The sequence below is a fragment of the Lepisosteus oculatus genome, chromosome 14, assembly GCF_040954835.1.
Source record: "Lepisosteus oculatus isolate fLepOcu1 chromosome 14, fLepOcu1.hap2, whole genome shotgun sequence".
In the NCBI taxonomy this organism is placed as follows: Eukaryota; Metazoa; Chordata; class Actinopteri; order Semionotiformes; family Lepisosteidae; genus Lepisosteus; species Lepisosteus oculatus.
This window is the reverse complement of record NC_090709.1, coordinates 43,641,200-43,713,288: the sequence shown is the minus strand read 5'-3', so window position 1 is coordinate 43,713,288 and position 72,089 is coordinate 43,641,200. Positions and strand designations below refer to the sequence as shown.

General features: G+C 43.7%; 7 non-coding genes across 7 annotated transcripts; 4 read left to right on the top strand and 3 right to left on the bottom strand.

Annotated features, from left to right (window-relative positions):
- Window positions 1–2,040: 2,040 nt before the first annotated feature.
- Window positions 2,041–2,153, bottom strand: trnal-caa (transfer RNA leucine (anticodon CAA)). Its single transcript has 2 exons — window positions 2,116–2,153; window positions 2,041–2,086 (listed from the first exon to the last, which is right to left on the bottom strand). It is a non-coding gene; the product is annotated as a tRNA-Leu (tRNA).
- Window positions 2,154–25,438: 23,285 nt separating this feature from the next.
- trnaf-gaa (transfer RNA phenylalanine (anticodon GAA)) lies at window positions 25,439–25,511 on the top strand. Its single transcript has one exon. It is a non-coding gene; the product is annotated as a tRNA-Phe (tRNA).
- Window positions 25,512–25,620: 109 nt separating this feature from the next.
- trnav-aac (transfer RNA valine (anticodon AAC)) lies at window positions 25,621–25,693 on the top strand. The gene has a single exon. It is a non-coding gene; the product is annotated as a tRNA-Val (tRNA).
- A 574-nt stretch (window positions 25,694–26,267) lies between these two features.
- trnah-gug (transfer RNA histidin (anticodon GUG)) lies at window positions 26,268–26,339 on the bottom strand. The gene has a single exon. It is a non-coding gene; the product is annotated as a tRNA-His (tRNA).
- A 685-nt stretch (window positions 26,340–27,024) lies between these two features.
- Window positions 27,025–27,097, top strand: trnav-cac (transfer RNA valine (anticodon CAC)). The gene has a single exon. It is a non-coding gene; the product is annotated as a tRNA-Val (tRNA).
- Window positions 27,098–28,816: 1,719 nt separating this feature from the next.
- On the top strand, window positions 28,817–28,889 carry trnaf-gaa (transfer RNA phenylalanine (anticodon GAA)). The gene has a single exon. It is a non-coding gene; the product is annotated as a tRNA-Phe (tRNA).
- A 10,485-nt stretch (window positions 28,890–39,374) lies between these two features.
- On the bottom strand, window positions 39,375–39,447 carry trnai-gau (transfer RNA isoleucine (anticodon GAU)). The gene has a single exon. It is a non-coding gene; the product is annotated as a tRNA-Ile (tRNA).
- Between the last annotated feature and the right edge of the window lie 32,642 nt (window positions 39,448–72,089).

Sequence of the window (72,089 nt, the reverse complement as noted above, 5' to 3'; positions counted from 1 at the left end):
GTATTTTTCGTAGCGTTCTTCCTCAGCTTTTTAGTTATTTGGTGAGCAAGAACCACTGAGAACGAGTCTGAATCAATCAAGAACAGATATGGTACTGCTGTCCTGTGTATTACTGCTTCATCCTAATTGAGCTTTTCAGTGTTGAAGAAGACGTTTCCAATTTCGATTGCTGGTTTCAGAGGATGTGCTACAAGATCACAGATTCATTTGAAAAGATTTGGAGATGCATTGGCTGGGATTCAAACCTGGCTCAATTGCATGAAGGCACCTATACTCAGCAACGAGAGGAAAGGAGAAGGGGCCAGAGGTAGTGTGGCTGAATGGTCTAATATGCTGGATTTTAGGCTCCACTCTCTCAGGGGCATGGGTTTAAATCCCACTACTGCCCAATGTTTCAAGACCTTACTTCCTGTGATTTGTAATATGGTCAGTAAAAGCACTTTATGTAAGTATCTCTTATGTCAGCGCTACAAGTCACTTACTGCTCCACAGGTCCGGGGTTCAATCCCTGGCATCTTCAGGTGTTTTATATAACTGTACTCACATTGAAATCTTCTGTTGAGTGAGAACTCTTTGCTCGTGTTCATAGAGAGCCAGGTTTACCTTTTGAATCTCACCCGGGATTTCCTGAGAGATGATTCAGCGAGCGAGTCCTCCCTCTGGACTCCGCACTGAGCTGAAAGCTGTACGAATTCCTCACTGTGTGTCCTATACTGTTACAGGTGGTCCAGCGTAAATGTGCAGCACAGTGATATGAACAACTTGAACTTTTTCTGTATGTGAAGGAAAATGCAAAAGAGCATGTAAAGTATTGATCATATAAAATATCCATGGTACAACTCGATAAAAAACTGAAGCACAAAACAGCGACTTTTGATGATTACAAGAGATTCAAGAAACACAACCGTCCACAGATGGTTCGGATCCTGAACGCTTAAGTCAAAAGAACAAAAGCGAAGTAAACTCTCTTCATTGTCTTATAGTTTATGTAATAAAACAATTTTTTACTTTCTTTATAATTTAAGTTTCAGTTTAGGAAAATCGTGCCCAGAAGCTACCAAAACTGGTAATGTTCACATAATGTGTAATGCCAAAGCAGCAGTTGGGGTGGGAAACAAAAGGCATTTCTTGGTATGAATCCTAAAACTTCATAGATGGCGTTCTAGGACTTCTCGCTTCAGATAAAGCTGTCAATACATCATAGATTTCTACTCAATCAATATCAGCAGTGTTATCACTACCGAACACTAAATATAGATCCTGGCAATAATTCATGAGTTGTTTGTTAGAAAATTGTTTATGGTTTTTTTTAAACATATTTTCAATACCAGACAAAAAGTCGAAAGTTTCAATTTCATGCAACTGATGAAATCTCTCTTCAATGGAAGTTATAAGTACAGTACATCCAAAATACTGCGGAATCAATCAAATTTACATGTTTCTTGTGGATCCAGAAGATCATTTTGAGACTCAAAACATGCCTGTCTTTTCTTTTTTCGAGGACGAAGGAGTAGCAGCAGGAGTAGCAGTTATGGCAAGAACGTGTTTAGAGTTCAGGACTTCTAATTTCTAATGCAGAGCCATCGACTCGGAAAGCACCGCCCGCGATAAAAGAAATTGCAGAATTGGTCTGTTCATGCTGCCTACACGCTTTGAATTGCTGGCATTTTCTGCAAGCGTTCCTTTTTGAGGGTTCATGAAATTCCTCACATTTGAGCCAACACTAAAATATTTCATTCGGGGTCGCCTAATTCATAGTGCAAACCGAATCTACAGGGGAATGCTGTGGAACATGAAGCCGTTTGTTATTCTGTTGTGAGGTGTGAGGGGCGGAATGCAAATCGAGTTGGTGAATAGAAAATGAAACAGGAGTGACTTCTTGAGCTACGAATTCCAAAAAGTATGAAAACCTGTGCATTTTAACAGTGCAGAATACTCACAAATTGCACTGAGTTGCTTGCTTTCTTCTGCTGCTTTTATATTTCAGTCATTCACTGTCAGCTAGCACTGGAACCATTCAAGAGAGGTAAAAACGGAAGCTGTCAGGAGTGGGATTTGAACCCACGCCTCCATTTGGAGACCAGAACACCCAAGCCAGCTGGAAAGACACATGTCCTTGAGTCTGGCGCCTTAGACCACTCGGCCACCCTGACAAGCGAAAGCAAGTGGTGTGCTGAATGCACCAGTAGTTGACTAAACTGAGTTTCTTCCCTGAAATTATTTGCTTGCGAAGACCCAAGTTGCCTTGAATGGATCTTGGAAATCAAATATACGGATGGATTGTTATTCGGTTGTGAGTTTTGAGGGGCGTATTATAAATTGAGTTGGTGAAAAGGCGCTTTTTGTTAGTCTGTCGGGAGGCTGCACAAGGTGTTTAGAGGGAGAATTCTAAAAGGCAGGCTCTCTATGTTTAACATCAAGAAAGATTTTTTTTTCTCAATGGAAATGCTCTTTGGCGCTTTCAGCTTTACGTAGGGAACAACGTCTGAGACCACTTTTGAGCCAGTGCAAATGGTAATGTGCCACCAAGTACATTTAATATTGGCTGTGGTAGCGAGCTGCTTTTGTTTGTGAAGCTTTTACTTCTTTAAGCTGAATCATTGGCAGGAGTAGCTTATTAAATCTTTGCTCATTGCGCTCCATCAGAAATACCTTGTCCATGTTCAAAAGAGATCAGGGGATTTACTTCATGCTTTCACATCGCATACCTTACACGAAAGATTTAAATGGGGAATTGATTGTGCTTCTTGATGTTGTTCCTGTGGTTGCCTTGGTTACAATGGTGAACGTTCTTCCACGTTTTGCTAGAGTATCCACTGGGTGGGCTTTATCAATTGGCTCGGATAGGTCATCAGTGCTCCGTCTCCAGAAAAATAATCAGCACTGTCTTTTTTCTGTGGGCATGACCGTCTATAAAACATATAAAATCACGAGTTCATTGATTTCTCCAAATAACAACAATACATTTTAACCCTTCAATCCAATAGTTTTACTCCAAGTAAAAAGCAGCGCAATATATAGAGAGATGACATTCAAAGATTTCAACGTTCTTATTGGATTGCCTGTATGCAGATATCGCTCAGAATTGCTTATATGATTTTAATTCAGTTTTTCTCTACTACTTTCAGAGTCTTTTATTGACCTTGCTGAAGCAGAGAAGTGACATAATCACAAATGCAACCAGTTGTGCAGCTGTTTCTGGTTAATAATCATTAATGCGAAAAAAAAAAGCTCCTTGCATTAAGATCAAGAGCAACCAACGCGCTCGCTTGTTGAGTTGGGTATTTTCCGAGCTACTCTTCCTTAGCTGTGTAGAGGTTTGATGGGTTTACTGAGACAATTATTCATTGCAGCAGCAATCACGAGGTGATTCGTTGTGGCTTTTAGAAAATCAATTGTCAGAACAACTAACAACGCACACACACGGGTTCAATACACGAGATACAGTTATTAATATAAATTGTGCACCAAACATATACCAGTCTGCCTGGATACAAGCGGCAGACCTTACTGTGAGGGTTATCAATACACAAGGTATATAATCTCGAAGAGATGCAAACACAAAGAGATACACAACAGAGAATATATGTCAATATATATCGTTCGGTTACCAAATCGCTAATCAGTGTTATTACCCACTGTTACTCTAAACTCGGAAGTAAATGCAATACTCATGAATTAAATTGATAACAACTTATGTTGAGGTACAATTGAATTCTCGAGACGCAATGTAGAACATGGGGTTTACTTATCCGCTGTGTATGGATTTGGAATTTCCTGGCACGAACACCAAACCAGCTGACAGGCTCTGTTGCAGCCTCGGTTCCAGCGGTTGTCCAATGGGCATTGTCCCGGCGTCCTCTGGCTACCGACCAACCAGTCGAGGTGCAGCTCAGAGTTGGACGGGCGGAGGAATCTGATTGCGGCGCGCAGGGCAGTCGTTGCTCCGAGGGGATCTACCAGCAGTCCGGCTGGCTAGTAGAAAGTCTCTATGCACAGAGTGTGACTGCGAGTCCTCACAAGTCACTCTTTTGCCCGGGAAGAAGCTGGTTCGTTCCCGGACCAGCGCTGCTTCTGAATAAACTATTCAGGTTGTCGACAAGGGTCCAACTGTAGGCTGCCGTTGATCAAGCGGAGCATTCACGTTGGTAGAATTCTGAGTACGTACGGGATCCTCGGTCTCGTGCTTAGAACAAAGTCCAAGTCCCAGTGCAGACAACAGCAGTTGTCACATGATTGTCTCTGAGGATGCCCGAAAATGGCCAAGGAGAGCCCCGATCTGAGCTTGCGCTCCGTTTTTGACCAAGACACAGATGTGTGCTGATTGGTTGAGATTTTGGCGGGCATTGGAGACCCACGTGGTGTTACCACGCCCTGCCAATCCCTGATTGGTTGATCAAAGTGAGATATGAGTCACTTACTCCTGACGCTTAGGAATGCAGTCCAGATATCCAATCGGCACTCCCTAGAAAGATAGGCGCCAATGGATGACCATTGATCATGATAGCCAGGCTTAGCTAAGTGCATCTCCGTTTGGGAGCTGTCCCTTATGAAAAGAAAACATCTTAAATCAGCCTGCATGAATACTTTCTCTGTGGTTGCACCACAGAGAGGGAGAGTGAGATGGGGCCTCATTTAGGAAAGCACAGCAACGCTTAATTCTGTCTTATTAACAAGCATTGCCGCTACAGCTGTAAACTTATTTGGCGAGCATGGACCTCTGAGAAGGAGTCTGAATCCATCAAGAAGACAGGAATTCTAATATCGCACTGCCGTCTTGTGTACAAAATATTTGTTCAGCTCTAACGTCTGTGTGCGTTGACAAGGCATCTCAAACGGACATATTAAATAAGAAAATGATCCTTTCTGTTACCATTCCTGCAGTTGGAGCGTTGTTTCACCCTTTTACGTTCTACAATATTTACAGACAAGGTTTTATCACTGGAGTTGTACAGAACAAGTGTGCATCAGTCCATGAAAATCATCAGTACTGCTGTTTTTCTATGCATTGTTTAATCAAGAGCACTTAAAAGATGCAAAAGATGGATTGTGTTCTGTGAGCACCTGCACATCTCTAAGTCACTTCCACAGGCATCTATGTTGGGGATGTAGCTCAGTGGTAGAGTGCTTGTCTTAAATGTATGAGGTCCTGGGTTCAATCCCTGGTTTCTCCAAGTGCTTTATGTTACTGTGCTCACATCGCAGTCTTCTGTTGAGTGAGAACTCTTTGCTCGTGTTCATAGAGAGCCAGGTTTACACAATTAAACTCGAAGTGCTACAGTGTTCTCTGAAGTTTTAAATGTACCTCCAAATTATTTAGTTCTGTTAACTACCAAAGAATGTGAACTAATTTAAAGCCACATTCAGGAAATCCAGAGAACATCTTCACACTTGTCGTGGCTGTTGCAAAAAAACCTCACCCGGGATGTTGAATCTCACCCGGGATTTCCTGAGAGATCATTCACTGAGTGAGTCCTCCCTCTGGACTCCGCACTGAGCTGAAAGCTGCGCGAATTCCTCCCTGCGTGTCCTGTACTGTGTAGCACAGTGACAAGAACGCCTTGAGTTTTTTTCTGTATGTGAAAGAAAATGCAAAAGAGCATGAAAAGTATTGATGGTATAAAATATCCATGGTACAACTCGAGAAAGAACTGACGGACAAAACAATGACATTTGATGATTACAAGAGAAACACAACCGTCCGAATATGGGTTTTGATCCTGAACACTTGTGTTAAAAGACAAAGCAAAGGATATAACCTGTAAATGTCTTCATGTCTTACAGTTTATGAAATAACACAATTTCTTCCTTTCTTAATAATTTCTTACTATTGATAGATGCTTTTTTGAATTTTAACAGAATCACAATTACAGACATTTGGGGTTAAACTGTTATTCACATATTCACATATAATTATGAGACTCAAAATATGCCTGTCTTTTCTTTTTTCGAGGACAAATGGATTATTGAGGTGTAAAGATGGGTTCAAAACCAAAATCATCTGCTATTGCTGCTGTTTCTTCAAATCCTTTAATTGATCAATGATATCGAGGAATAATATTATACAAATTGTGGTTTTCTGTGAATTGCCAATTTTATTGTAATTACATCTTCGTTTACAGATGTCTTGCATGTATCACAAGGTATTACAGATGCAGCAATTCAAAATGGGTGGGGTATTTCGCGGCATACCCCGGTGGGCGTGTCGCGGTGTCACGCAGTATCACGCGGTTAATCGCGTCATTTGGTGTCATCCCGGAAACTATCCGGCGTCACCTTGTAAAACCGCCAGTGGGAGCTTAACCTCTCATGTACAGCATTTGAGCTTTTAATTTTGAACTGTGTATTACAGCATGTTAATCATCAGTCATTAAAATGTTGGTATATTTTATGAAAGCAAGATTGCTCAGTTGGACAAAAGTACACAACCTACCTTTATCAGAAATATTTATGCATCAAAGCCTTTACCGAAGATATTACTAATAGTATTAATAATGGATGACTTTGGACAAGCTGTATACTCAAAGTATAATTTCTTTAGCACATTTGTACAAGCACTTGGAATCTGTCCAAGCCATACTTTGTCAGGCATTTTGTTTTACTTCAACGGGCATAAAAACTTCCTTGCTTTTAACAGGGCGTTTCATAATTTCTAACTACGAAAATGATTTAAAATGCGACACTTATCATTCAACTAGAGCTCAAAATATCACAAGGATCCTCAAGAGCACAGCAAAGACTGTATTAAGAGATACTTGTATGTAGCAACACTTTCTTTTCCGTATACCAGATTTTATGGAACCACTTCAGAGGGGTGTCAGCCAGTCAGATTCCAGGAATCGGTACTTTAAAGGAAAAATACACACCGGTATTCCATTTCTCCCTAACGATTTAAAGCATCGAAGTATATAACTAGCATGTGAAATAGCGTGTGAAAAAATGGTAGTTTTAAGCTTTTCTGCTAATATAATATGGAATCGCGTATCTAAAGAATTTAATAACGATATGATTATATTCGTGTACTGCGACAGGGCTGTGTAGGGCTGTTTCGCCTCTCTCTTTATGCAACTTCCCTAGTAGCCTACTGGTCTACGTGCCCAACTATCAACTCATGGGTTGTGTGTTCAAATCCAGCTTGTGCAAACATTTCTTTGAAAAAATAGAATAGCGATATTATGGACAATCAATTGACTTTTATATTTCAAAATATCACAACATGATCGATTCTAAGTCATTTTTGATAACAATGAATAGTCACCTTCTTCCCTTCTGACAATGGTCCCTGTTTCTGCTTCCTGCTTCTAGTGTGTGTGTGTGTGCAATAGAGTAAATTTTTATAGAGAAATGCAGGCTGGACAGTATGCGTTACAATATAAACATTTATATTGATTTAAATCGTCATCTGATTTAAATCGCAAACGCGAGTTTAATTATATGTGTTTTTTAATCATAATTAGGCTAATGCAACATAAATTGATACAGTATCTTTGTCTTCTAAGTATCTTAATAAACTTTCAGCATACCTTTCTACCCGTTTAGATTTATATTTCTTGGGATTTTGGGATCAAACGTGGAAGGATTAGATTGTAATCGTTTTTATTTTTCAAATATGAGATTGTATTTCTGAATGTTATGTTACACCTACAGTAGTTCACTGCTTTAAATACATCGAATTAAGAAAGTTATGTGTAGCACTTTAGATATTTTTTTCTGAACCTGGGAAAATCTGATCATGTTTCTCTATAACAATAATAAAAAACTTTATTTTACATATCACCTTTAAAAGTGGCATCTCAAAGCAAAAAAGTAGATGGGAAAAACAGTTAAAAGGGACCAAAGTAAATACCAGACAAACACAAACGTGTTTTTAATAAAATGCTTTTATTCATATAGCAGAGAGTGAGAGGGACATCCAGCAGGGAGAGACACACACACCGGTTTCCATTGACAAAATTGTTTTTTTTCAATTCCTCTTGTCTAACAGGAATGTTTTGTTGTGGACAGACTGTTAGACTAGAGGAAAAGAGCGCCTCCTTCTACGAAGCATTTTGTTGATCCGATCACTAATTCTTTTCCAGTCGCACGCAGTAAGGGTTGAGAATCTCCGATTCACCATGCTACTATTGGTTTCCCGGAGATTGCAAGGCAAGGCACTTTTGCCTCTGGACCCATCGAAATTTACAGACGTGGCCCACCCCCAGTAAATTTCAAAAGTCACAAGATTTCGAAACACGAGGGCAACGTAGCGGTCGGCTCTTGCTTTCCCGTCTATGCTGATGCACTGCAAGTACAACCCCCCCTCCATCTCCTGAGTGATGGGTAGTTGGATATCTGGGAGAATTATTCGTCCCACTGGCGTCTGTGAATTCCGCTCTGTAAATGGTGCTTCCTGGGGGGAGATAGACGGCGGGGACAGCATCAACAAATTCCTGCGCGGTGGTGAGCGGAGAGGCCGGGATGGAGTGTCCTGAGGCGGTGTGTGCTCTGCGGGGGGCAGAGCTTCCGCCAGGCATTGCAACCTGCGCGGCGGGGAGAGGCACTTTTCGGGAGACAGCTGCTCAACTGTTTGACTGCTGGAACATACTGTCTCCTTCCTCTGCATTTTCAGGAGTGTCTCTAGCCTCCCAGTCCTCCCTAGTAATGCATCGTACTGCTCCCGCTGCTGCCGAAATGTCTCCACACAGATGCTGCTTCTACAGGTTGGCACCCTGGCCAGTGGCCGAGAGTAGAGACCCACGGCCTGTGGCAAAATAACATAATTCATGTAAGAAATAAAGTCACACAGTAGTATTCATCAGTCGCGGAACAGAAGTGAAAATAAACTTTTCTTTTTTTCCGTCTTACCGCTTTCTTTTTTACTCTCCTGGTGGTAGATCGTTTCGCCCGTGCGGTGTTTTCTTGAAGAACAGGCTACGAAGAAATAATTATAATTGAATTTAAAATTCAAAACGGCAATAATACCTTGTAATATACGCTGTAATCACGTATTTCAGATGAAGTCTGCTGTATTTGCTTACCCTTCGCTCTTTGGAAGCTGGGGCGGCAGAAGCACCCCGTCTCTTCCCGTAAAAGGTCTTGGTCTCCATATTGTACTATGGTCGCTGTAGTGCAGGTTCGCAGTTCTTTTTTTGTGATGGGAGCTCACCCAATCCCTTTGTGTATTTATGCTATATTCACATGTACAGCTAGAATGTTCATTGTCTTCCAATGAAAGGCGGGTGCCTCTTGCCAAAGTCGGGAGACATTAGAGGCTTGCCACACCCGGACTGTTAAACCACCGCATTAGCACGTCAAAGCCCATTGAGGACCCGGGCGCAATAGTTGTTTTGTCCCTTGATTTACTGATGTGCATTAATTAAATCTTGTCATTCAGGTCTTTTTTTCTCTATTTGAATTGTCGTTTACACATGCACGACTTTAAAAGCTAGCAAGACAGGTTTCGATTCACATTAGCTGGCGAGCCTTGTTAACAAAAAAACGAATAATAATGTAACATGCCACTGTTTGTTCATGAACAAAGTTACACTGAGATTTCCTTAGATACCCAATTAAAAAATAAATAAATAAAAATTTGAATCCCCTGCGGAACACATTCCATAAGAATCAGCAGTTTTACAGTATATATCGCCTTTAAAGGTGGCTTCTCAAAACGCTTTACAGGATAAAAACAACCAGAACAGGAACAACAACAATATTGTATTTCATTGCACTTTGAAAACCAAGTAATAACTTAACTATACGTGCAAACGTTTCATATGTTGCTGTTGTGAATGCCTGTGGATTGTATCTTATTTGCCTTGAGTCCTGGTTATCTCTCTCTCCCTTCCCCCCTCTCTCCCTCAATTCAATTCAATTCAAGGTGTTTTATTTGCATGACAGATGGGTACAATCAGTGTTGGGTATGTATATTTTGATATTTACACCCGGCGCGGCACCGAGGGAGCATCTGCATTTATAACTTAGTTTTTAAAATTAGTCAAGCAATATGAAGCATCTCCTTTTACTTTTAAGTCCCTTAAATACATTGAGCACAGCTTTCTCGCCACTTAAGATTGCTTTTTGATACCATCCTTACAAAAAGCAGAAACTTTCCGATGACTCACAGTACAAGTGGAAAGATTACAGATTTTAATCATCTTTAATTTTGTTACGTTATACGTTTTAGGAACGTTTCATCTAAACAAACACCACAAAACTATTCTCGATTGTATTTCTGAATGTTATGTTACACCTGCAGTAGTTCACTGTTTTAAATACATCGAATTAAGAAAGTTAGATGTAGCACTTTAGATCTTTTTTTCTGAACCAGGGAAAATCTGATCATGTTTCTCCATAACAATAATAAAAAAATTTATTTTACATATCACCTTTAAAAGTGGCGTCTCAAAGCAATACTGTAGACTGTAAAAACAGTTAAAAGGGACCAAGGTAAATACCAGACAATCGCAAACGCGTTTTCAATAAAATTATTTTATTCATTCAGCAGAGAGTGACAGGGACATCCAGCAGAGAGAGACACACACACTGGTTTTCATTGACAAAATTGTTTTTTTTTTCAATTCCTCTTGTCTAACAGGAATGTTTTGTTTGTGGACAGACTGTTAGACTAGAGGAAAAGAGCGCCTCCTTCTACGAAGCGCTAGTTTAGTACTATAAAATACTATTAAAATCTGTAATCTTTCCACTTGTACTGTGAGTCATCGGAAAGTTTCTGCTTTGTGTAAGGATGGTATCGAAAAGCAATCTTAAGTGGTGAGAAAGCTGTGCTCAATGTATTTAAGGGACTTAAAAGTAAAAGGAGATGCTTCATATTGCTTGACTAATTTTAAAAACAAAGTTATAAATGCAGACGCTCCCTCGGTGCCGCGCCGGGTGTAAATATCAAAATATACATACTCAACACTGATTGTACCCATCTGTCATGCAAATAAAACACCTTGAATTGAATTGAATTGAGGGAGAGAGGGGGGAAGGGGGAGAGAGATAACCAGGACTCAAGGCAAATAAGATACACTCCACAGGCATTCACAACAGCAACATATGAAACGTTTGCACGTATAGTTAAGTTATTACTTGGTTTTTAAAGTGCAATGAAATACAATATTGTTGTTGTTGCTGTTCTGGTTGTTTTTATCCTGTAAAGCGTTTTGAGAAGCCACCTTTAAAGGCGATATGTACTGTAAAACCGCTGATTCTTATGGAATGTGTTCCGCAGGGGATTCAAATTTTTATTTAAAAGTAAAATCACCTTTAAAATTGGTAGTACCTTTTTTAGTACTATATTTTTGTATTATATTCCCTATTAATCAAACTCTAAGAGTATGTATCGGCTTGTCAGTCAGGTCTTTTTTCTCTATTTCAATTGTCGTTTACACATGCACGACTTTAAAAGCTAGCAAGACAGGTTTCAATTCACATTAGCTGGCGAGCCTTGTTAACAAAAAAACGAATAATAATGTAACATGCCACTGTTTGTTCATGAACAAAGTTCTACTGAGATTTCCTTAGACAGCGATTAAAAAATAAACGTTTCATATGTTGCTGTTGTGAATGCCTGTGGAGTGTATCTTATTAAGCTCTAAATTGCATTTTGAGCGCGGTTTTTGACTTTTTTTAAATTGCATTTTGGGCGCGGACAGCACATACAAGGGTTAATGAACTGCGCCAAGAAATTTAAAATAGTATTCTTTAGGTGTGAGGGTAGGAGTGGACCACAGCAGGCATAATCAGCAAACCAGGAAAACAAAGAACAGGACAGGTGAAATGTGTATCCAGAAAGCAAATGATCAGAAAAAGGAAATGGTGTTACGCCCAGGTTTTCGACCCAATTGTTTTAACTTGCTAATGCATCAGACACATTTCCTGGCGTATTGTGTTTTAAATAAAATAGGAGTGTCTTTCCCTGGCATTAGCTCATCGGTATGGTGTAAGTTTTATCTGTACCATACCATACAGTATATAGGTACAGAATTCAAGCTGCACCACTGTATCGCTTTGGTAAGGGGACGGACAATGACCAAAATCACGAAAACTCTCTCACACCAAATAATGGAGATGAAAAGAAACGGGAAGTCAACACGGGACATTGTACAGCAGTTGGCTTCGATGGACATCTTCGTTTCTGAAAGCACAGTGAGATGGCATTATAAAGGGGAGAGGAGGCAAAGAGAATCTAAACCGAGGACGATTCAAAGGTAAATAAATTTCTAAAAATACCTTTCTTGCATGTAAATACAACGACGCACATTATTTTTAAAACTAACTGCTGATCTCTTTTTTTTTCCAAGTCTTATTGTGCGAGCTGTCGACAAACTGACTGATGAAAATGATGAGCTACCGGCGATGCAAGTCCAAAGATGGCTTTGGGCTGACCTCGGTGCGACCGTTAGCCCGACATCGATAAGAGGAGTACGCAGGAGGCTTGGATGGAGATACAGAAAAACCAACACATGCCCCATGATAAGGCAAAAAAACAAAGAGGAAAGACTCAAGCAAGCGCTCCAATGGATTGAACAGGGGGAGGCATTTCAGGATGTACTTTTCACCGACGAAACAACAGTGGCTCTGGAACAGTTTTCAACAATGGCATTTTGCAAAAAGGGGAGATATGTGGACAAGCCAAAGCCCAAACATCCACTGAAGGTTCACGTCTGGGGGGGTATATTTAGAAGAGGCCCGGGACCACTTCTTATTTTCGAAGGAATTATGGACCGTGTATTCTTCGAGGAAGTTGTGGTCACACAGCATGCTGCCCCATATATCAGGGAGCAGTTTGGATCAAGGCACCGTCTCTTTCAAGACAACGATCCGAAACAAACAGCAGCAAGGGCGAGGCTTATAGCAGAAGGAGTGAACTGGGTGAAAACTCCAGCCGAATCCCCAGATCTAAATCCGATAGAGATGGTTTGGCATTCGTTGAAAGACTACGTTCGGAAAACTGCTAAGCCCGTCACAAAGCAGGAACTGATCGATGCAATCTGTAAATTCTGGGAGGAAGAACTGACCGAACAAAATTGTAAAAATTTTATTAACAGGCTGTTTCGTGTTCTTCCTAGGATTGTTGACCGGGGCGGGGGACATTCGGGAATGTAAGTCTGAGAAAGACAGTCTCACGTTTGTGGACAGTCTGTCCACAAACAAAACATTCCTGTTAGACAAGAGGAATTGAAAAAAAACAAATTTTGTCAAATAATTTTTTTGAATCCCCGGCGGAACACATTCCATAAGAATCAGCGCTTTACAACCCTTACTTCGTGCGACTGGAAAAGAATTAGTGATCGGATCAACGAAATGCTTCGTAGAAGGAGGCGCTCTTCTCCTCTAGTCTAACAGTCTGTCCACAAACAAAACATTCCTGTTTGACAAGAGGAATTGAAAAAAAACAATTTTGTCAATGGAAACCGGTGTGTGTGTCTCTCTCTGCTGGATGTCCCTCTCACTCTCTGCTGAATGAATAAAAGCATTTTATTAAAAACGCGTTTGTGTTTGTCTGGTATTTACTTTGGTCCCTTTTAACTGTTTTTCGATCTACTGTATTGCTTTGAGATGCCACTTTTAAAGGTGATATGTAAAATAAAGTTTTTTATTATTGTTATAGAGAAACATGATTAGATTTTCCTTGCTTCAGAAAAAAAGATCTAAAGTCCTACACATAACTTTCTTAATTCGATGTATTTAAAGCAGTGAACTACTGTAGGTGTAACATAACATTCAGAAATACAATCGAGAATAGTTTTGTGGTGTTTGTTTAGATGAAACGTTCCTAAAACGTATAACGTAACAAAATTAAAGACGATTAAAATCTGTAATCTTTCCACTTGAACTGTATGTCATCGGAAAGTTTCTGCTTTGTGTAAGGATGGTATCAAAAAGCAATCTTACGTGGTGAGTAGCTGTGCTCAATGTATTTAAGGGACTTAAAAGTAAAAGGAGATGCTTCATATTGCTTGACTAATTTTAAAAACGAAGTTATAAATGCAGATGCTCCCTCGGTACTAGTATTTTAGTACTTAGTACTAAAGTACTAAGTATTTATTTTAGTACTAAAAATAAGATACACTCTACAGACATTCACAACGGTGACTGTCAGAAGATAGGACACAGCGGCTCAGGCACCTGCTGAATGGAAAAGGGGCACTTTAATGTTCTGTATGGCTAATACTAAAGCCAATACTAATATTCAATACTTTAATATTCTTTTCTGTATGTTTAACAATAGTGGGTACTGGCCTTATTCGTCCCTGCTCCCGTTGTTTGGTGTTAATGTGTTGTTAAGTGTGAATTTGTACCTGTTTCCCTGAGGTCTGGCTTTTTTTCTGGAAAACCATAACTCTGTTCTTGTCCAGATTGACTGTCGGCGCCCAGGTCTGACAGTGCTGCTCCAGCAGCGCCAGGTTCTGGTGCAGCCTCTGTTCTGTGGGCGACAGCGGGACCAGGTCGTCTGCAAAGAGCAGGAACTCGATTTCCATAATTAATGCAGATCAGTAAATCAAGGGACAAAACAATTATTGCGCCCGGCTCCTCAATGGGCTTTGACGTGCTAATGCGGTGGTTTAACAGTCCGGGTGTGGCAAGCCTCTAATGTCTCCAGACTTCGGCAACAGGCACCCGCCTTTCATTGGAAGACAATGAACATTCTAGCCGTACATGTGAATATAGCATAAATACACAAAGGGATTGGGTGAGCTCCCATCACAAAAAAAACTGCGAACCTGCACTACATTGACCACAGTACAGTATGGAGACCAAGACCTTTTACGGGAAGAGACGAGGTGCTTCTGCCGCCCCAGCTTCCAAAGAGCGAAGGGTAAGCAAATACAGCAGACTTCATCTGAAATATGTGATTACAACGTATATTACAAGGTATTATTGCCGTTTTGAATTTTAAATTCAATTATAATTATTTCTTCGTAGCCTATTCTTCAAGAAAACACCGCACGGGCGAAACGATCTACCACCAGGACAGTAAAAAAGAAAGCGGTAAGACGGAAAAAAAGAAAAGTTTATTTTGACTTCTGTTCCGCGACTGATGAATACTACTGTGTGACTTTATTTCTTACATGAATTATGTTATTTTGCCACAGGCCGTGGGTCTCTGCTCTCGGCCACTGGCCAGGATGCCAACCTGTAGAAGCAGCATCTGTGTGGAGACATTTTGGCAGCAGCGGGAGCAGTACGATGCATTACTGGGGAGGACTGGGAGGCTAGAGACACTCCTGAAAATGCAGAGGAAGGAGACAGTATGTTCCAGCAGTCAAACAGTTGAGCAGCTGTCTCCCGAAAAGTGCCTCTCCCCGCCGCGCAGGTTGCAATGCCTGGCGGAAGCTCTGCCCCCCGCAGAGCACACACCGCCTCAGGACACTCCATCCCGGCCTCTCCGTTCACCACCGCATGGGAATTGGTTGATGCTGTCCCCGCCGTCTATCTCCCCCCAGGAAGCACAGCGGAATTCACAGACGCCAGTGGGACGAATAATTCTCCCAGATGTCCAACTGCTACCCATCAATCAGGAGATGGAGGGGGGGTTGTACTTGCAGTGCATCGGCATAGACGGGAAAGCAAGAGCCGACCGCTATGCCGCCCTCATGTTTCGAAATCTTGTGACTTTTGAAATTTACTGGGGGTGGACCACGTCTGTAAATTTCGATGGGTCCAGAGGCAAAAGTGCCTTGCCTTGCAATCTCCGGGAAACCATTAGTAGCATGGTGAATCGGAGATTCTCAACCCTTACTTTGTGCGACAGGAAAATAATTCGTGATCGGATCAACGAAATGCTTCGTAGAAGGAGGTGCGCTTTTCCTCTCGTCTAACAGTCTGTCCACAAACAAAACATTCCTGTTAGACAAGAGGAATGTAAAAAAACAATTACGTTTGTCAATGGAAACCTGTGTGTGTGTCTCTCTCTGCTGGATGTCCCTCTCACTCTCTGCTGAATGAATAAAAGCATTTCTATTAAAAACGCGTTTGCGTTTGTCTGGTATTTACTTTGGTCCCTTTTAACTGTTTTTCGATCTACTGTATTGCTTTGAGATGCCACTTTTAAAGGTGATAAGTAAAATAATGTTTTTTATTATTGTTATAGAGAAACATGATCAGATTTTCCCTGGTTCAGAAAAAAAGATCTAAAGTGCTACATCTAACTTTCTTAATTCGATGTATTTAAAGCAGTGAACTACTGTAGATGTGACATAACATTCAGAAATACAATCGAGAATAGTTTTGTGGTGTTTGTTTAGATTAAATGTTCCTAAAACGTATAACGTAACAAAATTAAAGACGATTAAAATCTGTAATCTTTCCACTTGTACTGTATGTCATCGGAAAGTTCCTGCTTTGTGTAAGGATGGTATCAAAAAGTAATCTTAAGTAGTGAGAAAGCTGTGCTCAATGTATTTAAGGGACTTAAAAGTAAAAGGAGATGCTTCATATTGCTTGACTAATTTTAAAAACTAAGTTATAAATGCAGACGCTCCCTCGGTGCCACTCCGGGTGTAAAGATCAAAATATACATTTGTCCCGGGCAGAGGCCGAAGAGTGCCCGGCTGGGGTGCGCGGGGAAGAGCAGGACAGGAGTGAAAGTGGTCAGAGCGGGGTTTAGGAAGGCGTACAGTCTGGGCAGGTATAGATTACACTTTTCTAAAACGTATTTGAAAAATAAAAACTATTACAATCTAATCCTTCCACGTTTGATCCCAAAATCCCAAGAAAAATAAATCTAAACGGGTAGAAAGCTATGCTGAAAGTTTATTAAGATACTTAGAAGACAAAGATACTGTATCAATTTATGTTGCATTAGCCTGATTATGATTTAAAAAAACACATATAATTAAACATGCGTTTGCGATTTAAATCAAAACACGATTTAAATCAATATAAATGTGTATATTGTAACGCATACTGTCCAGCCTCCATTTCTCTATAAAAATGTACTCTATTACACACACACACAATAGAAGCAGGAAGCAGAAGCAGGGACCGTTGTCAGAAGGGAAGAAGGTGACTATTCATTGTTATCAAAAATGACTTAGAATCGATCATGTTGTGATATTTTGAAATATAAAAGTCAATTGATTGTCCATAATATTGCTATTCTATTTTTTCGAAGAAATGTTTGTTAAAAGAAAAGTCCAGCACCAGCTGGATTTGAACACACAACCCGTGAGTTGGTAATCGGGCACGTAGACCAATGGGCTACAAGGGAAGTCGCATGAAGAGAGAGGCGAAACAGCCCTACACAGCCCTGTCGCAGTACACGACTATAATCATATCGTTATTAATTTCTTGAGATACGCGATTCCATATTATATTCCCTTTTAATCAAATTCTAAAAGTATGCTTGTTGACTCCGGTATCACGTTAGTTAAAGTGTGTTAAAATGTTTAGGGAGAAATGGAATACTGGTGTGTATGTTTTCTTTAAAGTACCGAGACCAGCCATATACTGTATGTTTAAGTTCCAAAATTAATATCGTTTATGGCCTTCACACGCGTTGCAGTATGCTCCTATTCTTTTTATGCTCAGGCACTAAGATTTCCCTTCAGTGGTAAAATTCCATATAAATATTCAATACTTAAACGGGCACATATTTAAGACATTAAATATACATATACATACTGTATACAGTACAGTTTGCATACGGTAATATGTTTATGTTCCTAAATCAATCTCTTTTATGAGCATGTGAAAAGCATGGTGGATCGATTCTCAAAAATTACTGTACTTTGCATGATTGGAAACAAATGCGTGATTGCAAAATGCTGTGGTGTTACTTTTACAAAGACGGTCAATAAAAAAAAGAATGTGGACCAGGGCAATACTTTGAGTTTACACTTACAGCTTGTCCAAGGTCATTCATTATTACTACTATTAGTAATATCTTCGTTAAAGACTTTGATGGCCACAGCTCAAACATGAGAGGTTGAGCTTTATTAGCTCCACCTTGCTGAAATTCTGGATACTATTATTTTGCTTGCTGTATTATAGGTGAATTTACGGTAACTAGCAGTATTTACCGGTAACTCGCGGTAGACTGCGTACAGCGTACCGGAAAATAATGCGGTATCGCCCGCGCATTTTGAATGGCTGCATCTGTATGTTCCAGCAGTCAAACACTAGGGTGTCAGCCGTCTCCAAACAGACCTTCATCTCCTGAAAAGTGCCCCTCCCTGCCACACAGGTTGCTGTACCTGATGCAATGCGTATCTCCATACAACCCTCCACCCCCAGCAGAGCACACCCCCTCAGGACCCTCCATCCTGTCCTCTCTGCTCACTCCCCACTGTCTCTCTCCCCTCAGGAAGCACCATCTACACAGCAGAACTCACAGATGCCACGTACAGTTCTCCCAGATGTCCACCTTTTGCCCATCAGTCAAGAGAAGGAGGGATTGAATGTGCAGTGTGTCGGCACAGAGGGGACAGCCAGAGCCGACCGCTACGCTGCTCTTCCGTTTCGCAATTTTGGGACTGGGGGTGAACCACATCCATAAATTTTGACTGGTCCAGAGGCAAAAGGGCTTTGCATTCTCCAGGGAAACATAGGTATGGTGAATTGGAGATTCTCAGAACTTACTTTGTATGATTGGAAACCGATACATGATAGGATAAACAAAATGCTTCAAAGAAAGAGGTGCTATTTCTCTCTGGTTTTAGTCTGTGCAGCAATAAAACAATCAGATTAAACAAGAGAGAGTGCGACATTACTTTTCGTCAATGAAAAAATAGTCTTTTCATGTTTATTTAAGTGTCCTTCTTTCGTTTGGATTGCATTAAACAACTCGGGAGTTATTGTTATGATTACTCTATTATCGAATCCTCAACTCGTTCACTTTTTGTTATTTTGGGAACATTTTGACATGTTGCTTTTAGCCGTCGATTCTGTTGAATTCACTCAGTTTGTAATGTAGGGTAAGTTAAACTTTGATACAGGACAAATGTATTTCCCACAAGCTGTACTGTAGTAGCATTAAAAATATACAACATGACACTGTATGCATGTGGCACATCTTTGTTCAACTTAAGAAAAAACAGGACATTTGATTGCTGATTGCCTTATGTTAAAGGCCAACAATGACACCAGAAAACTGAAAGTTCCTTCCCCTCCCCAAGTAGAACTGTCTAATCTACATAAACACAGTGGGGTGTAACACCTAGCCTAGACTTTGTGAGAAGTATGGAGCTGTGTTGCATTAAAATGGCTGCAATGGAATATACATAGTAGGCAAGAGTTAATTTCAAGCTGAAAAGAAAAGACTCAACATGTCCCATTAAAATCAGAAATTTTCTTACAAGTGTAAATCCAACTATTTTCTAATTGCTTTATCCAGGACAGGTAACAGTTTCACCAATATTATTTGGTAACTTTTTACGATTGTCAGACTTCAGAATGCTTCAACTGATGTTTAAAGATATGACATAATGCGTACTGTGTTAAAGAGCTATTGAGCACAGAACATCTTTACACTTGTGAAAAGATTTGCACGTGCAGTTTATTCTTATCTGTGTGAAAACAGGAAATATCGATGGAGTTTCAGAAAGTAAACAGAGGTCTGGAACACCATATCTAAGACGTTTAATAAATTGAAGTTTGTGAAAACAGTGACAAATCACCCGCAAACAAAATACAATTTTAGAATACAAGCAGTTTGAAATGATTAGTTGTTATTAATAAATCACTTAACTTTGAACATTTTGTGATATTTAGAAATACATTTTCTAGCAACAGCGCAAATGCTGCACATGAGACATTAAGCTTTCATAGCTCCGCCTGGCGGTTTTACAAGATATTTCACCCTACTTTGATACATCATGCGATATCCTACAGTTCTTTGCAGAACAAGCACTGCTATTTACTGCACATTTTGAATGGTTGGATCTGTAGTTCTACTCAGTTTGGTGTATTCTCGATAAACCAAACTGTTGCCCTCCCTCCAACTCACCATTCCTCCCTTATGGTAGTGTATGCAGAGAAACCCATGTATATAAACCCACAGGGTCAATTGCAATGGACATCCCAAGTTAAAACACAGCCGCGTGCTAAGTTAGTACGGTACATTCTGGAGATCATCTCCCGCTCCGAGTTCAATTGCAGCAAAAACATGTGGAACAAAGATGGAGCTCAGCTCAACTTGTGCTTAATCCGGTTCCAAGGGCTTGGCCTTGTTGAACTAATTAGCCCGAACTGGAGAGGACTGTACATCAGAACACTTCTGATTAGTAGAATAATACATAGGCCACATTAATATACAATTACTTTTCTGTTTCTTCTTTATATTCAAACTAAATTTCCTGACAAATCAGTTAGTTTTTAATTTAAGAATTGCATTTAGGCTACAATTCACCTGATGAGGCTACGTCATTATTAAATGAGATACCCAATTGTAATTAGTCATGAAACAAATGAGAACCACAGCTGTGCATTTGAAATTGAACACTACTGTATTATTGCAGCATTAATTTTGTTTAACACTCCAGATGAATAAGTGGACACATCGTTATAGCTAAATCATTACAAAACACACCAACTAATAACCAGTAAAGTTAAGTTTAATTTTTAACAGAACTGGAAATTAAACTTGTGCAAAAAAAAAAAACAATTGTTCCTCTGACCTAGGCATTTTCTTTTAAGGCAATACATTTCTTTAGCAGGGTGTGCTTTGTGCTTACTTTTCAGAACTTTGATTTTCTCCCTCTCCTGTATCAGTAGGAGCGTACATTTCAAATTAAGTTATTTTCTAGTCAGTTCCAATGTCTTCCTTTCAGTTCAGCTCAACTTGTGCTTAATAAACATTTGGAACCAAGTTGGAGCTCAGCTCATCTTGTGCTTAATCCAGTTCACAGGGCTCAGCATTGTTGTTGTACTATTTAGCCCGAATTGCAAGGGACTGTGCATCAGAACATTGCATCTGATAAGTAGGTTAATTCATAGACCACGCTAATTACTTTGTCTCTTGTTTAAAATTAGTCAGGAAATGTAGTTTAAATATAGTTTTAAAATGTAAGAATTGCATTGAGGCTACAATTCACCAAATGAGGGATACTCAATTGCAATAAGTCACAAAACAAATGAGAACTGCAGCTGTGGGCTTGAGACAGGACACTACTGTATTAATTTGACATTAATTTATTTTTAACAGAACTTTACTTATAAAACTACCTGAGCAAATAAATACAACAATTATTGTTCATCTGACCTTCTCAGAATCAGTTCCAGCATCTTCCTTTCAAAGTGGGGAAGTGCTTGCTGGCGTGTTGTTTTGCTAACTCATGCTTATCCTTTATAACGGTATCTTCTGACACCTGTGCACAATCCAACAACATTACAAGACCAGCAGTATAACAGGAGTCATAAAAACACAAGAAGCCACATTGAACGAGCTTTCAGAATTGTAAAACATTGCTTTGCTTGTCTGTCATTTGGTTTGCATACCAGTCCATCAAGAGCTAGCACAACCCTGGCTGTTTCAACACAGTCATTGGATCACAGCCACAGGACAGAAAAGGGACTGTAAACCATCATAAATCACTTAAGATGCTGAGTTTTTTCCTTTAACATGCTTGGGTGCCACCTATTTCCTCCTCATCCCTGCTTTCCTCTGATAACCACAAATACGGAGACCCATCACTAAAATATTTAACAAATCTATCCAGTTGACTCCTCGATTTTATAGAACACATTAAAGCCTCACGCTACATTTATATAAATAATAGTTTAAGTTCTGTTCTCTTCACTCCCTAGCACCTTAAACTTCACAGCTACTAGTAATGATTAACATTCAACATAATTAGGAAATGTCACTTTTGTAAATACACATATTAATCAGCTTCATTATGAATAAATGTGGTATGAGTGTTAAGCAATTTTAATTAAATATTACAATGTTTTCAAGCGACGGATGCATAAATTCAGTACGTGGTAACGATATTATTTCCACTATATTCTGGAGCCTTCTAATGCAATTCATCGTTACACCAAGTATGGTACTAAGTTGCTCAAGCCATATTAAGAGGTGGTTTAAAATAATTCACTAGTTTAGTCACTTCTAGAGGGCAACAACTATTACTCTGTGTTCGTTGCAATTGAGAACAGGTTTAGTACGGTGCTGGACTAAGCACAATAGCAACGTTCATTGCAATTGGACTTAAGGTGGAGCACAACTTCAGACCACAGCTGCGTACTAAACACGGGTTGAACGCCTGTTAGTACTTCACTTTCAGTTTGTTGCAATTAACCCCTAGACTTTGCACTACTAAGGTCTAAATCAAGCTCAAGCAGAGACAACCCATTAATGGCTTTCATAACTTCCATTAGTCTCCACCTCTGTCTTCCCTAACTCATTCTTGATCTTTCTAAACTAGGCGTTTAACTGAAATTCAGCCCAATGATACTGTTTAGCCTGAGAAAAAAATATAATAAGCGCTATTCCTGACAGCCTGAGAGAAACACAGATTCCTATAGCCTCAACTGAGCAAAAGAGTCAGTTCCTGCACTTTCTGAAGTATTATTTAAAAAAAAAAACTCCAGCACTGGCTGGAGAGGCTGTGTCCGGGCTCAGCGGTTATATAGGACAGGACTCAGCGCGCAGCAGGTGTGACTCATTGCTCTGCGCTGCCCGTGCGGAATGCGCGTCTCCTCCCTCCACACGCCACCGCCTCGCTAAACCGCCTTCATACTCCCCAGCAGCAATAACATCTCCATTTATTACATTTATTCTTCCATCTTAACCTAGAAAACTGCTGGGACGTTTCTGTGAACCGATAAAGCTCTCTCTGTTGGTTTTCACACGTAGAAACAATGCACGAGCTGAAAGCAGGAAGTCAAGCACTCCTCCCTCACTGTATATCTGGGTCCAGACTTCCAAAAACTCCTAAAAGTGAATTTCCAGAACGCCATATTAAAGTCTCCCACCCGTTCGTTTCAAATACATCAATTAGATGAGTTCGGGTTCTTTTCTGATGTATTTTAATAGTTTGGCACTGTGCCTTGTTAAATATGTTACAAGCAAAGTTTATCAACTTCATGCGAGATTTTGCGTGGATACAAAAACATTATATGATATCTATAACACACGTGAAGAGTGAATCTGAATTAATCAGAATGCTTTGCTGCACCAGAATTGTTATTTACGTATTTTAAAAATACATCTGGTGCATCTGAAGACAGAATAAAACCCAGAACTGTAAAAGGACGACAGACCATTAAACTGTCTGGTGATATTGCTGCATGTATAATAGAACACGTTATTGTAAAAAATGTTTACATTCGTGAATTAGTATTTTTTTAATTATACCAAATGTCCGTTAAATAATGAATTACGTTTATCAGACCATAAACACTATTATATGGAAAAAAAACATTTACTATACATGCATTTAACTCGCTTTTTTAAAAAAACATGACAATACGGTAGATGAAAATTGTTGTTCAGCGCTTTTGTATTAAATATACTCTACCAGCCTTTTAAGTCATGTGTCAGAAATAAAGTGTATAAAATTCGCTAAATCAAACAAAACACAAGCGCTACGAAAAAGAAAAAAATGTGTTTACCCTGCAATTTTATCTTGCTGAAACGTTTTTTTTTCTGTGGCACTAACGGGCTAACGGTTAGGATTCCTGGTTTCCTGATTACATAGAAATGTGTCTCTCTTGTCTTACGGTGTCCAAATGACCAGTTCAGTGTAGAAAGGAGCAGCGTAAAACACCGGGGTAAAGTTAGCTTGAAGTTCGAAAACGATTTTGCCACGCCTGTAGCGTTTACACGAAACCTCTTAGATTCGCGAGAATACTTGCTTTGTGCATAAAATACATTGTGAATGCTTTCTCAGCCTTTACTTTTTCGTTTATATTACAGTTTTTGGACCAAGCACGAATATTCTTTTGTCCATATCTTCGCAACGGAAGCACAGAACGCCTTTAAACCAAATGCATTTTAAAGACCACGACGTGGATATTTCCACAGCCTCTACATCAAAGTATCAGTGAGCTAATTATCTTTTTTTAAACCTCCGGTTTTTCATCGATGCGTAATTACGCACTAAGTGGAACCCGGGGGACCGCTGTATACACAAGTTCACAACGCGAGAAATGCTGTTAAATACGGCTTCATGCGAAAAACCCGTATATGACCATAGGCAACAGAATAGCGCAGTCTCCAATTACTCGGACTGTAAGCACGGGAATAAAGCTTTGTCTGAATTCTGAAACCCTTCCTTTACGTCCTGTTTTCATTCAGGTAAGAGTCAACTATATGCACAATACTACTGACAGCAGGAAGATTAAAATATTCTTTACTCAGCAGCTTATTAAAAACAGCTCCCATGATGTTCAAACCGATTTTTTACACAGAACACTGACACAGCTTTGCGTTCTGAATCTCTTTTTCTCGTGTGTTTATTTAATGTGGCACAATGCACTGGAATAGGGGTATTCTGTTCACAAACCAATAGCATTTAAACCACAGCACCCACAATGCTGCAAGTAAGTGTTTTGCACACTAAGAAGAGAGCGATGTCTTCCTCGTTAGTATACTGGCAAGTATCCCCACCTGTCACGCGGGAGACCAGGGTACATCAGGACATGCATTGAAGAGAAAGCAGGATGCGCTGCGACATCCACTGTGCAGATCCCGCCACACTAAGAGGTGAGTGGGTCTGTTCGATCACAGCGCTAGGCGAATCCCCAAACAGTGTGCGTGGCAACAAACGAAACGGGCCTGTGTCCGCCCGGTTTCGATCCGGGGAAATCGGGCCCAGTAGTGGCGGGATCTGTACAGTGCATGTCGCAGCGCTTCAATGTGCTTCCTGATGTCCTACCCCGAGAACAGAAAAGACAGCATCCACAGCAACAACAGCTCAGTTCTCTACACGGGAGCTAAGCTGCCCTCATCTCTTCTGCTCTGCGGCTCCTGCGGAGTGGAGTCCTGCCTGGAGCCGTGTTTGCAGGCGGCGGCTCCCCGCGCCCTGTCTGGGCGTCGTGTCCAAGAGCTCCTGGGAGGAAGAGAGAGCCCTCCCACTCGGGGGCTTTTCCACGGTCTGTGTGAGGAGGGGCGGGTGTGTCCAGTAGCTTATCGAGCGGAAGCCTGGGGCGGCGGAGAGCTGTGATCGTGCAGACCTTGAGGTGTCACCTCTTTGTCTGCTTTCCCGCCCCCCCTCCGCCCAAGCTCTGCTCCAAAGTAGCCCGGCAACCCCTCACACCTGCACGTGTCACAACCTAAGGTGCGGTCATGAGACACCCATGGGGTGTCGTTCTGTTCTTGCTAATTGTTTCCTGCCCGTCGCAGGCAGGAGTCCATGCGAGGAAGATGCGCTGGACAGAGCTCAGAGGGCGCAGCTGGGTGGCTTTCCTTCTGAGTGACGTTCCTGCAACACTCTCCCGCTACTCTTGGTGCGCTCATGCCACAACACAGGAAGGCTGGAGCAGGTGGCTGTGGGCTTTGCGCACTGCCGAAATAGCTCAGTTGGGAGAGCGTTAGACTGAAGATCTAAAGGTCCCTGGTTCGATCCCGGGTTTCGGCATTTTGTTTCATCGCGCCCTTTGTTCCTCTCTCCAGCGCCACCTGCCTAAAGTGACGCGTCCCTTTCTCAGCCCGAAACGCAAGCGAGACACCAGCAGCAGTCCCTACAGGTTTCCGTAGTGTAGCGGCTATCACGTTCGCCTAACACGCGAAAGGTCCCCGGTTCGAGACCGGGCGGAAACAGCCTCGTTTTGCACGCTCCTGTACTTCACAGAGGTCTTGAGCGACCGGTCATTTGTTCCCAATGTATTTCCGGTGCCTTCGTGCACTCTTGTACCAAACGCACGTTCCTTCTGTACGCGGAGCCGATCATTTGCAATTGGGCTGTGCCGACAGACCAGGACGAGCTCTGTCGGCTCAAAAGCAGCGCAGGACCTGCAAGAACAACAGAAAGATTAGCATCCAGCGGGGGCCTCTTAGTGAGCCCAAGAGCTCATCAAGAATCGGCTCCAGCAACAGGGCTGGGCGCATTGTTCCATTCTCCGCCCACTCTCGGTGTAAACAAGTCCCTCCTGGTCTCTGCTTGAAATGCACTTTCCTGCGTTTGCTTTGGTGTAACTGGCTTCCCCTGCATGGGCGAATGTGAAGAAGATCCTTAGTAAGTCATTAAAGAAAACCGAGAAGAGGTCGGAGTGGCCTCTGTCGTTCATGAACGATCCAGTCAGGCAGTACTCCTCTGTAAAGCGCCGTTCGTTCACATCGATTGGCTTTTTTTTGCCTTCATTCGTGCGAGTAGTAAAAGCAGACGCCCCTATTCTGCCGTGACCCGGATTCGAACCGGGGTTGTTGCGGCCACAACGCAAAGTACTGACCACTATACGATCACAGCGAGTTACCGAGACACACGCGGCAGGGCGGAAAGGGCTGTGCTCTCTTCGTGTGACATAATTCGGAAAAGTCCTGACGTTGCATTTCAACTGAGCCCCAGTATACATCGACCCTTCGACACTCTGAGTGACAACTCTCTTGCGTGTTTTCTCATATTTATGTAGTTTGCTTGCATGATGCCGGGAACAGCATGGTTGTTCGCTGCCATATAGTCTAGCGGTTAGGGTTCCTGGTTTTCACCCAGGCGGTTCGACTCGGTTTTGCCTCCTGCTTTCCAAAAGATCAGCACCGTGTACGAAAGAGCCGCATTAAAACTACTCGAACGTGCGAGAAGAGGGGGCGCTTGTTTCCAACCGAAACTTCTCGCGTGTGAGACGAGCTGATCATCGCTGTGGGAGGGTTACTCTGGTAGACAGGGCTGACCTTCGGCAATAGGATTTATAGTCTCCAAGATGATATTTGCACTTTCTGGAGAGGCGATTTTCTCCACTTCAGTAGCCCGATTTCGTCGATTGCGTGGAGAGGGCTGTAGAATGTGGCGCCGCCTTTCCTGCTCCGTCCATGACAGGCGTGCTGGTCTCTGGAGAGAGAGCACGGTCCATCAGCGCACTCCAATAAAGGCACTGGAAGCAGCTAAATCGCATTGGCGAAGCTCAGCGCTGCGCCGCTGGGCACGTCTTACCACTGTTTCCGTAGTGTAGTGGTTATCACGTTCGCCTCACACGCGAAAGGTCCCCGGTTCGAAACCGGGCGGAAACAGACATCTTTTGTCGCCAGGCACAAAAGGGGATTGGGGATTCGCCTAGCGCTGTGATCGAACAGACCCACTGGACCCACCTCTTAGTGTGGCGGGATCTGCACAGTGCATGTCACAGCGCATCCTGCTTTCACTTCAAGGCGCGTCCTGATGCACCCCAGTCTCCCGCGTGACAGGTGGGGACAGGTGACAGGTCCTATACTAACGAGGAAGACATCGCTCTCTCCGACCCCCGGCATCGTGTCCCGACCCACCGTGCTGGAAGCCGACGCGTGCTGTGATTCCTTTACGGAGCAGAAATGACAACCGAGGAGCCGAGAGATCATGTCAGCATTTCGCGTCTGAACGGAAAACACAAACGACCAACTCGGAATGACTTGCCTTTGACACTTCTCAAAGCGTTCTTTGTGCATCGAACAGACCCACTCACCTCTTAGTGTGGCGGGATCTGCACAGTGCATGTCGCAGCGCTTCCTGCTTTCACTTCAATGTGCTTCCTGATGTCGAGTCGACTGCCGTGCGGAGGCTCTGAAAGCGAGAGCAATGAAAAGGTGCACGACGCTGTGAAAGAAAACAGAGAAGTGAAAGGCAGGCATTTCTCTAAGGAGGTGAAAGAAAAGCTACTCCCCGTCGGGGAATCAAACCCCGGTCTCCCACGTGACAGGCGGGGATACTTGCCACTATACTAACGAGGAAGACATCGCTCTCTCCAACCCCCGGCATCGTGTCCCGACCCAGCATGCTGGAAGCCGACGCGTGCTGTGATCCCTTTACGGAGCAGAAATGACAACCGAGGAGCCGAGAGATCATTTCAGCATTTCGCGTCTGAACGGAAAACACAAACGACCAACTCGGAATGACTTGCCTTTGACGCTTCTCAAAGCGTTCTTTGTGCACGATGACTGCGCCGCCTAGCAGATACAAATGGGTTGTACAACTTTGAACTAGCAAATGGAAGAGGGCTAAGCCCCCTCTCTTTTAGCCCAGGTTCGATCTGTCTCCCAGAATCACCAGGGCGCTCACACACACACACACCCGTGCCGTTGAAGTGCTCTGCTTCATTTCTAAGGGCAACTCAACATTCACTCCTACCCCGAGTGCAGAAAAGACAGCATCCACAGCAACAACAGCTCAGGTCTCTGCACAGGAGCTAAGCTGCCCTCATCTCCTCTGCTCTGCGGCTCCTGCGGAGTGGAGTCCTGCCTGGAGCCGTGTTTGCAGGCGGCGGCTACCCGCGCCCTGTCTGTGCGTCGTGTCCAAGAGCTCCTGGGAGGAAGAGAGAGCCCTCCCACTCGGGGGCTTTTCCACGGTCTGTGTGAGGAGGGGCGGGTGTGTCCAGTAGCTTATCGAGCGGAAGCCTGGGGCGGCGGAGAGCTGTGATCGTGCAGACCTTGAGGTGTCACCTCTTTGTCTGCTTTCCCGCCCCCCCTCCGCCCAAGCTCTGCTCCAAAGTAGCCCGGCAACCCCTCACACCTGCACGTGTCACAATCTAAGGTGCGGTCATGAGACACCCATGGGGTGTCGTTCTGTTCTTGCTAATTGTTTCCTGCCCGTCGCAGGCAGGAGTCCATGCGAGGAAGATGCGCTGGACAGAGCTCAGAGGGCGCAGCTGGGTGGCTTTCCTTCTGAGTGACGTTCCTGCAACACTCTCCCGCTACTCTTGGTGCGCTCATGCCGCAACACAGGAAGGCTGGAGCAGGTGGCTGTGTGCTCTCGGCACCGCCGAAATAGCTCAGCTGGGAGAGCGTTAGACTGAAGATCTAAAGGTCCCTGATTTGATCCTGGGTTTTGGCATTCTATTTCATGGCGCCCTTTGTTCCTCTCTTCAGCTCCCCCTGCCTAAAGTGACGCTTCCCTTTCTCAGCCCGAAACGCAAGCGAGACACCAGCAGCAGTCCCTGCAGGTTTCCGTAGTGTAGCAGCTATCACGTTCGCCTAACACGCGAAAGGTCCCCGGTTTGAGACCGGGTGGAAACAGCCTCGTTTTGCACGCTCCTGTACTTCAGAGAGGTATTGAGCGACCGGTCATTTGTTCCCAATGTCTTATCGGTGCCTTCATGCACTCTTGTACCAAACGCACGTTCCTTCTGTATGCAGAGCCGATCATTTGCAATTGGGCTGTGCCGACAGACCAGGATGAGCTCTGTCAGCTCAAAAGCAGCGCAGGACCTGCAAGAACAACAGAAAGATTAGCATCCAGCGGGGGCTTCTTAGTGAGCCCAAGATCTCATCAAGAATCGGTACCAGCAACAGGGCTGGGCGCATTGTTCTATTCTCCGACCACTCTCGGTGTAAAAAAGTCCCTCCTGGTCTCTGTTTGAATTGCACTTTCCTGCGTTTGCTTTGGTGTAACTGGTTTCGCCTGCATGGGCGAATGTGAAGAAGATCCTTAGTAAGTCATTGAAGAAAATCGAGAAGAGCTCGGAGTGGCCTCTGTCGTTCATCAACGATCCAGTCAGGCAGTACTCCTCTGTAAAGCGCCGTTCATTCACATCGATTGGCTTTTTTTTGCCTTCATTCGTGCAAGTAGTAAAAGCAGACGCCCCTTTAGGGAGCCTGTCAGCACCCGGAGTTTTCCCCTTCTGTAAGCTCTCCATAGCCTCTCAGCTCTTCTACTGTCAAATCCCCCAAAAGTACTTCCCTATCTTCTTCACTCAAAATTTTTTCTAGCTTTGAGGTAAAAAAATGAATTTCTTCATCCTTTACCTCTGTAGAGCTGTACAGTCTTGAGTAGAAGTGTCACGCCCTCTGCAGCCAGAGGGCGGTCCTTCTCTGTCCTGTCCCTAGTTTCTGGTCTGCTGTCCTTCTTGCCCTCTCTTTCCCTTGGGCTATATATTTCCGGGTCTTGCACTCTGTCCTCGCTCAGCACTGACGTTCGGATGTCCTGAGACCCGCCTAGCACCAGGGCGCCCCACGTCCACTCCCTGAGGGCACAGGTTTCTATACGGCATTCCTGAACTCTTTGCACTAATGAGCCCGGGCCTTTTTCCCGTCTCGCCGCTACGCATATGGGTCTTTTTCCGCCCTCCTGCTCCCCACGGTTAGTCCCCTTGGACGTCCGTGACAAGAAGGCCTCGATGCAGGAGAGAATAGCACTCAGCTCTGTACTCTCTCTTCCCTCCTCATCAACTACACTTTCCATGACAGACTTGGAGCCTACCACTTTACTGAAAAAGAAGCGAGTACACTTCTCATTTTCTTCCAAGAACTGACACAGCTTCTTAACAGCACTCCTCGACTACTTTCTTCCGCTATGCTCCGGACATCCTTTTTTAAAAGGGTGATATCCTCGAGCACATCGAAGCCACTGTCTCGTGTAGAGACGCTGCAGCTGCCTCTGTTTCCTGGCTAGCACTCTTCTCCGTCTGGCAGCAGCCTTCCTTCCCTCAGCAATGAAAAAGGCCTTTGTCCTCACCTTCACCTCCTCCCACCACTCTCCTACTGACCTGTACAGACACTGCAAGGACAGCCACTGTGATAGTTTCTCCTTGTAGCGGGATACTACCCCCTCGTTCTCTAGCAGCTTTGTGTTGAGTTTCCAGAGGCCTGGGCCAAAGACAGTCCCGCCCTGGAGTTCCACTCTACACCCTAAAGCCTGATGATCTGAGAAGAAGACAGGCTGAAGAGTGACCCCAACAACTTTCACTCTCTCTGAGACAAAGCAATAGTCAATTCTGATTCCTCCCTGACCATGTATATCCTGCTGTTGTGGGATACATACATCTATATGTGTCTGAGAGTTTAAAGTCTTGAACTAAGTTTTGCAGGGCCAGTGAGCTGGAATCCAATTTTATCAGAGAGCTAGACTGCCTATCTGTGTGCTCTAAGATACAATTAAAATCCCCTCCCACTATCACGTCTGTGCTACATAACAATAGGGGAGAGAGTGCTTTGAGTAGCTCCACCCTTCCTCCCACGTCAGTAGGACAATACACATTGATTAGCCGCAGGTTAACGGTCCCCCATTCCACATCCACACACAGCAACCTGCCATCTATGACCCTCTGAATACTTTTCAATTTGAATGCCCATCCTTTGAAAAGAATGGCCACGCCAGAGGTTCTGTTGTTATTGTCCCCTGACCAATCAGAAGGCCCTTTATCCCACCTATCTTCAAAGCTTTTATACCTCTCTTGATTTACTTCTTTTTCTTTTTCTTCTTACCAATTTCCTGCCAGCCATCCTCTGAATGAGCCTTCATCAGGGTGGCAGCAGTAAAAGCGTTCACGGAGTCCATTTCAAGGAAAGGGGTAGAGGGAGGGGTGGAGGGGTTCCAGCTGTCCCCATCACCATGCTCTCCTTCTTCCTCGCTCAGGGAGAAAACAGAGTCATTTTTCCTTTTCCTCAAGTCCAGCTCCTGGGAGCACTGAGGGAAAAGGGGTGCAGCCGATGCACCAGTCTCCTCTTCCCCCTCACCCACCAGCTGCTGCAGATCCTCCGTGATGGACTGGATGGAGGAGAGGAGGGCATCTGTAGGACTTGCAGAGTCTGAGAAAAGCAGCTCTGCTGAATCCTGGGTATCATCGCTGGACCCGCTCCATCGGGGGGCCCCACACTGGCCCTCGTTCTGAGGAGCAGGAGTGGGGGAGGGGTCCTCGCTGTTCTCGGGGGTTTTCAAACCCTCGTGCTTGTCTGGTGCAGTCTGCGGTTGTGGGGGCGTAGTGGATTTCTCTTCCACCGGCCCCGGAGCCACAGCAAGACTGATCCTGGCTGGAGGCTGAGAGTCTTTGTCCAACAAGGGTTCTTTGTTTGACTTGTTGTTTGCTTTGGCTTTTCGGGCCGGTTTGGCTGAAACAAGCACTGCCTCATCCTTTTTCATTTTGAGTTTATTGGCATAGGCGTGAGGGCAGTTCTTAAAAACGTGTCCTTCCGAGCCACATAAATTGCACTTTGGCAGCATTGAACAGTCAGAGGCTAAATGTCCCTGTTTGCCACAGGTCTTGCGGCATTTCACAGTGCAGGATGATGCCAGGTGTCCCACAGCACCACAGCGCCGACACACCTTTGGTTGTCCCACATAAAAAACATAGCCATTGCAGGCGCCCAGCCGGATTGTAGAGGGCAGGTGCCTAAAGCCTCCATTTACATTGTCCGGTAGCAAGCGAACCTCGAATTACCTTGCTCCTGTTTTTATACCGTCAACATCTCTAACCTCAGTTCCATGGTGGAGGGTGCAGTACTGGTTAAGCCAGGCGTGAATGTCCTCTGTCATTGCCAGTTCCGAGAACATAACAACATGCACCGTTTTCCTCTCTCTCTGTGTTAGAGGCTCCAAGTTGATCTTCTCAAGGGTAGGAACTTTCCCTCTTTTTGCCTCAAACACATCCACACATTGTTCAAACAGAGAATAGGTAGCAAAAACAACCTAAAATGCTTTCTGACCTGGGAGAGCGACGATGAAATCCAAGTGCCGAGGTTCAAAGCCAAGTTCCTTCTGCAACACTTTTCTGCTGAACTGCATACGATCCATGAAGAGGTCATCCAAAAGCTCAAAACGCACAGCATTCTTGCGGGATCCAAATGTTGCCATTTCGTGAACTGCAAAACAAACACTGCTTCCAAAAAACAAGAAAACAATCCAACTACTCCACCTACAGGCTGATCAAGGTATCTCCCCTGCCAGATAAGTATGAGCTGTACAAGCCCCTGCAAGCGGCCCGCACCCACAGCACAAAGCGCGCAGCCTAGGCCAGCTCCTCGCCCCGCACACCACCGCCTCCTGCTGGGCCCACTCTTTCGCACACTCACACGCCACACTAACACTCAAAAGGGTGGGCAAAACGAGAAAACGAGCGCGCCGTTTCCTACACATCTGCAGTCGCCATTGCGCATTCGCAGCATGTCCCGGGATGCAATTCAGCCTCATTTGCATAACACCAGACCGGCAGATCGCTACGCAAGCTCGCATCGTGCGCCTGCCACGCAGCGAACAAACACCGGAGCCTTTTCAGCAGTTTCCAAAAAACGGGCCTGCTCGCCTGCCCACAAGGCTCCGTCTCTTACCCGCTCTCCAGAGCCTGCTGCCTTCTGTGCTGTTCTCTCGGCCCCGCTGCAGTGCGGGGAGAAAGTTTCCACGCTCCGCCGCAGGGAAGGCTCGCTCCGTGCGCACACGTCCTTTCAATGCCAGTTCAACAAGTGCTCCGCATTAGCAGCGTCAGGGCTCCGGCATGTCGCACCTCACCTCACCTCGCACAGCCCCCTCTTCGAATGTCTGGCGCTGGGCATGCCCCGCTCTCCTCCACCTTATCTTATCGCGTGTGACCACCGACAATGGCCACAATGTCGGGGAATGGCACCTGTAAAGTGTTAATTGGGGCACAGGAACAGCCCGTCTCGTCTTGGGGGCCGGCTTCAAAGACAATAAAGCAAACACAGCGGGGCGGGGGAAGAAGACGACACGACACATGCAGGTACATTCAGCTCCGGTGGGAACGAGTCATTTGTCGGTCTTTTCAAGTGCTGGGAGCCGAGTAATCCTTCGCTTGTATTGTTTCTCCCCGGTGACTAGATCTCACCCTGCGACTCTCGACTGGGCTCACCCACGGCAGCCCAGCAGGTGTAAGCCTAGCCGGCACCCGGATGGGAGATTCCCCCCGGAAAAGCTCAGGTTGCTGCTGCTCCTGAAAGAGGTGTGACTGGGACCAGTAGGGAGCGCTCACCCTGCGGTCTGTGTGGCTTTCTTATGCCCCAGCATCCTGATGGCGACACTCTGCTGCGCAAACAGGCGCTGTCCTTCGGGGAAGGCGGAAAACTGAGGTCCTGACCCTCCTTGTGTCAGTGTCTCAGGGAGAGGATGGGCACTGTGAGACTGACAGGGCTGTCTGGGAGAAGCTCCTCCTACAGGTCTAGGCACATAAGAGCTTCACCAACAGAGTCACACAGCGAATGTGATAACCGCTACACTACGGAAACATGCAGGGGCTGCTGCTGGTGTCTTGCTTGCGTTTCGGGCTGAGAAAGGGAACGATGGGAACTCGTGCCCAGTGGCCCAGCGCTGAGCTTCGCCAATGCTATTCAGCTGCTTCCAGTATCTTTGTTGGAGTGCGCTGATTGACCGTGCTCTCACACCAGAGCCCAGCATGCCTGTCATGGATGGAGCAGGAAAGGCGGCCCCACATTCTACAGCCCTCTCCACACAATCGACGAAATCGGGCTACTGAAGTGGAGAATATCTCCTCTGCAGAAAGTGCAAATATCGTCTTGAAGAGTATAAATCCTATTGCCGAAAGTCAACACTGTTTACAAGAGTCACCCCTCCCACCTCCTGCAGGTTTCCGAGCTGCAGCGATGATCAGTTCGGCTCACAAGCGAGAGGTCCTCGCTTGAAAACATGCGCCCCCTCTTCTCGTATGTTTTGCACATGATCGAGTGGTTTAAATGCGGCTCCTTCGTACATGGTGCTGATCTTTTGGAAAGCAGGAGGCAAAATTGAAAACTTCCCTTACCAGAAGTTGAACCCAGGCCACCTGGGTGAAAATCAGGAATCATAACCACTAGACCATATGAGAGAGTAGAGCCATGCTGTGCCGTGTGTCATGTAAGCAAACTGTAATTGCTGCCTTCATGACCTGCTTGATGGAGAAAACACACAAGAGAGTTGGCACTCAGAGTGTCGAAGGGTCGATGTATACTAGGGCTCAGTTGAAATGCAGCGTCAGGACTTTTCGGACTAGTGTCACACAAAGAGAGCACATCCTTTCCTACTGGTTGTGTCTGTCTCAGTAACTCGCTATGATCGTATAGTACTCAGTATTTTGTGTTGTGGCCGCAACAACCCCCGTTCGAATTCGCGTCCTGGCAGAATAGGAGTACTGCCTGACTGGATCGTTGATGAACGACAGAGGCCACTCCGACCTCTTCTCGGTTTTCTTCAATGACTTACTAAGGATCTTCTTCACATTCGCCCATGCAGGGGAAGCCAGTTACTGTACACCAAAGCAAATGCAGGAAAGTGCAATTCAAGGAGAGACCAGGAGGGACTTGTTTACACCGAGAGTGGTCGGAGAATGGAACAATGCGCCCAGCCCTGTTGCTGGAGCCGATTCTTGATGAGATCTTAGGCTCACTAAGAGGCCCCCGCTGGATGCTAGTCTTTCTGTTGTTCTCGCAGGTCCTGCGCTGCTTTTCAGCCGACAGAGCTCGTCTTTCTCTGTCGGCACAGCCCAATTGCAAATGATCGGCTCCGCGTACAGAAGGAACGTGCGTTTGGTACAAGAGTGCATGAAGGCACCGGAAATACATTGGGAACAAATGACCGGTGGCTCAAGTCCTCTGTGAAGTACAGGAGCGTGCAAGAAGAGGCTGTTTCCACCCGGTCTCGAACGGGGGACTTTTCAGGTGTTAGGTTGACGTGACAGCCGTTACACTACAGAAACCTGCAGGGATTGCTGCTGGTGTCTCGCTTGCATTTCAGGCTGAGAAAGGGAAGCGTCACTTTAGGAAGGGGGCGCTGGAAAGAGGAACAAAGGGCACGATGAAACAGAACACCGAAACCCAGGATTGAACCAGGGACCTTAAAATCTTCAATCTAATGCTCTCCCAACTGAGCCATATCAGCGGTGCACAGAGCCCACAGCCACCTGCTCCAGCCTTCCTGTGTTGCGGCATGAGCGCACCAAGAGGAGCGGGAGAGTGTTGCAGGAACGTCACTCAGAAGGAAAGCCACCCAGCTGCACCCTCTGAGCTCTGTCCAGCGCATCTTCATCACATGGACTCCTGCCTGCGACGGGCAGGAAACAATTAGCAATAACAGAACAACACCCCACGAGTGTCTCATGACCACACCTTAGGTTGTGACACATGTAGTTGTGAGGGGTTGCCGGGCCACTTTGGACCAGACCTTGGGCGGAGGGGGGGCGGGAAAGCAGACAAAGAGGTGGCACCTTAAGATCTGCATGATCACAGCTCTCCGACGCCCCAGGCGTCCGCTAGATAAGCTACTGGACACACCCGCCCCTCCTCACACAGACCGTGGAAAAGCCCCCGAGTGGGAGGGCTCTCTCTTCCTTCCAGGAGCCCTTGGACACGATGCACAGACAGAGCAACGGGAGCCACCGCCTGCGACACGGCTCCAGCCAGGACTCCACTCCGCAGGAGCCGCAGAGCAGAGGAGATGAGGGTAGCTTAGCTCCTATGCAGAGACTCGAGCTGTTGTTGCTGTGGATGCTGTCTTTTCTTTTCTCAGGGTAGGAGTGAATGTTGAGTTGCCCTTAGAAATGAAGCAGAACACTTCAACAGTACTGGTGTGTGTATGTGTGAGCGCGCCCTGGTGATTCTGGGAGACAGATCGAACCTGGGCTAAAAGAGAGGGGGCTTAGCTCTCTTCCATTTGCTAGTTCAAAGTTGTACAACCCATTTGTATCTGCCAGGCGGCGCAGTCGTTGTGCACAAAGAACGCTTTGAAAAGCATCAAAAGCAAGTCATTCAGAGTTGGTCGTTTGTGTTTTCGAAATGCTGAATTGCTGCGAAATGCTGAAATGATCTCACGGCTCCTCGGTTGTCATTTCTGCTCCATAAAGGAATCACAGCACGCGTCGGCTTCCAGCATGGTGGGTCGGGACACGATGCCGAGGGTCGACAACCCCGATGTCTTCCTCGTTTGTATAGTGGGGAGTATTTCTGCCCCTCACGCAGGAGGATGGTGTTCGATTCCCCGACGGGGAGTCACTCTTCTTCTACCTCCTTAGAGAAAGGACTGCCTTTCACTTCTCTGTGTCTTCTTTCACAGCGCCGTGCACCTTTTCATTGCTCTCACTTTCAGAGCCTCTGCACGGCACACGACTCGACATAAGGATGTGCATTGAAGTGAAAGCAGGAAGCGCTGCGACATGCACTGTGCAGATCCCGCTACACTAAGAGGTGAGTGGGTCTGTTTGATCACAGCGCTAGGCGAATCCCCAAACAGTCTGCGTGGCAACAAAAGAAGCCGATCTGTTTCGAACCGGGGACCTTTTCCGCCCCGCCGTGCGTCTCGGTAACTCGCCGTGATCGTATAGTGGTCAGTACTTTGCGTTGTGGCTGCAACAACCCCGGTCCAACTCCGGGTCCCGGCAGAATAGGGGCATCTACTTTTCCTACATACACGAATGAAGGCGAAAAAAGGCCAATTGATGTGCGCTTTGCAGAGGAGTACTGACTGACTGGATGGTTGATGAATGACAGAGGCCACTCCGACCTCTTCTCTGTTTTCTTCAATGACTTACTAAGGAACTTCATCACATTCGCCCATGCAGGGGAAGCCAGCTACACCAAAGCAAACGCAGGAAAGTGCATTTCAAGCAGAGACCAGGGACCTGTTTACACCGAGAGTGGTCGGAGTATGGAAAAATGCGCCCAGCCCTGTTGCTGGAGCCGATTCTTGATGAGCTCTTGGGCTCACTAAGAGGCCCCCGCTGGATGCTAATCTTTCTGTTGTTCTTGCAGGTCCTGCGCTGCTTTTCAGCCGACAGAGCTCGTCCTGGTCTGTCGTGTAGCGGCGAGGCTTATTAATAAGAAAGAATTAAGTGTTCTGAGCTTTCCCAAATGAGGCCTCATTTCTCTGTTCATCTCTGTGGTGCAGCCACGGAGAGACTATTCATGCAGGCTGATTTAAGATTCCTTTGATAAGAGACAGCTCCCAAAGTGGGATGCACTTAGCTAAGCCTGGCTATCATGATCAATGGTCATCCATTGGCGCCTATCTGTCTAGGGAGTGCCAGATGGACATCTGGACTGCATTCCTAAGTGTCAGGAGTAAGTGACTCATATCTCACCTTGATCAATCAATCAGGGACTGGTAGGGTCGAGTAACCCACGTGGGACTCTGATGCCCATGGAACTTTCAGCCAATCAACGAGCTGAAGTTCCTCCAGGAAAAAACAGGCAACACAGAGAGCCTGAGAGATTCAGTAAGATTCAGTAGAGAATTCAGTGGACTTTTCTAAAGGGAATTCAAAGGAGAATTCCAGGGCAGGACGGCCCAGGAGCAGAAGGCTCCAAAGGGCAGGACATTCTCGCAGCGCGCCTCCTGACCATCCTGAGACTCAGCCCGGACAACCACGGAACGGCCAGTGTGTCCGAGTGCCAGAACTTTCCTTTGTTCTAAGAGTCTAGAGCTGAGGTTGCCAGAGAGTAACCAGAGGATTCACCCGAGGTTAGCACCTGCAGCAAGCCTCGTGAACAGGTCGGAACTGTGGACAGCCGAATCACTATTCAGAACCAGCTCTTCATCAGGAACGAACCAGTCCTCTTCCTGACTTGCTGGGACCCACAGTCATCTTTTCTCCTGTGCACAAACTTTGCTAGTTAAAGCCAACACTAACTAGCCGGTCAGTGAGCATCAGCAGCGCACCGTCGCAAGCCGCACAGCACAGCCTGGCACCGAGCCAGAGAGCGCGGATTGGACAGCAACAGCCTGCAACTGTTTCTTTGTGCCCGCAGGAGATCTGAATCCCCAGAGATTGGATGAGTATTCAACTTCACTGCATTACAGCTCGAGAATTCAATTGTTATCCCAACCAGTTGATATCAATTTAATTCCTAAGAGTTATGTACTTGTTTGAGTATCTAATGTAGAAGTTATAACCAAGTTCATTTATGAAACGGTCTAAATGAATGATATACTGAACGTATGTCCTCTTGATATGTGTAACACTTCGTAACTGACTGAATATATACCTTTTGTATTCTGATAGCCCTCTCGATACGATCTGTTAGTTTTACATGCATATTCTATGTATTAATAAATGTATCCTCGTGTATTAGTACCTGTGTGTGTGCGTTGTTTGAGTTATATCGCATGGTTGGATTCTATCAAAAGAATCATTTTGTGATTTACTGCTACAATTAATAATTGTCTCAGTAAATGCCCAAACCCTACAGAACTGGTGCCTTTAGAGAGCCACTACATTTACATTTTGGCTATGGCAACGTTACATATTTGGCGTCCCTGGGCCAGCTATGATTACAGTCGGCACAGCCCAATTGCAAATGATCGGCTCCGCGTACAGAAGGTAACGTGCGTTTGGTAGAAGAGTGCATGAAGGCACCGGAAATACATTGGGAACAAATGACCGGTCGCTCAAGACCTCTGTGAAGTACAGAAGCGTGCAAAACGAGGCTGTTTCCACCTGGTCTCGAACCAGGGACTTATCAGATGTGAGACGAACGTAATAACAGCTACACTATGGAAACCTGCAGGGGTTGCTGCTGGTGTCTTGCTTGCGTTTCGGGCTGAGAAAGGGAAGCGTCACTTTAGGCAGGGGGCGCTGGAGAGAGGAACAAAGGGCACGATGAAACAAAACACCGAAACCCGGGATCAAACCAGGGACCTTTACATCATCAGTCTAACACTCTCCCAACTGAACTATTTCAGTAGTGCGCCAAGCCCACAGCCACCTGCTCCAGCCTTCCTGTGTTGCGGTATTAGCGCACCAAGAGGAGTGGGAGAGTGTTGCAGGAATGTCACTCAGAAGGAAAGCCACCCAGCTGCGCCCTCTGAGCTCTGTCCAGCGCATCTTCCTCGCATGGACTCCTGCCTGCGATAGGCAGGAAACAATTAGCAAGAAAAGAACAACACCCCACGGGTGTCTCATGACCACACCTTAGGTTGTGACAAGTGGAGGTGTGAGGGGTTGCCGGGCTAGAGTGGACCAGAGCTTGGGCGAGGGGGGGCGGGAAAGCAGACAATGAGGTGACACTTCAAAGTCTGCACGATCACAGCTCTCCGCCGCCCCAGGCTTCCGCTTGATAAGCTACTGGATACACCTGCCCCTCCTCACACAGACCGTGGAAAACCCCTGAGTGGCAGGGCTCTCTCTTCCTCCCAGGAGCCCTTGGACACGACGCACAGACAGAGCAACGGGAGCCACCGCCTGCGACACGGCTCCAGGCAGGACTCCACTCCGCAGGAGCTGCAGAGCAGAGCAGAGCAGAACAGAGGAGATGGGGGCAGCTTAGCTCCTATGCAGAGACTCGAGCTGTTGTTGCTGTGGACGCTGTCTTTTCTTTTCTCGGGGTAAGAGTGAATGTTGAGTTGCCCTTAGAAATGAAGCAGAACACTTCAACAGTACTGGTGTGTGTGTGTGAGCGCGCCCTGGTGATTCTGGGAGACAGATCGAACCTGGGCTAAAAGAGAGGGGGCTTAGCCCTCCTCCATTTGCTAGTTCAAAGTTGTACAACCCATTTGTATCTGCTAGGCGGCGCAGTCGTCGTGCACAAAGAACGCTTTGACAAGCTTCAAAAGCAAGTCATTCCGAGTTGGTTGTTTGTGTTTTCGAAATGCTGAATTGCTGCGAAATGCTGAATTGATTTCGCGGCTCCTCGGTTGTCATTTCTGCTCCGTAAAGGAATTAGAGCACGCGTCGGCTTCCAGCACGGTGGGTCGGGACACGATGCCGAGGGTCGACAACCCCGATGTCTTCCTCGTTTGTATAGTGGGGAGTATTTCTGCCCGTCACGCAGGAGGATAGTGTTCGATTCCCCGACGGGGAGTCACTCTTCTTCTACCTCCTTAGAGAAAGGACTGCCTTTCACTTCTCTGTGTCTTCTTTCACAGCGCCGTGCACCTTTTCATTGCTCTCACTTTCAGAGCCTCTGCACGGCACACGACTCGACATAAGGACGCGCATTGAAGTGAAAGCAGGAAGCGCTCACAAGTGACTCTGGACCTCAACACCTGTTGATGGGTCACCTTTGTCAGACACAGCAGTGGAGCCCAAGCCCACCTATACACATACTCACACACACTGACAGATATATGCACATACACTCACACATTATCACACACTGAAAGACCCACATCCAAATATTCACACACAGACACTACACACACTCACAGACACACACATAGACACTACGAATACTTATAGACACACATCCACAAACTCACAAACACACACTCACACACTGACAGACACCACACACTCCTCACACACAAACAGACACATACACTCATAACTACAAATACACTATAAATAACACTAATACAAATACCACTAATATTGCAACAGTAACACTATCACTAAGACTTACACTATCATCCTAACACTGACACAAAATACTACTACACTAATAATACTAATAATAACAGTAATGCTATCACTAAAACTAACATGACTACTAGTGTAAATAATCTAACCTTATCTCTGTAATTATCACTAATATTAACAGGAATACTAGCATTAAAACAATCAATAGCACTATCATCATTAATATTCACATGAAAACTATCATTAATATTAAAACTACCGATTATACTCACACTAAATTTAACATGAAGACACTAAGATTAGTATTAGGTGCTGTCTGTGACGTCACACCGCTCTTTGTGACGAAGGCGAGACACCTAGCCGTGGACAGTTACGTGGCGCCTGTTGCTGTGGTTACCATACTGATGATTTGTAAACAGTGGAAAAATGCATTTAAACTATTACCTACACAAATTTATCAACTTGGAACATAATTTTTAAGCTCTAGCATACAATGCCTAAACAATCATTTGGATAATAATTCTTTAATTTCAGATTGAACATTATTTACACTAAAGGCACTATGGTCGTGCACCTTTTCATTGCTCTCGCTTTCAGAGCCTCCGCACGGCACACGACACGACATCAGGAAGCACATTGAAGTGAAAGCAGGAAGCGCTGCTATATGCACTGTGCAGATCCCACCACACTAAGAGGTGAGTGGGTCTGTTCGATCACAGCGCTAGGTGAATCCCCAATCCCCTTTTGTGCGTGGCTACACGACACTATGGAAACCCTTACGATAAGATCTGTTAGGTTTACATGCATATTCTATATATTAATAAATGTATCCTTGTGTATTAGTACCTGTGTGTGCGTTGTTTGAGTTATATCGCATGGTTGGATTCCAAGACCATTTAAAGAATCAATTTTGTGATTTAATGCCACAAAAATAATTGTCCCAGTAAATGCTCAAACCCCTACAGAACTGGTGCCTCGTGAGAGCACACTACAACAGTGTGTTATTCCCTGCCCCAGCCAGTGGAACAGACAGTGAGCCTGTCTCTCAATAATAATAATACAGTGTGTGATCTCCTGTCCCAGCCTGGGAAAAAGTGAGTCAGCCTCTCAATAATTACAATACAGTCTGATCTACTGTCCCAGCCTGAGGAACACACAGTGAGCCTATATCTCAATAATAATAATAATACAGTGCGTGTTCTCCTGTACTAGCCTGAGGAACAAACAGCGAGCCTATTTCTAAATAATAATAATACAGTGTGTGACCTCCTGTCCCACCTTGGGGAACATTGAAACAGACTCACAATAATAATAATACAGTGTGATCTCATGTCTCAGCCTGAAGAACAGTGAGCTTGTCTATCAATAATAATAATACAGTATGATCTCCTGTCCCAGCCTGAGTAACAGACAGTGAGCCTGTCTCTCAATAATAATAATAATAATAATAATAATATAGTGTGTAACTTCCTGTCCCAGCCTGAGGAACAGCAAGCCTGTCTTTCAGTAATAATAATACAGCGTGTGATCTCCCGTCCCAGTCTGAGGAACAGTGAGCTTGTCTCTCAACAATAATAATACAGTGTGTGATCTCCTGTCTTAGCCTGAGGAACAGACAGTGAACCTGTCTCTCAATAATAATAGCCTAGTGTGGAATGTCCTGTCCTAGTCTGAAGAACAAACAGTGATCATGCCTCTCAATAATAATAGAACAGTGTGTGATCTCCAGTCCCAGCAAGAGGAACAGACAGTGAGTCTGTATCTCAATACTAATAATACAGTGTGTGATCTCCTGTCCCAGCCTGGGGAACACTGAGGCTGTCTCTCAAAACTAATAATACAGTGTGTGAATCCTGCCCTAGCCTGAGGAACAGACAGTGAGCCTGTCTCTCAATAATAATAATACAGTGTGTGATTTCCTCTCCCAGCCTGGGGAACAGTGAGCCAGATAGTCAATAATAATAATACAGTGTGTGATCTCGTGTCCCAGCCTGGGAAACAGTGAGTCAGACTCTCAATAATTATAATACAGTGTGATCTACTGTCCCAGCCTGAGGAACAGACAGTGAGCCAGTATCTCAATAATAATAATACAGTGCATAATCTCCTGTACTAGCCTGAGGAACAGACAGTGAGCCTGTCTCTCAATAATAATAATACAGTGTGTGACCTCCTGTCCCAGCCTGGGGAACATTGAGCCAGACTCTCAATAATAATAATACAGTGTGATCTACTGACCCAGCCTCAGGAACAGTAAGCTTGTCTCTCAAGAATTATAATAAAGTGTGATCTCCTGTCCAAGCCTGAGGAACAGAGGGCCTGTCTCTCAATAATAATAATACAGTTTGTGATTTCCTGTCCCAGCCTGGGGAACAGTGAGCCAGACTCTCAATAATAATAATACAGTGTGATCTACTGTCCCAGCCTGAGGAAAAGACAGTGAGCCTGTATCTCAATAATAATAATACAGTGCGTGATCTCCTGTACTAGCCTGAGGAACAGACAGCGAGCCTGTCTCTCAATAATAATAATACAGTGTGTGACCTCCTGTCCCAGCTTGTGGAACAGTAAGCTAGACTCTAAGCAATAATAATACAGTGTGATCTACTTCCCAGCCTGAGGAACAGTGAGCCTGTCTCTCAATAATAATAATACAGTGTTTGATTTCCTGTCCCAGCCTGAGGAACAGACAGTGAGCCTGTCTCTCAATAATAATAATACAGTGTGTGACCTCCTGTCCCAGCCTGAGGAACAGTGAGCCTGTCTCTCAATAATAATAATACAGTGTGTCATCTCCTGTCCCAGCCTGAGGAACAGTGAGCTTGTCTCTCAATAATAATACAGTGTGATCTACTGTCGCAGCCTGAGGAACAGTGAGCCTGTCTCTCAATAATAATAATACAGTGTTTGATCTCCTGTCCTAGTCTGAGGAACAAACCGTGAGCATGTCTCTCAATAATAATAGAAAAGTGTGTGATCTCCTGTTCCAGCCTGAGGAACAGACAGTGAGCATGTCTCTCAACAATAATATGAATAAACTGTGTGATCTCCTGTCCCAGCCTGAGGAACAGACAGTGAGCCTGTCTCTCAATAATAATACAGTGTGTGACCTCCTGTCCCAACCTGAGGAAAAGACAGGAGTGAGCAGTCAGGTAAGAGCAAGTCTCTCGATAATAATAATACAGTTTGTGATCTCCTGTCCCAGCCTGAGGAACAGACAGTGAGCCTGTCTCTCAAAAATAATAATACAGAGTGTGATCTACTGTCCCAGCCTGAGGAACAGTGAGCTTGTCTCTCAATAATAATAATACAGTGTGTCATCTCCTGTCCCAGCCTGGGAAACAATGAGGCTCTCTCAATACTAATAATACAGTGTGTGGTATCCTACCCCAGCCTGAGGAACAGGGGCCCTTTCTCTCAATAATAATCATACAGTGTGATCTCCTGTCCAAGCCTGAGGAATAGACAATGAGCCTGTCTCTCAATATTAATAATAATAATACAGTGTGTGACCTCCTGTCCCAGCTTGAGGAAGAGACACTGAGCCTGCCTCTCAATAACAATAATACAGTGTGTGATCTCCTTTCTTAGCCTGAGGAACAGACAGTGATCCTGTCTCTCAATAATAATAATAATAATAATAATAATAATAATAATAATAATAATAATAATAATAATAATACAGTGCGTGATTTCCTGTCCCAGCCTGAGGAACAGACTGTGAGCCTGTCTCTCAATAATAATAATACAGTGTGTGACCTCCTGTCCCAGCCTGAGGAACAGTGAGGCTGTCTCTCAATAATAATACAGTCTGATCTCCTGTCCCAGCCTGAGGAACAGTGAGCCTGTCTCTAAATAATAATAATACAGTATGTGATTTCCTGTCCCAGCCTGAGGAACAGTGAGCCTGTCTCTAAATAATAATAATACAGTATGTGATTTCCTGTCCCAGCCTGAGGAACCCTGAGCCTGTCTCTAAATAATAATAATACAGTATGTGATTTCCTGTCTTAGCCTGCGGAACAGACAGTGAGCCTGTCTCTGAATAATAATAATAATAATAATAATAATAATAATAATAATAATAATACAGCGTGTGATCTCCTGTCCCAGCCTGAGGAACAGACAGTGAGTCTGTCTCTCAATAATAATAATACAGTGTGTGATTTCCTCTCCCAGCCTGGGGAACAGTGAACCTTTCTCTCAATAATTATAATCCAGTGTGGAATGTCCTGTCCCAGCAAGAGGAACAGACTGTGAGCCCGTCTCACAATAAAAATAATACAGAGTGTGATCTAGTGTCCCAGCCTGAGGAACAGTGAGCTTGTCTCTCAATAATAATAATACAGTGTGTGACCTCGTGTCCCAGCTTGTGGAACAGTAAGCTAGACTCTAAGCAATAATAATACAGTGTGATCTACTTCCCAGCCTGAGGAACAGTGAGCCTGTCTCTCAATAATAATAATACAGTGTGTGACCTCCTGTCAAAGCCTGAGGAACAGTGAGCCTATCTCTCAATAATAATAATACCGTGTGTCATCTCCTGTCCCAGCCTGAGGAACAGTGAGCTTGTCTCTCAATAATAATACAGTGTGATCTCCTGTCGCAGCCTGAGGAACAGTGAGCCTGTCTCTCAATAATAATAATACAGTGTTTGATCTCCTGTCCTAGTCTGAGGAACAAACCGTGAGCATGTCTCTCAATGATAATAGAAAAGTGTGTGATCTCCTGTTCCAGCCTGAGGAACAGACATTGAGCTTGTATCTCAGTAATAATAATACGGTGTGTCATTTCCTGCCCCAGCCAGAAAAGCAGACAGTGAGCATGTCTCTCAACAATAATATGAATAAACTGTGTGATCTCCTGTCCCAGCCTGAGGAACAGACAGTGAGCCTGTCTCTCAATAATAATACAGTGTGACCTCCTGTCCCAACCTGAGGAACAGACAGGAGTGAGCAGTCAGGTAAGAGCAAGTCTCTCGATAATAATAATACAGAGTGTGATCTACTGTCCCAGCCTGAGGAACAGTGAGCTTTTCTCTCAATAATAATAATACAGTGTGTCATCTCCTGTCCCAGCCTGGGAAACAATGAGGCTCTCTCAATACTAATAATACAGTGTGTGGTATCCTACCCCAGCCTGAGGAACAGGGGCCCTTTCTCTCAATAATAATAATACAGTGTGTCAACTCCTGTCCCAGCCTGAGGAACAGTGAGCTTGTCTCTCAATAATAATCATACAGTGTGATCTCCTGTCCAAGCCTGAGGAATAGACAATGAGCCTGTCTCTCAATATTAATAATAATAATACAGTATTTGACCTCCTGTCCCAGCTTGAGGAAGAGACACTGAGCCTGCCTCTCAATAACAATAATATAGTGTGTGATCTCCTTTCTTAGCCTGAGGAACAGACAGTGATCCTGTCTCTCAATAATAATAATAATAATAATAATAATAATAATAATAATAATAATAATAATAATAATACAGTGTGTGATTTCCTGTCCCAGCCTGAGGAACAGACTGTGAGCCTGTCTCTCAATAATAATAATACAGTGTGTGACCTCCTGTCCCAGCCTGAGGAACAGTGAGGCTGTCTCTCAATAATAATACAGTCTGATCTCCTGTCCCAGCCTGAGGAACAGTGAGCCTGTCTCTAAATAATAATAATACAGTATGTGATTTCCTGTCCCAGCCTGAGGAACAGTGAGCCTGTCTCTAAATAATAATAATACAGTATGTGATTTCCTGTCCCAGCCTGAGGAACCCTGAGCCTGTCTCTAAATAATAATAATACAGTATGTGATTTCCTGTCTTAGCCTGCGGAACAGACAGTGAGCCTGTCTCTGAATAATAATAATAATAATAATAATAATAATAATAATAATAATAATAATAATAATAATAATAATAATAATAATAATACAGCGTGTGATCTAATGTCCCAGCCTGAGGAACAGACAGTGAGTCTGTCTCTCAATAATAATAATACAGTGTGTGATTTCCTCTCCCAGCCTGGGGAACAGTGAGCCAGATACTCAATAATAATAATACAGTGTGATCTACTGTCCCAGCCTGAGGAACAGACAGTGAGCCTGTATCTCAATAATAGTAATACAGTGTTTGATCTCCTGTCCCAGCCTGAGGAACAGACAGTGAGCCTGTCTCTCAATAATAATAATACAGTATGTGACCTCCTGTCCCAGCCTGAGGAACAGTGAGCCTGTCTCTCAATAATAATAATACAGTGTGTCATCTCCTGTCCCAGCCTGAGGAACAGTGAGCTTGTCTCTCAATAATAATACAGTGTGAACTCCTGTCGCAGCCTGAGGAACAGAGAGCCTGTCTCTCAATAATAATAATACAGTGTTTGATCTCCTGTCCTAGTGTGAGGAACAAACCGTGAGCATGTCTCTCAATAATAATAGAACAGCGTGTGATCTCCTGTTCCAGCCTGAGGAACAGACAGTGAGCTTGTATCTCAGTAATAATAATACGGTGTGTCATTTCCTGCCCCAGCCAGAAAAACAGACATTGAGCATGTCTCTCAACAATAATATGAATAAACTGTGTGATCTCCTGTCCCAGCCTCAGGAACAGACAGTGAGCCTGTCTCTCAATAATAATACAGTGTGTGACCTCCTGTCCCAACCTGAGGAACAGACAGGAGTGAGCAGTCAGGTAAGAGCAAGTCTCTCGATAATAATAATACAGTTTGTGATCTGTCCCAGCCTGAGGAACAGACAGTGAGCCCGTCTCACAATAATAATAATACAGAGTGTGATCTACTGTCCCAGCCTGAGGAACAGTGAGCTTGTCTCTCAATAATAATAATATAGTGTGTGGTATCCTACCCCAGCCTGAGGAACAGGGACCCTGTCTCTCAATAATAATAATACAGTGTTTGATCTCCTGTCCCAGCCTGAGGAACAGTGAGCTTGTCTCTCAATAATAATCATACATGTGATCTCCTGTCCAAGCCTGAGGAATAGACAGTGAGCCTGTCTCTCAATATTAATAATAATAATACAGTGTGTGACTTCCTGTCCCAGCCTGAGGAAGAGACACTGAGCCTGCCTCTCAATAACAATAATACAGTGTGTGATCTCCTTTCTTAACCTGAGGAACAGACAGTGATCCTGTCTCTCAATAATAATAATAATAATAATAATAATAATAATCATAATAATAATAATAATAATAATAATAATACAGTGTGTGATTTCCTGTCCCAGCCTGAGGAACAGACTGTGAGCCTGTCTCTCAATAATAATACAGTGTGTGACCTCCTGTCCCAGCCTGAGGAACAGTGAGGGTGTCTCTCAATAATAATACAGTGTGCCATCTCCTGTCCCAGCCTGAGGAACAGTGAGCCTGTCTATAAATAATAATAATAGAGTATGTGATTAACTGTGTTAGCCTGAGGAACAGACAGTGAGCCTGTCTCTCAATAATAATAATAATAATAATACAGCATGTGATCTCCTGTCCCAGCCTGAGGAACAGACAGTGAGCCTGTCTCTCAATAATAATAATACAGTGTTTGATCTCCTGTCCCAGACTGAGGAACAGACAGTGAGCCTGTCGCTCAATAATAATAATACAGTGTGTGACCTCCTGTCCAAGCCTGAGGAACAGTGAGCCTGTCTCTTAATAATAATAATACAGTGTGTCATCTCCTGTCCCAGTCTGAGGAACAGTGAGCTTGTCTCTCAATAATAATACAGTGTGATCTCCTGTCGCAGCCTGAGGAACAGTGAGCCTGTCTCTCAATAATAATAATACAGTGTTTGATCTCCTGTCCCAGTCTGAGGAACAAACCGTGAGCATGTCTCTCAATAATAATAGAACAGCGTGTGATCTCCTGTTCCAGCCTGAGGAACAGACAGTGAGCTTGTATCTCAGTAATAATAATACGGTGTGTCATTTCCTGCCCCAGCCAGAAAAATAGACATTGAGCATGTCTCAAAACAATAATATGAATTAACTGTGGGATCTCCTGTCCCAGCCTCAGGAACAGACAGTGAGCCTGTCTCTCAATAATAATACAGTGTGTGACCTCCTGTCCCAACCTGAGGAACAGACAGGAGTGAGCAGTCAGGTAAGAGCAAGTCTCTCGATAATAATAATACAGTGTGTGTTCTCCTGTCCCAGCCTGAGGAACAGTGAGCCTGTCTCTCAATAACAATAATAATAATACAGTGGGACTTCCTGTCCCAGCCTGAGGAAAAGAGAGTAAGCTTGTCTCTCAATCATAATAATACAGTGTGTGACCTCCTGTCCCAGCCTGGGGAACAGAGAGCCGGACTCTCAAAAATAATAATACAGTGTGATCTACTGTCCCAGACTGAGGAACAGTGAGCCTGTCTCTCAAGAATAATAATATAGTGTGATCTCCTGTCCAAGCCTTAGGAACAGAGGGCCTGTCTCTCAATAATAATAATAATACAGTGTGTGATCTCCTGTCCCAGCCTGAGGAACAGACAGTGAACCTTTCTCTCAATAATAATAATCCAGTGTGGAATGTCCTGTCCCAGCAAGAGGAACAGACAGTGAGCCCGTCTCTCAATAATAATAATACAGAGTGTGATCTACAGTCCCAGCCTGAGGAACAGTGAGCTTGTCTCTCAATAATAATAATACAGTGTGTCATCTCCTGTCCCAGCCTGGGAAACAATGAGGCTGTCTCTCAATAATAATAATACAGTGTGTGGTATCCTACCCCAGCCTGAGGAACAGGGACCCTGTCTCTCAATAATAATAATACAGTGCTTGATCTCCTGTCCAAGCCTGAGGAATAGACAGTGAGCCTGTCTCTCAATATTAATAATATTAATACAGTGTGTGATCTCCTTTCTTAGCCTGAGGAACAGACAGTGATCCTGTCTCTCAATAATAATAATAATAATAATAATAATAATAATAATAATAATAATAATAATAATAATAATACAGTGTGTGATTTCCTGTCCCAGCCTGAGGAACAGACAGTGAGCCTGTCTCTCAATAATAATAAAACAGTGTGTGATTTCCTCTACCAGCCTGGGGAACAGTGAGCCAGATACTCAATAATAATAATACAGTGTGATCTCCTGTCCCAGCCTGAGGAACAGACAGTGAGCCTGTATCTCAATAATATTAATACAGTGTTTGATCTCCTGTCCCAGCCTGAGGAACAGACAATGAGCCTGTCTCTCAATAATAATAATACAGTGTGTGACCTCCTGTCCCAGCCTGAGGAACAGTGAGCCTGTCTCTCAATAATAATAATACAGTGTGTCATCTCCTGTCCTAGCCTGAGGAACAGTGAGCTTGTCTCTCAATAATAATACAGTGGGATCTCCTGTCGCAGCCTGTGGAACAGTGAGCCTGTCTCTCAATAATAATAATACAGTGTTTGATCTCCTGTCCTAGTCTGAGGAACAAACCGTGAGCATGTCTCTCAATAATAATAGAACAGCGTGTGATCTCCTGTTCCAGCCTGAGGAACAGACAGTGAGCTTGTATCTCAGTAATAATAATACGGTGTGTCATTTCCTGCCCCAGCCAGAAAAATAGACATTGAGCATGTCTCAAAACAATAATATGAATTAACTGTGGGATCTCCTGTCCCAGCCTCAGGAACAGACAGTGAGCCTGTCTCTCAATAATAATACAGTGTGTGACCTCCTGTCCCAACCTGAGGAACAGACAGGAGTGAGCAGTCGGGTAAGAGCAAGTCTCTCGATAATAATAATACAGTGTGTGTTCTCCTGTCCCAGCCTGAGGAACAGTGAGCCTGTCTCTCAATAACAATAATAATAATACAGTGGGACTTCCTGTCCCAGCCTGAGGAAAGGAGAGTAAGCCTGTCTCTCAATCATAATAATACAGTGTGTGACCCCCTGTCCCAGCCTGGGGAACAGAGAGCCGGACTCTCAAAAATAATAATACAGTGTGATCTACTGTCCCAGACTGAGGAACAGTGAGCCTGTCTCTCAAGTATAATAATATAGAGTGATCTCCTGTCCAAGCCTGAGGAACAGAGGGCCTGTCTCTCAATAATAATAATACAGAGTGTCATCTCCTGTCCCAGCCTGAGGAACAGTGAGCTTGTCTCTCAAGTATAATAATATAGAGTGATCTCCTGTCCAAGCCTGAGGAACAGAGGGCCTGTCTCTCAATAATAATAATAATACAGTGTGTGATCTCCTGTCCTAGCCTGAGGAACAGACAGTGAACCTTTCTCTCAGTAATAATAATCCAGTGTGGAATGTCCTGTCCCAGCAAGAGGAACAGACAGTGAGCCCGTCTCTCAATAATAATAATACAGAGTGTGATCTACTGTCCCAGCCTGAGGAACAGTGAGCTTGTCTCTCAATAATAATAATACAGTGTGTCATCTCCTGTCCCAGCCTGGGAAACAATGAGGCTGTCTCTCAATAATAATAATACAGTGTGTGGTATCCTACCCCAGCCTGAGGAACAGGGACCCTGTCTCTCAATAATAATAATAATACAGTGTTTGATCTCCTGTCCCAGCCTGAGGAACAGTGAGCTTGTCTCTCAATAATAATCATACAGTGTGACCTCCTGTCCCAGCCTGAGGAACAGTGAGGGTGTCTCTCAATAATAATACAGTGTTTGATCTCTTGTCCCAGCCTGAGGAACAGTGAGCTTGTCTCTCAATAATAATCTTACAGTTTGATCTCCTGTCCAAGCCTGAGGAATAGACAGTGAGCCTGTCTCTCAATATTAATAATAATAATACAGTGTGTGACCTCCTGTCCCAGCTTGAGGAAGAGACACTGAGCCTGCCTCTCAATAACAATAATAAAGTGTGTGATTTTCTTTCTTAGCCTGAGGAACAGACAGTGATCCTGTCTCTCAATAATTATAATAATAATAATAATAATAATAATAATAATAATAATAATAATATTAATAATAATAATAATATTAATAATAATAATAATAATAATAATAATAATAATAATAATAATAATACAGTGTGTGATTTCCTGTCCCAGCCTGAGGAACAGACAGTGAGCCTGTCTCTCAATAATAATAAAACAGTGTGTGATTTCCTCTCCTAGCCTGGGGAACAGTGAGCCAGATACTCAATAATAATAATACAGTGTTTGATCTCCTGTCCCAGCCTGAGGAACAGTTAGCTTGTCTCTCAATAATAATCATACAGTGTGACCTCCTGTCCCAGCCTGAGGAACAGTGAGGGTGTCTCTCAATAATAATACAGTGTTTGATCTCTTGTCCCAGCCTGAGGAACAGTGAGCTTGTCTCTCAATAATAATCTTACAGTGTGATCTCCTGTCCAAGCCTGAGGAATAGACAGTGAGCCTGTCTCTCAATATTAATAATAATAATACAGTGTGTGACCTCCTGTCCCAGCCTGAGGAAGAGACACTGAGCCTGCCTCTCAATAACAATAATAAAGTGTGTGATTTTCTTTCTTAGCCTGAGGAACAGACAGTGATCCTGTCTCTCAATAATTATAATAATAATAATAATAATAATAATAATAATAATAATAATAATAATAATAATAATAATAATACAGTGTGTGATTTCCTGTCCCAGCCTGAGGAACAGACTGTGAGCCTGTCTCTCAATAATAATAATACAGTGTGTGACCTCCTGTCCCAGCCTGAGGAACAGTGAGGGTGTCTCTCAATAATAATACAGTGTGCCATCTCCTGTCCTAGCCTGAGGAACAGTGAGCCTGTCTCTAAATAATAATAATACAGTATGTGATTTCCTGTCTTAGCCTGAGGAACAGACAGTGAGCCTGTCTCTCAATAATAATAATAATAATAATAATAATAATAATACAGCGTGTGATCTCCTGTCCCAGCCTGAGGAACAGACAGTGAGCCTGTATCTCAATAATAATAATACAGTGTTTGATCTCCTGTCCCAGCCTGAGGAACAGACAGTGAGCCTGTCTCTCAATAATAATAATAATACAGTGTTTGATCTCCTGTCCCAGCCTGAGGAACAGACAGTGAGCCTGTCTCTCAATAATAGTAATACAGTGTGTGACCTCCTGTCCCAGCCTGAGGAACAGTGAGGCTGTCTCTCAATAATAATACAGTCTGATCTCCTGTCCCAGCCTGAGGAACAGTGAGCCTGTCTCTAAATAATAATAATACAGTATGTGATTTCCTGTCTTAGCCTGTGGAACAGACAGTGAGCCTGTATCTCAATAATAATAATACAGTGCGTGATCTCCTGTACTAGCCTGAGGAACAGACAGCGAGAAAGTCTCTCAATAATAATAATACAGTGTGTGACCTCCTGTCCCAGCTTGTGGAACAGTAAGCTAGACTCTAAGCAATAATAATGCAGTGTGATCTACTTCCCAGCCTGAGGAACAGTGAGCCTGTCTCTCAATAATAATAATACAGTGTGTGACCTGCTGTCCCAGCCTGAGGAACAGTGAGCCTATCTCTCAATAATAATAATACCGTGTGTCATCTCCTGTCCCAGCCTGAGGAACAGTGAGCTTGTCTCTCAATAATAATACAGTGTGATCTACTGTCGCAGCCTGTGGAACAGTGAGCCTGTCTCTCAATAATAATAATACAGAGTGTCATCTCCTGTCGAAGCCTGAGGAACAGACAGTGAGCCTGTCTCTCAATAATAATAATACAGAGTTTGATCTACTGTCCCAGCCTGAGGAACAGTGAGCTTGTCTCTCAATAATAATAATCCAGTGTGTCATCTCCTGTCCCATCCTGGGAAACAATGAGGCTCTCTCAATACTAATAATACAGTGTGTGGTATCCTACCCCAGCCTGAGGAACAGGGGCCCTTTCTCTCAATAATAATAATACAGTGTGTCAACTCCTGTCCCAGCCTGAGGAACAGTGAGCTTGTCTCTCAATAATAATCATACAGTGTGATCTTCTGTCCAAGCCTGAGGAATAGACAATGAGCCTGTCTCTCAATATTAATAATAATAATACAGTGTGTCAACTCCTGTCCCAGCCTGAGGAACAGTGAGCTTGTCTCTCAATAATAATCATACAGTGTGATCTCCTGTCCCAGCTTGAGGAAGAGACACTGAGCCTGCCTCTCAATAACAATAATAATAATAATAATAATAATAATAATAATAATAATAATAATAATAATAATAATAATAATACAGTGTGTGATTTCCTGTCCCAGCCTGAGGAACAGACTGTGAGCCTGTCTCTCAATAATAATAATACAGTGTGTGACCTCTTGTCCCAGCCTGAGGAACAGTGAGGCTGTCTCTATATAATAATAATACAGTATGTGATTTCCTGTCTTAGCCTGAGGAACAGACAGTGAGCCTGTCTCTCAATAATAATAATAATAATAATAATAATAATAATAATAATAATAATAATAATAATACAGTGTGTGATTTCCTGTCCCAGCCTGAGGAACAGACTGTGAGCCTGTCTCTCAATAATAATAATACAGTCTGATCTCCTGTCCCAGCCTGAGGAACAGTGAGCCTGTCTCTAAATAATAATAATACAGTATGTGATTTCATGTCTTAGCCTGAGGAACAGACAGTGAGCCTGTCTCTCAATAATAATAATAATAATAATAATAATAATAATAATAATAATAATAATAATAATAATACAGCGTGTGATCTCCTGTCCCAGCCTGAGGAACAGACAGTGAGCTTGTATCTCAGTAATAATAATACGGTGTGTCATTTCCTGCCCCAGCCAGAAAAACAGACATTGAGCATTTCTCTCAACTATAATATGAATAAACTGTGTGATCTCCTGTCCCAGCCTCAGGAACAGACAGTGATCCTGTCTCTCAATACTAATACAGTGTGTGACCTCCTGTCCCAGCCTGAGAAACAGTGAGGGTGTTTCTCAATAATAATACAGTGTGCCATCTCCTGTCCTAGCCTGAGGAACAGTGAGCCTGTCTCTAAATAATAATAATACAGTATGTGATTTCCTGTCTTAGCCTGAGGAACAGACAGTGAGCCTGTCTCTCAATAATAATAATAATAATAATAATAATAATAATAATACAGCGTGTGATCTCCTGTCCCAGCCTGAGGAACAGACAGTGAGCCTGTATCTCAATAATAATAATACAGTGTTTGATCTCCTGTCCCAGCCTGAGGAACAGACAGTGAGCCTGTCTCTCAATAATAATAATACAGTGTTTGATCTCCTGTCCCAGCCTGAGGAACAGACAGTGAGCCTGTCTCTCAATAATAGTAATACAGTGTGTGACCTCCTGTCCCAGCCTGAGGAACAGTGAGGCTGTCTCTCAATAATAATACAGTCTGATCTCCTGTCCCAGCCTGAGGAACAGTGAGCCTGTCTCTAAATAATAATAATACAGTATGTGATTTCCTGTCTTAGCCTGAGGAACAGACAGTGAGCCTGTATCTCAATAATAATAATATAGTGCGTGATCTCCTGTACTAGCCTGAGGAACAGACAGCGAGCTTGTCTCTCAATAATAATAATACAGTGTGTGACCTCCTGTCCCAGCTTGTGGAACAGTAAGCTAGACTCTAAGCAATAATAATACAGTGTGATCTACTGTCCCAGCCTGAGGAATAGACAGTGAGCCTGTATCTCAATAATAATAATACAGTGTGTGACCTCCTGTCCCAGCCTGAGGAACAGTGAGCCTGTCTCTCAAAAATAATAATACAGTGTGTCATCTCCTGTCCCAGCCTGAGGAACAGTGAGCTTGTCTCTCAATAATAATACAGTGTGATCTACTGTCGCAGCCTGTGGAACAGTGAGCCTGTCTCTCAATAATAATAATACAGTGTTTGATCTCCTGTCCTAGTCTGAGGAACAAACCGTGAACATGTCTCTCAATAATAATAGAAAAGTGTGTGATCTCCTGTTCCAGCCTGAGGAACAGACAGTGAGCTTGTATCTCAGTAATAATAATACGGTGTGTCATTTCCTGCCCCAGCCAGAAAAACAGACAGTGAGCATGTCTCTCAACAATAATATGAATAAACTGTGTGATCTCCTGTCCCAGCCTGAGGAACAGACAGTGAGCCTGTCTCTCAATAATAATACAGTGTGTGACCTCCTGTCCCAACCTGAGGAACAGACAGGAGTGAGCAGTCAGGTAAGAGCAAGTCTCTCGATAATAATAATACAGTTTGTGATCTCCTGTCCCAGCCTGAGGAACAGTGAGCTTGTCTCTCAATAATAATAATACAGTGTGTCATCTCCTGTCCCATCCTGGGAAACAATGAGGCTCTCTCAATACTAATAATACAGTGTGTGGTATCCTACCCCAGCCTGAGGAACAGGGGCCCTTTCTCTCAATAATAATAATACAGTGTGTCAACTCCTGTCCCAGCCTGAGGAACAGTGAGCTTGTCTCTCAATAATAATCATACAGTGTGATCTCCTGTCCAAGCCTGAGGAATAGACAATGAGCCTGTCTCTCAATATTAATAATAATAATACAGTGTGTCAACTCCTGTCACAGCCTGAGGAACAGACAGTGAGTCTGTCTCTCAATAATAATAATACAGTGTGTGATTTCCTCTCCCAGCCTGGGGAACAGTGAGCCAGATACTTAATAATAATAATACAGTGTGATCTACTGTCCCAGACTGAGGAACAGTGAACCTGTCTCTCAATAATAATAATACAGAGTGTGATCTACTGTCCCAGCCTGAGGAACAGTGAGCTTGTCTCTCAATAATAATAATACAGTGTGTCATCTCCTGTCCCAGCCTGGGAAACAGTGAAGCTGTCTCTCAATAATAATAATACAGTGTGAGGTATCCAGTGTGTGATCTCCTTTCTTAACCTGAGGAACAAACAGTGATCCTGTCTCTCAATAATAATAATAATAATAATAATAATAATAATAATAATACAGTGTGTGATTTCCTGTCCCAGCCTGAGGAACAGACTGTGAGCCTGTCTCTCAATAATAATACAGTGTGTGACCTCCTGTCCCAACCTGAGGAACAGACAGGAGTGAGCAGTCAGGTAAGAGCAAGTCTCTAGATAATAATAATACAGTGTGTGTTCTCCTGTCCCAGCCTCAGGAACAATGAGCCTGTCTCTCAATAACAATAATAATAATACACTAGGACTTCCTGTCCCAGCCTGAGGAAAAGAGAGTAAGCCTGTCTCTCAATCATAATAATACAGTGTGTGACCTCCTGTCCCAGCCTGGGGAACAGAGAGCCGGACTCTCAAAAATAATAATACAGTGTGATCTACTGTCCCAGACTGAGGATCAGGGAGCCTGTCTCTCAATAATAATAATACAGAGTGTCATCTCCTGTCCCAGCCTGAGGAACAGTGAGCTTGTCTCTCAAGTATAATAATATAGAGTGATCTCCTGTCCAAGCTTGAGGAACAGAGGGCCTGTCTCTCAATAATAATAATAATACAGTGTGTGATCTCCTGTCCCAGCCTGAGGAACAGACAGTGAACCTTTCTCTCAATAATTATAATCCAGTGTGGAATGTCCTGTCCCAGCAAGAGGAACAGACAATGAGCCCGTCTCACAATAATAATAATACAGTGTGATCTAGTGTCCCAGCCTGAGGAACAGTGAGCGTGTCTCTCAATAATAATAATACAGTGTGTCATCTCCTGTCCCAGCCTGGGAAACAATGAAGCTGTCTCTCAATAATAATAATACAGTGTGAGGTATCCTACCCCAGCCTGAGGGACAGGGACCCTGTCTCTCAATAATAATAATACAGTGTTTGATCTCCTGTCGCAGCCTGAGGAACAGTGAGCTTGTCTTTCAATAATAATCATACAGTGTGATCTCCTGTCCAAGCCTGAGGAATAGACAGTGAGCCTGTCTCTCAATATTAATAATAATAATACAGTGTGTGACCTCCTGTCCCAGCCTGAGGAAGAGACACTGAGCCTGCCTCTCAATAACAATAATAAAGTGTGTGATCTTCTTTCTTAGCCTGAGGAACAGACAGTGATCCTGTCTCTCAATAATAATAATAATAATAATAATAATAATAATAATAATAATAATAATAATAATAATAATACAGTGTGTGATTTCCTGTCCCAGCCTGAGGAACAGACTGTGAGCCTGTCTCTCAATAATAATAATACAGTGTGTGACCTCCTGTCCCAGCCTGAGGAACAGTGAGGGTGTCTCTCAATAATAATACAGTGTGCCATCTCCTGTCCCAGCCTGAGGAACAGTGAGCCTGTTTCTAAATAATAATAATACAGTATGTGATTTCCTGTCTTAGCCTGAGGAACAGACAGTGAGCCTGTCTCTCAATAATAATACTAATAATAATACAGCGTGTGATCTCCTGTCCCAGCCTGAGGAACAGACAGTGAGCCTGTATCTCAATAATAATAATACAGTGTGTCATCTCCTGTCCCAGCCTGGGAAACAATGAGGCTGTCTCTCAATACTCATAATATAGTGTGTGGTATCCTACCCCAGCCTGAGGAACAGGGACCCTGTCTCTCAATACTAATAATACAGTGTTTGATCTCCTGTCCCAGCCTGAGGAACAGTGAGCTTGTCTCTCAATAATAATCATACAGTGTGATCTCCTGTCCAAGCCTGAGGAATAGACAGTGAGCCTGTCTCTCAATATTAATAATAATAATACAGTGTGTGACCTCCTGTCCTAGCCTGAGGAAGAGACACTGAGCCTGCCTCTCAATAACAATAATAAAGTGTGTGATCTTCTTTCTTAGCCTGAGGAACAGACAGTGATCCTGTCTCTCAATAATAATAATAATAATAATAATAATAATAATAATAATAATAATAATAATAATACAGTGTGTGATTTCCTGTCCCAGCCTGAGGAACAGACAGTGAGCCTGTCTCTCAATAATAATAAAACAGTGTGTGATTTCCTCTCCCAGCCTGGGGAACAGTGAGCCAAATACTCAATAATAATAATACAGTGTGATCTCCTCTCCCAGCCTGAGGAACAGACAGTGAGCCTGTATCTCAATAATATTAATACAGTGTTTGATCTCCTGTCCCAGCCTGAGGAACAGACAGTGAGCCTGTCTCTCAATAATAATAATACAGTGTGTGTTCTCCTGTCCCAGCCTGAGGAACAGTGAGCCTGTCTCTCAATAACAATAATAATAATACAGTGGGACTTCCTGTCCCAGCCTGAGGAAAAGAGAGTAAGCCTGTCTCTCAATCATAATAATACAGTGTGTGACCTCCTGTCCCAGCCTGGGAAACAGAGAGCCGGACTCTCAAAAATAATAATACAGTGTGATCTACTGTCCCAGACTGAGGAACAGTGAGCTTGTCTCTCAATAATAATAATACAGTGTGTCATCTCCTGGCCCATCCTGGGAAAAATCAGGCTCTCTCAATACTAATAATACAGTGTGTGGTATCCTACCCCAGCCTGAGGAACAGGGGCCCTTTCTCTCAATAATAATCATACAGTGTGATCTCCTGTCCAAGCCTGAGGAATAGACAGTGAGCCTGTCTCTCAATATTAATAATAATAATACAGTGTGTGACCTCCTGTCCCAGCCTGAGGAAGAGACACTGAGCCTGCCTCTCAATAACATTAATACAGTGTGTGATCTCCTTTCTTAGCCTGAGGAACAGACAGGGATCCTGTCTCTCAATAATAATAATAATAATAATAATAATAATAATAATAATAATAATAATAATAATAATACAGTGTGTGATTTCCTGTCCCACCCTGAGGAACAGACTGTGAGCCTGTCTCTCAATAATAATAATACAGTGTGTGACCTCCTGTCCCAGCCTGAGGAACAGTGAGGGTGTCTCTCAATAATAATACAGTGTGCCATCTCCTGTCCTAGCCTGAGGAACAGTGAGCCTGTCTCTAAATAATAATAATAATACAGTATGTGATTTCCTGTCTTAGCCTGAGGAACAGACAGTGAGCCTGTCTCTCAATAATAATAATAATAATAATAATAATAATAATAATAATAATAATACAGCGTGTGATCTCCTGTCCCAGCCTGAGGAACAGACAGTGAGCCTGTATCTCAATAATAATAATACAGTGTTTGATCTCCTGTCCCAGCCTGAGGAACAGACAGTGAGCCTGTCTCTCAATAATAATAATACAGTGTTTGATCTCCTGTCCCAGCCTGAGGAACAGACAGTGAGCCTGTCTCTCAATAATAGTAATACAGTGTGTGACCTCCTGTCCCAGCCTGAGGAACAGTGAGGCTTTCTCTCAATAATAATACAGTCTGATCTCCTGTCCCAGCCTGAGGAACAGTGAGCCTGTCTCTAAATAATAATAATACAGTATGTGATTTCCTGTCTTAGCCTGAGGAACAGACAGTGAGCCTGTATCTCAATAATAATAATACAGTGCGTGATCTCCTGTACTAGCCTGAGGAACAGACAGCGAGCCTGTCTCTCAATAATAATAATACAGTGTGTGACCTCCTGTCCCAGCTTGTGGAACAGTAAGCTAGACTCTAAGCAATAATAATACAGTGTGATCTACTTCCCAGCCTGAGGAACAGTGAGCCTGTCTCTCAATAATAATAATACAGTGTGTGACCTCCTGTCCCAGCCTGAGGAACAGTGAGCCTATCTCTCAATAATAATAATACCGTGTGTCATCTCCTGTCCCAGCCTGAGGAACAGTGAGCTTGTCTCTCAATAATAATACAGTGTGATCTCCTGTCGCAGCCTTAGGAACAGTGAGCCTGTCTCTCAATAACAATAATAATAATACACTAGGACTTCCTGTCCCAGCCTGAGGAAAAGAGAGTAAGCCTTTCTCTCAATCATAATAATACAGTGTGTGACCTCCTGTCCCAGCCTGGGGAACAGAGAGCCGGACTCTCAAAAATAATAATACAGTGTGATCTACTGTCCCAGACTGAGGAACAGTGAGCCTGTCTCTCAATAATAATAATACAGAGTGTCATCTCCTGTCCCAGCCTGAGGAACAGTGAGCTTGTCTCTCAAGTATAATAATATAGAGTGATCTCCTGTCCAAGCCTGAGGAACAGAGGGCCTGTCTCTCAATAATAATAATAATACAGTGTGTGATCTCCTGTCCCAGCCTGAGGAACAGACAGTGAACCTTTCTCTCAATAATTATAATCCAGTGCGGAATGTCCTGTCCCAGCAAGAGGAACAGACAGTGAGCCCGTCTCACAATAATAATAATAATACAGAGTGTGATCTAGTGTCCCAGCCTGAGGAACAGTGAGCTTGTCTCTCAATAATAATAATACAGTGTGTGACCTCCTTTCCCAGCTTGTGGAACAGTAAGCTAGACTCTAAGCAATAATAATACAGTGTGATCTACTTCCCAGCCTGAGGAACAGTGAGCCTGTCTCTCAATAATAATAATACAGTGTGTGACCTCCTGTCCCAGCCTGAGGAACAGTGAGCCTATCTCTCAATAATAATAATACCGTGTGTCATCCCCTGTCCCAGCCTGAGGAACAGTGAGCTTGTCTCTCAATAATAATGCAGTGTGATCTCCTGTCGCAGCCTGAGGAACAGTGAGCCTGTCTCTCAATAATAATAATACAGTGTTTGATCTCCTGTCCTAGTCTGAGGAACAAACCGTGAGCATGTCTCTCAATGATAATAGAAAAGTGTGTGATCTCCTGTTCCAGCCTGAGGAACAGACAGTGAGCTTGTATGTCAGTAATAATAATACGGTGTGTCATTTCCTGCCCCAGCCAGAAAAACAGACAGTGAGCATGTCTCTCAACAATAATATGAATAAATTGTGTGATCTCCTGTCCCAGCCTGAGGAACAGACAGTGAGCCTGTCTCTCAATAATAATACAGTGTGTGACCTCCTGTCCCAACCTGAGGAACAGACAGGAGAGAGCAGTCAGGTAAGAGCAAGTCTCTCGATAATAATAATACAGTTTGTGATCTCCTGTCCCAGCCTGAGGAACAGACAGGGATCCTGTCTCTCAATAATAATAATAATAATAATAATAATAATAATAATAATAATAAGAAGAAGAAGAAGAAGAAGAATAAGAATAAGAATAAGAATAAGAATAAGAATAAGAATAAGAATAAGAATAAGAATAAGAATAAGAATAAGAATACAGTGTGTGATTTCCTGTCCCGTCCTGAGGAACAGACTGTGAGCCTGTCTCTCAATAATAATAATACAGTGTGTGACCTCCTGTCCCAGCCTAAGGAACAGTGAGGGTGTCTCTCAATAATAATACAGTGTGCCATCTCCTGTCCTAGCCTGAGGAACAGTGAGCCTGTCTCTAAATAATAATAATACAGTATGTGATTTCCTGTCTTAGCCTGAGGAACAGACAGTGAGCCTGTCTCTCAATAATAATAATAATAATAATACAGCGTGTGATCTCCTGTCCCAGCCTGAGGAACAGACAGTGAGCCTGTATCTCAATAATAATAATACAGTGTTTGATCTCCTGTCCCAGCCTGAGGAACAGACAGTGAGCCTGTCTCTCAATAATAATAATAATACAGTGTTTGATCTACTTCCCAGCCTGAGGAACAGTGAGCCTGTCTCTCAATAATAATAATACAGTGTGTGACCTCCTGTCCCAGCCTGAGGAACAGTGAGCCTATCTCTCAATAATAATAATACCGTGTGTCATCCCCTGTCCCAGCCTGAGGAACAGTGAGCTTGTCTCTCAATAATAATACAGTGTGATCTCCTGTCGCAGCCTGAGGAACAGTGAGCCTGTCTCTCAATAATAATAATACAGTGTTTGATCTCCTGTCCTAGTCTGAGGAACAAACCGTGAGCATGTCTCTCAATGATAATAGAAAAGTGTGTGTTCTCCTGTTCCAGCCTGAGGAACAGACAGTGAGCTTGTATGTCAGTAATAATAATACGGGTAGTCATTTCCTGCCCCAGCCAGAAAAACAGACAGTGAGCATGTCTCTCAACAATAATATGAATAAATTGTGTGATCTCCTGTCCCAGCCTGAGGAACAGACAGTGAGCCTGTCTCTCAATAATAATACAGTGTGTGACCTCCTGTCCCAACCTGAGGAACAGACAGGAGAGAGCAGTCAGGTAAGAGCAAGTCTCTCGATAATAATAATATAGTTTGTGATCTCCTGTCCCAGCCTGAGGAACAGACAGGGATCCTGTCTCTCAATAATAATAATAATAATAATAATAATAATAATAATAATAATAATAATAATAATAATAATAATAATAATAATAATAATAATAATAATACAGTGTGTGATTTCCTGTCCCGTCCTGAGGAACAGACTGTGAGCCTGTCTCTCAATAATAATAATACAGTGTGTGACCTCCTGTCCCAGCCTGAGGAACAGTGAGGGTGTCTCTCAATAATAATACAGTGTGCCATCTCCTGTCCTAGCCTGAGGAACAGTGAGCCTGTCTCTAAATAATAATAATACAGTATGTGATTTCCTGTCTTAGCCTGAGGAACAGACAGTGAGCCTGTCTCTCAATAATAATAATAATAATAATACAGCGTGTGATCTCCTGTCCCAGCCTGAGGAACAGACAGTGAGCCTGTATCTCAATAATAATAATACAGTGTTTGATCTCCTGTCCCAGCCTGAGGAACAGACAGTGAGCCTGTCTCTCAATAATAATAATTATACAGTGTTTGATCTCCTGTCCCAGCCTGAGGAACAGACAGTGAGCCTGTCTCTCAATAATAATAATAATAATACACTAGGACTTCCTGTCCCAGCCTGAGGAAAAGAGAGTAAGCCTGTCTCTGAATCATAATAATACAGTGTGTGACCTCCTGTCCCAGCCTGGGGAACAGAGAGCCGGACTCTCAAAAATAATAATACAGTGTGATCTACTGTCCCAGACTGAGGAACAGTGAGCCTGTCTCTCAATAATAATAAAGAGTGTCATCTCCTTTCCCAGCCTGAGGAACAGTGAGCTTGTCTCTCAAGTATAATAATATAGAGTGATCTCCTGTCCAATTCTGAGGAACAGAGGGCCTGTCTCTCAATAATAATAATAATACAGTGTGTGATCTCCTGTCCCAGCCTGAGGAACAGACAGTGAACCTTTCTCTCAATAATTATAATCCAGTGTGGAATGTCCTGTCCCAGCAAGAGGAACAGACAGTGAGCCCGTCTCACAATAATAATAATACAGAGTGTGATCTAGTGTCCCAGCCTGAGGAACAGTGAGCTTGTCTCTCAATAATAATAATACAGTGTGTGACCTCCTGTCCCAGCTTGTGGAACAGTAAGCTAGACTCTAAGCAATAATAATACAGTGTGATCTACTTCCCAGCCTGAGGAACAGTGAGCCTGTCTCTCAATAATAATAATACAGTGTGTGACCTCCTGTCCCAGCCTGAGGAACAGTGAGCCTATCTCTCAATAATAATAATACCGTGTGTCATCTCCTGTCCCAGCCTGAGGAACAGTGAGCTTGTCTCTCAATAATAATACAGTGTGATCTCCTGTCGCAGCCTGAGGAACAGTGAGCCTGTCTCTCAATAATAATAATACAGTGTTTGATCTCCTGTCCTAGTCTGAGGAACAAACCGTGAGCATGTCTCTCAATGATAATAGAAAAGTGTGTGATCTCCTGTTCCAGCCTGAGGAACAGACAGTGAGCTTGTATGTCAGTAATAATAATACGGTGTGTCATTTCCTGCCCCAGCCAGAAAAACAGACAGTGAGCATGTCTTTCAACAATAATATGAATAAATTGTGTGATCTCCTGTCCCAGCCTGAGGAACAGACAGTGAGCCTGTCTCTCAATAATAATACAGTGTGTGACCTCCTGTCCCAACCTGAGGAACAGACAGGAGAGAGCAGTCAGGTAAGAGCAAGTCTCTCGATAATAATAATACAGTTTGTGATCTCCTGTCCCAGCCTGAGGAACAGACAGGGATCCTGTCTCTCAATAATAATAATAATAATAATAATAATAATAATAATAATAATAATAATAATAATAATAATAATACAGTGTGTGATTTCCTGTCCCGTCCTGAGGAACAGACTGTGAGCCTGTCTCTCAATAATAATAATACAGTGTGTGACCTCCTGTCCCAGCCTGAGGAACAGTGAGGGTGTCTCTCAATAATAATACAGTGTGCCATCTCCTGTCCTAGCCTGAGGAACAGTGAGCCTGTCTCTAAATAATAATAATACAGGATGTGATTTCCTGTCTTAGCCTGAGGAACAGACAGTGAGCCTGTCTCTCAATAATAATAATAATAATAATACAGCGTGTGATCTCCTGTCCCAGCCTGAGGAAGAGACAGTGAGCCTGTATCTCAATAATAATAATACAGTGTTTGATCTCCTGTCCCAGCCTGAGGAACAGACAGTGAGCCTGTCTCTCAATAATAATAATAATACAGTGTTTGATCTCCTGTCCCAGCCTGAGGAACAGACAGTGAGCCTGTCTCTCAATAATAGTAATACAGTGTGTGACCTCCTGTCCCAGCCTGAGGAACAGTGAGGCTGTCTCTCAATAATAATACAGTCTGATCTCCTGTCCCAGCCTGAGGAACAGTGAGCCTGTCTCTAAATAATAATAATACAGTATGTGATTTCCTGTCTTAGCCTGAGGAACAGACAGTGAGCCTGTATCTCAATAATAATAATACAGTGCGTGATCTCCTGTACTAGCCTGAGGAACAGACAGCGAGCCTGTCTCTCAATAATAATAATACAGTGTGTGACCTCCTGTCCCAGCTTGTGGAACAGTAAGCTAGACTCTAAGCAATAATAATACAGTGTGATCTACTTCCCAGCCTGAGGAACAGTGAGCCTGTCTCTCAATAATAATAATACAGTGTGTGACCTCCTGTCCCAGCCTGAGGAACAGTGAGCCTTTCTCTCAATAATAATAATACCGTGTGTCATCTCCTGTCCCAGCCTGAGGAACAGTGAGCTTGTCTCTCAATAATAATACAGTGTGATCTCCTGTCGCAGCCTGAGGAACAGTGAGCCTGTCTCTCAATAACAATAATAATAATACACTAGGACTAACTGTCCCAGCCTGAGGAAAAGAGAGTAAGCCTGTCTCTCAATCATAATAATACAGTGTGTGACCTCCTGTCCCAGCCTGGGGAACAGAGAGCCGGACTCTCAAAAATAATAATACAGTGTGATCTACTGTCCCAGACTGAGGAACAGTGAGCCTGTCTCTCAATAATAATAATAAAGAGTGTCATCTCCTTTCCCAGCCTGAGGAACAGTGAGCTTGTCTCTCAAGTATAATAATATAGAGTGATCTCCTGTCCAATTCTGAGGAACAGAGGGCCTGTCTCTCAATAATAATAATAATACAGTGTGTGATCTCCTGTCCCAGCCTGAGGAACAGACAGTGAACCATTCTCTCAATAATTATAATCCAGTGTGGAATGTCCTGTACCAGCAAGAGGAACAGACAGTGAGCCCGTCTCACAATAATAATAATACAGAGTGTGATCTAGTGTCCCAGCCTGAGGAACAGTGAGCTTGTCTCTCAATAATAATAATACAGTGTGTGACCTCCTGTCCTAGCTTGTGGAACAGTAAGCTAGACTCTAAGCAATAATAATACAGTGTGATCTACTTCCCAGCCTAAGGAACAGTGAGCCTGTCTCTCAATAATAATAATACAGTGTGTGACCTCCTGTCCCAGCCTGAGGAACAGTGAGCCTATCTCTCAATAATAATAATACCGTGTGTCATCTCCTGTCCCAGCCTGAGGAACAGTGATCTTGTCTCTCAATAATAATACAGTGTGATCTCCTGTCGCAGCCTGAGGAACAGTGAGCCTGTCTCTCAATAATAATAATACAGTGTTTGACCTCCTGTCCTAGTCTGAGGAACAAACCGTGAGCATGTCTCTCAATGATAATAGAAAAGTGTGTGATCTCCTGTTCCAGCCTGAGGAACAGACAGTGAGCTTGTATGTCAGTAATAATAATACGGTGTGTCATTTCCTGCCCCAGCCAGAAAAACAGACAGTGAGCATGTCTCTCAACAATAATATGAATAAATTGTGTGATCTCCTGTACCAGCCTGAGGAACAGACAGTGAGCCTGTCTCTCAATAATAATACAGTGTGTGACCTCCTGTCCCAACCTGAGGAACAGACAGGAGAGAGCAGTCAGGTAAGAGCAAGTCTCTCGATAATAATAATACAGTTTGTGATCTCCTGTCCCAGCCTGAGGAACAGACAGGGATCCTTTCTCTCAATAATAATAATAATAATAATAATAATAATAATAATAATAATAATAATAATAATAATAATAATAATACAGTGTGTGATTTCCTGTCCCGTCCTGAGGAACAGACTGTGAGCCTGTCTCTCAATAATAATAATACAGTGTGTGACCTCCTGTCCCAGCCTGAGGAACAGTGAGGGTGTCTCTCAATAATAATACAGTGTGCCATCTCCTGTCCTAGCCTGAGGAACAGTGAGCCTGTCTCTAAATAATAATAATACAGTATGTGATTTCCTGTCTTAGCCTGAGGAACAGACAGTGAGCCTGTCTCTCAATAATAATAATAATAATAATAATACAGCGTGTGATCTCCTGTCCCAGCCTGAGGAACAGACAGTGAGCCTGTAACTCCATAATAATAATACAGTGTTTGATCTCCTGTCCCAGCCTGAGGAACAGACAGTGAGCTTGTCTCTCAATAATAGTAATACAGTGTGTGACCTCCTGTCCCAGCCTGAGGAACAGTGAGGCTGTCTCTCAATAATAATACAGTCTGATCTCCTGTCCCAGCCTGAGGAACAGTGAGCCTGTCTCTAAATAATAATAATACAGTATGTGATTTCCTGTCTTAGCCTGAGGAACAGACAGTGAGCCTGTATCTCAATAATAATAATACAGTGCGTGATCTCCTGTACTAGCCTGAGGAACAGACAGCGAGCCTGTCTCTCAATAATAATAATACAGTGTGTGACCTCCTGTCCCAGCTTGTGGAACAGTAAGCTAGACTCTAAGCAATAATAATACAGTGTGATCTTCTTCCCAGCCTGAGGAACAGTGAGCCTGTCTCTCAATAATAATAATACAGTGTGTGACCTCCTGTCCCAGCCTGAGGAACAGTGAGCCTATCTCTCAATAATAATAATACCGTGTGTCATCTCCTGTCCCAGCCTGAGGAACAGTGAGCTTGTCTCTCAATAATAATACAGTGTGATCTCCTGTCGCAGCCTGAAAAACAGTGAGCCTGTCTCTCAATAACAATAATAATAATACACTAGGACTTCCTGTCCCAGCCTGAGGAAAAGAGAGTAAGCCTGTCTCTCAATCATAATAATACAGTGTGTGACCTCCTGTCCCAGCCTGGGGAACAGAGAGCCGGACTCTCAAAAATAATAATACAGTGTGATCTACTGTCCCAGACTGAGGAACAGTGAGCCTGTCTCTCAATAATAATAATACAGAGTGTCATCTCCTTTCCCAGCCTGAGGAACAGTGAGCTTGTCTCTCAAGTATAATAATATAGAGTGATCTCCTGTCCAATTCTGAGGAACAGAGGGCCTGTCTCTCAATAATAATAATAATACAGTGTGTGATCTCCTGTCCCAGCCTGAGGAACAGACAGTGAACCTTTCTCTCAATAATTATAATCCAGTGTGGAATGTCCTGTCCCAGCAAGAGGAACAGACAGTGAGCCCGTATCACAATAATAATAATACAGAGTGTGATCTAGTGTCCCAGCCTGAGGAACAGTGAGCTTGTCTCTCAATAATAATAATACAGTGAGTGACCTCCTGTCCCAGCTTGTGGAACAGTAAGCTAGACTCTAAGCAATAATAATACAGTGTGATCTACTTCCCAGCCTGAGGAACAGTGAGCCTGTCTTTCAATAATAATAATACCGTGTGTCATCTCCTGTCCCAGCCTGAGGAACAGTGAGCTTGTCTCTCAATAATAATACAGTGTGATCTCCTGTCGCAGCCTGAGGAACAGTGAGCCTGTCTCTCAATAATAATAATACAGTGTTTGATCTCCTGTCCTAGTCTGAGGAACAAACCGTGAGCATGTCTCTCAATGATAATAGAAAAGTGTGTGATCTCCTGTTCCAGCCTGAGGAACAGACAGTGAGCTTGTATGTCAGTAATAATAATACGGTGTGTCATTTCCTGCCCCAGCCAGAAAATCAGACAGTGAGCATGTCTCTCAACAATAATATGAATAAACTGTGTGATCTCCTGTCACAGCCTGAGGAACAGACAGTGAGCCTGTCTCTCAATAATAATACAGTGTGTGACCTCCTGTCCCAACCTGAGGAACAGACAGGAGTGAGCAGTCAGGTAAGAGCAAGTCTCTCGATAATAATAATACAGTGTGTGTTCTCCTGTCCCAGCCTGAGGAACAGACAGTGAACCTTTCTCTCAATAATAATAATCCAGTGTGGAATGTCCTGTCCCAGCCTGAGGAACAGGCAGTGAGCCCGTCTCTCAATAATAATAATACAGTTTGTGATCTCCTGTCCCAGCCTGAGGAACAGACAGTGAGCCTGTCTCTCAATAATAATAATACAGAGTGTGATCTACTGTCCCAGCCTGAGGAACAGTGAGCTTGTCTCTCAATAATAATAATACAGTGTGTCATCTCCTGTCCCATCCTGGGAAACAATGAGGCTCTCTCAATACTAATAATACAGTGTGTGGTATCCTACCCCAGCGTGAGGAACAGGGGCCCTTTCTCTCAATAATAATAATACAGAGTGTCAACTCCTGTCCCAGCCTGAGGAACAGTGAGCTTGTCTCTCAATAATAATCATACAGTGTGATCTCCTGTCCAAGCCTGAGGAATAGACAATGAGCCTGTCTCTTAATATTAATAATAATAATACAGTGTGTCAACTCCTGTCCCAGCCTGAGGAACAGACAGTGAGTCTGTCTCTCAATAATAATAATACAGTGTGTGATTTCCTCTCCCAGCCTGGGGAACAGTGAGCCAGAATCTCAATAATAATAATACAGTGTGATCTACTGTCCCAGCCTGAGGAATAGACAGTGAGCCTGTATCTCAATAATAATAATACAGTGTGTGGCCTCCTGTCCCAGCCTGAGGAACAGTGAGCCTGTCTCTCAATAATAATAATAAAGTGTGTCATCTCCTGTCCCAGCCTGAGGAACAGTGAGCTTGTCTCTCAATAATAATACAGTGTGATCTACTGTCGCAGCCTGTGGAACAGTGAGCCTGTCTCTCAATAATAATAATACAGTGTTTGATCTCCTGTCCTAGTCTGAGGAACAAACCGTGAGCATGTCTCTCAATAATAATAGAACAGCGTGTGATCTCCTGTTCCAGCCTGAGGAACAGACAGTGAGCTTGTATCTCAGTAATAATAATACGGTGTGTCATTTCCTGCCCCAGCCAGAAAAACAGACAGTGAGCCCGTCTCTCAATAATAATAATACAGAGTGTGATCTACTGTCCCAGCCTGAGGAACAGTGAGCTTGTCTCTCAATAATAATAATACAGTGTGTCATCTCCTGTCCCAGATTGGGAAACAATGAGGCTCTCTCAATAATAATAATACAGTGTGTGGTATCCTACCCCAGCCTGAGGAACAGGGACCCTGTCTCTCAATAATAATAATACAGTGTTTGATCTCCTGTCCCAGCCTGAGGAACAGTTAGCTTGTCTCTCAATAATAATCATACAGTGTGATCTCCTGTCCAAGCCTGAGGAATAGACAGTGAGCCTGTCTCTCAATATTAATAATAAAAATACAGTGTGTGACCTCCTGTCCCAGCCTGAGGAAGAGACACTGAGCCTGCCTCTCAATAACAATAATACAGTGTGTGATCTCCTGTCCCAGCCTGAGGAACAGTGAGCTTGTCTCTCAATAATAATACAGTGTGATCTCCTGTCGCAGCCTGAGGAACAGTGAGCCTGTCTCTCAATAATAATAGTACAGTGTTTGATCTCCTGTCCCAGTCTGAGGAACAAACCGTGAGCATGTCTCTCAATAATAATAGAACAGCGTGTGATCTCCTGTTCCAGCCTGAGGAACAGACAGTGAGCTTGTATCTCAGTAATAATAATACGGTGTGTCATTTCCTGCCCCAGCCAGAAAAACAGACGTTGAGCATGTCTCTCAACAATAATATGAATAAACTGTGTGATCTCCTGTCCCAGCCTGAGGAACAGACAGTGAGCCTGTCTCTCAATAATAATACAGTGTGTGACCTCCTGTCCAAACCTGAGGAATAGACAGGAGTGAGCAGTCAGGTATGAGCAAGTCTCTCGATAATAATAATACAGTGTGTGTTCTCCTGTCCCAGCCTGAGGAACAGTGAGCCTGTCTCTCAATAACAATAATAATAATACAGTGGGACTTCCTGTCCCAGCCTGAGGAAAAGAGAGTAAGCCTGTCTCTAAATCATAATAATAGAGTGTGTGACCTCCTGTCCCAGCCTGGGGAACAGAGAGCCGGACTCTCAAAAATAATAATACAGTGTGATCTACTGTCCCAGACTGAGGAACAGTGAGCCTGTCTCTCAATAATAATAATACAGAGAGTCATCTCCTGTCCCAGCCTGAGGAACAGTGAGCTTGTCTCTCAAGTATAATAATATAGTGTGATCTCCTCTCCAAGCCTGAGGAACAGAGGGCCTGTCTCTCAATAATAATAATACAGTGTCTGATCTCCTGTCCCAGCCTGAGGAACAGACAGTGAACCTTTCTCTCAATAATAATAATCCAGTGTGGAATGTCCTGTCCCAGCCTGAGGAACAGGCAGTGAGCCCGTCTCTCAATAATAATAATACAGTTTGTGATCTCCTGTCCCAGCCTGAGGAACAGACAGTGAGCCTGTCTCTCAATAACAATAATACAGAGTGTGATCTACTGCCCCAGCCTGAGGAACAGACAGTGAGCTTGTCTCTCAATAATAATAATACAGTGTGTCATCTCCTGTCCCAGCCTGGGAAACAATGAGGCTGTCTCTCAATACTAATAATACAGTGTGTGGTATCCTACCCCAGCCTGAGGAACAGGGACCCTGTCTCTCAATACTAATAATACAGTGTTTGATCTCCTGTCCCAGCCTGAGGAACAGTGAGCTTGTCTCTCAATAATAATCATACAGTGTGAT